We start from the raw sequence: 72,089 nt of genomic DNA on the forward strand, positions 1-72,089 counted from the left end.
AATAATCTACCTCAGAAAAAGAGGATACAAATTTGAAAACTATGCCATCGTGGCTCTTTAACAGCTGATGATGCTTTAGGCAAGGAAATGGCTAGGCAGTAACTGTTAGAATGAATAACGACATTAAATGAAATACAAAACAAATCCGAACCAGTTTTATTGAATTGGAAGGAAGAGACAGACACAGGCTGAAAATTTACCCGAATCTGATTAGGGAAATAAACCCTCAGACAGAAAAATGATGGATGATGGTGTGAGCTGATTAACTTGAGCCCCATTGGGAGGTAAATGGGAGAGACTGCCACAGAGTTTCAGAACAGAAGAGAGTGCAGATCTTTAATCCAGACAGACCGAGCCTGACGCTGTAGTCCATGGGGTCGCAAAGAGTTGGACACAGCTGAGTGACTTTCCCTTTACTTCACTTCATTTCAGACTCGTCTTGACAGATGAGAAGACTGAGGCTTAAAGAAATAAACAACTTGACAGAAGTCTGGCTGGTTAATAAGCGATAGAGTTTGAACTTGAATCCACACCTTCCGACTGTTGAAAAGTTTGAGACAATTTGCTTAATCATAGTACTTAGTCCATTGACCAGCCTGCATCAGTACACATCTTCAGGCTATGTGATGTTTGAGTCCGTTTTCCTTGCCATCTAAGTCACTTTGTCACCTTGTCCTGCCCTTGGGTTACCGGCAGGAGAGTAACAAGGCTCTGCAATACGGGTGTGCCATCCTGTGCTCTGTGCTCTGGGTGCGGCAGGACCCCGAGCTGGGTCTTGGTTCCCTTGGTTCTCAGATAAGCTCTCAGCTCTGGGTTGACTCAGGTGACTCGCTTCCCTGTGTATCCGCCCCGCAGAGACCTCAGGGCCTGACCAGCTGCCAGCAGTGCATCTTCCTCCTCCCTCTCGCCTGGGCCCAGGTTACTTCTCCAGCGGGCAGAGCCGTCACTTTCCTGCAGCCTCAAGCCAGGACCCTGGCTTCCGGGAGCCTCCAGCCCTATCTGCCTCTTATCTGTCCTTTATATTGTATGTGGAATCAGTGTTAAACTCAGAGTCTTCTTAGACTAGGCAATCTCACTGCCCTTTCTTTTATTTCTTAGGCCACTGCCTTAGATCAGGAACTCACTGTTTTCTAATTAGCCTCTCTCACCCCTGACCTATTTCTGCTTCATTGACTATGCCAAAGCCTTTGACCGTGTGCATGACAATAAACTGTGGAAAATTCTGAAAGAGATGGGAATACCAGACCACCTGACCTGCCTCTTGAGAAATCTGTATGCAGGTCAGGAAGCAACAGTTAGAACTGGACATGGAACAACAGACTGGTTCCAAATAGGAAAAGGAGTACGTCAAGGCTGTATATTGTCACCCTGCTTATTTAACTTATATGCAGAGTACATCATGAGAAATGCTGGACTGGAAGAAACACAAGCTGGAATCAAGATTGCTGGGAGAAATATCAATAACCTCAGAGATGCAGATGACACCACTCTTACGGCAGAAAGTGAAGAAGAACTAAAAAGCCTGTTGATGAAAGTGAAAGTGGAGAGTGAAAAGTTGGCTTAAAGCTCAACATTCAGAAAACGAAGATCATGGCATCTGATCCCATCACTTCATGGGAAATAGATGGGGAAACAGTGGAAACAGTGTCAGACTTTATTTTTTTGGGTTCCAAAATCACGCAGATGGTAACTGCAGCCATGAAATTAAAAGTTGCTTACTTCTTGGAAAAAAAGTTATGACCAACCTAGATAGCATATTCAAAAGCAGAGACATTACTTTGCCGACTAAGGTCCGTCTAGTCAAGGCTATGGTTTTTCCAGTGGTCATGTATGGATGTGAGAGTTGGACTGTGAAGAAGGCTGAGCGCCGAAGAATTGATGCTTTTGAACTGTGGTGTTGGGGAAGACTCTTGAGAGTCCCTTGGACTGCAAGGAGATCCAACCAGTCCATTCTGAAGGAGATCAGTTCTGGCTGTTCTTTGGAAGGAATGATGCTAAAGCTGAAGCTCCAATATTTTGGCCACCTCATGCGAAGAGTTGGCTCATTGGAAAAGAGTCTGATGCTGGGAGGGATTGGGGGCAGAAGAAGGGGATGACCGAGGATGAGATGGCTGGATGGCATCACCGACTCGATGGACGTGAGTCTGAGTGAACTCCGGGAGTTGGTGATGGACAGGGAGGCCTGGTGTGCTGTGATTCATGGGGTCGCAAAGAGTCAGACATGACTGAGCGACTGAACTGAACACCCCTGACCAAAGAATTTTCTCTGCCATAGATCTGGCTATTGCATCTTTTCCATTAGGCCTGAAATTGGGTTTCTACTCCTTTATGGACCAAGTCAAAGATTTTATCACATCCCTTCTCTTGTCACCTTTTATATTGAATTCTAATACTTTTTGGTCTTAGAAATATGAATCTATGAAAACACTTGGGACCTGCAGGAAGTAAAATGTGGGCAGTTTAATATAAGAGCAGGCTCAACCCACAGTGGCTGGTGAATTTCTTTTCTAGTCCAGGAGTGTGAAATATAATCATGGGTTTTTGGGTTTTTTTAGGCATTTCTTAAAAGGGACCTCTAGAAGGTAGAGAAGCAGTTAGCTTTCTATTTATGGTACTCTGTCATCTTTGTTTTGATAAAAAATGTCTTATTTTTAAAAGATTTGAAGTAGCACTTTTCCTAATCTAAGCAGTCTGTTTTTTTGTGTGGCTGAAGATGCTTTTAGATTTCTGGGAGCTTTTTCGTCTCCAGACATGTATGTTGGAACGTGAAGTGGCTATATTTTCCCCACGGTGATGCTTTTTAAATCATAATGGGTAAAACAAAAATTCTGGGGTTTGGCTTCTGGTTGAAGATTAAGTGTTGTGGAAATTATCCCAACTGTTAGAATTTGGCCACATAGCCGCAGGTGGGCAGTGACCAGGGGTGAGGAAGCCCAGAACACAGGGTATTCTCAGGGAAAATATGTGATGCTCTGCAGTCCTGGCCCCAATCTTGCTTTTCCTTTCCGTATCTCTCAATGCTATCTCATGACTTTTGGCAATATTTATTAAGGATTAACTGAATTCTGTTTTAGGTGCCACGGATTCTAAATCAAATAATATCCTATTTTACACTGTGCACACAGATCAATTCCAGATGGGTTGCTGATGTAATTATGAAAGATAATATAGCGCTTAGAAAATAGGTAACTATTTCGTGACCTTGGAGGAGGTAAAGATTAAAAAAAAAAAAAGATCCAAAAGAAGAATAACTAGATAAAGGGAAAAAGTGGATTAGTTTAAGACTGAGAATTTCTGTTCACCAAAAAACACCAAGAAGTACATTATTAAGATGAGTGAATATAGCATAGGGAACTATAGTCAATATCTTGTGTAATAAGCTATAATGGAAAATAATCTCAAAAATAATATATGTCTATATGTATAATTGAATCACCTTGCTGTAAACCTGAAACATTGTAAATCAACTATACTTCAATTATATATATGTATAGTTGATTTACAATATATATATATAAAGAAAAGATGAGTAAAAAGAGTGGTAAAAGATATTTTCTACACATATATTCTACTCAGAACTCGTCTACAGAATAAAAAGCTCTTCTAAACCAATAAGGAAAAAGACAAATAAGAACTTTGCAAATAAAGATATCTAAAAGGCCAGTAAGTGTGTGAAAATTTGTTCATTGTCATTAGTCATCAGGGAAATGCCAATTAAAATCTAAATGAAATGCTAATACATATATACCAAAGTGGTTAAAATGAGAGACAAAAAAACATCAAAATTGGTGAGGGTGTAGACGGACTAGTACTCCTACACTGTTCTTGGGGGAATAAATTGGTACTTTGGAAACACTTTGGACAGCAATTAAAGCTGAAAAAGTGCTGAACTCTGACCTAGAAATTTCAGTCCTGGGTAGATATATACATCTAATATATACATCTAACAGATGATCCACCTTAATGTTTGGATGAAGAGTAATAAGGACAAAAGGAAATTCAGACTTTTTTGGAGGGATTGGCTGTTCTGGCTCAGATGGTAAAGAATCTGCCTGCAATTCAGAAGACCCTGGGTCCAGAAGATCCCCTGGAGAAGGCAATGGCAAGCCACTCCAATACTCTTGTCTGGAGAATTCCATGGACAGAGGAGCCTGGCGGGCTACAGTCCGTGGGGTCGCAAAGAGTTGGACACAACTGATTGATTGACACTTTTCACTTTAGCTGTTCATGTGGGAGAGGTGGGGAAGTGAGAGGGGGAAATTGGTTGAGGGAGGGTTTTGTTAGAAAAATACGATCAAAACATAGTGCTTAAAATATGGGAGAGACTAAATAACTTTATAAGTTCACCTATTACAAAAGGTTTTAAGTTAACAAAACACCCCCCACCCCCTAGATTTAGGAAGCAAGATGAAAATTAGTGTAGATGTAGGTAAGTTATATGTGGGTAGGTGTGTGTCAAAGGGTAGGTGTGTGTCATATTTTCTATGAATAGCTTCTATTTTCTTGGTGAAATAAAATGCTGGCTAATTTGCAAAGTCAGATAGACAAGGGTTAAGTTAGGGACTATAAAAAGTGGGGAGGTTTTAGTATAGCTGCTACAGGGAAATGGGAGAGAGAGGTGATCAGGGAAGGTAGTACACGTAAGAGTCGTTCAGGACTCAGTTGCTGTTGGAGAGCTTAAGCTTGCAGTGGTATCATCTGACACTCCATACGCCTTCCTGCAGGATTCCTCAGCAGCGAGGGTCTATCATGAAGGAGTTCAAGTGAGCTGAGCCTTTTGGCAAAAGGAATTGAAGAGGTGCTTTATGGAAACTAGGTTGGGTAAGAAGGGATGAGAAATAAAAAGACAGGTGATGGACAGGTGGACAAGAGAAGAGCTGAGAACTGAAGGTCATCGTAGGATATAGTAACAAGAAGGAAGATGGACCTGAGGGGATAAGGTGGCTGGAAGGAATGGTGGTCTGGGGCAGACGTGGGCATGTTGGTCTTTGTTTTCCCATGATAAGAAGACCCAAGGTATGGCTGTGATAGTGGGTGAGAATCTCAGTGTGAGATTCGATGGTGGGCGAATCTCACTGAATTCAAGAAGTCGAGGAGCTTTGCAGCCAGGCTGTTAGCTGGGGTCATTCTCTCATACACTGGGACTGTAGGAGGGTGACAGGACAAGGACAGGAGAGAGAGACTGGGAGAAAGATACCAAAGTTCTCAGGTGAATCAGGGGTGGTGACCAGGTGGTCTGTGAAGAAGGTGCAAGAAAGGGTCAAAGGTGATAGAACTGGGAAGCATGGCTTTCAGAGGAGGGAGTATTTTTATATGTGGGTAAAGGAGGGGAGTGTTGAAGAGGTCAGTGAAGGGAAAGCGATGGTTCAGAATGATCACAGGTGATCATGTGGAGTGAAGAGTTTCAGCAAAGAGACAAAGCTGAACTTGAGAGATTCTGTGTCTGCGAGACTTCTGCAAGGTAATGCCATGATCGTGCCAACATTTAGCATTAGAGGAAAGCAGTTTGAGGGTGCATTTCACAGAGCAGTAAGGAAAACAATAATCAAAGGAATGTCACACTAGCTTAGAAGCGCCTTGCAGGCAGGGACTGTGCTCTGTCCGGCTGGGCTTAGCCTCCACATTCACACAGTGCACCTGCAAGTGTGTGTGTTTGCGTGTGTGCGTTGGTCACTCAGCAGTGTCTGACTCTTTGCGACCTCATGAACTGTAGCCTGCCAGGTCCCTCTGTCCATGGAATTCTCTAGGCATGAATCCTGGAGTGGGTTGCCATGCCCTTCTCCAATATGATTTCCTTTGAATTTCTAAATACCACCTAAATTGTCTAAGTATTGTACCTCCTTGAGAGGTGTGGAAACTGAAGCTTAACTAAGTTGAATGTCTTGTATGAGATTGGAAGTAGGACCAGGTTTCTAGCTTAGATCTTCTGACTTCTAGGGTAGAAGTGCTGAGAAACGTTGAATGCATATATTCAGAAGAAATAGATTGTTTTAGTGAGTTATATTTTATATGAAATTAGAACCTTGATTTTTTGATAGCATATATCAATAATGATATATATATATGATTTTATATATGCAATATATTTTAAAGCAGTCCTGAAATGAAAAAAAAAAAAAAACCCTTAAACAAAAAACAAAACCCATCAGTCCACATTTTTTTCTCTCTTGATATCTTTGTGTGTATTTGCACTTGACTGGGAGGAAGTGAAAGAAATCAGTTTCCCCCTGACCTTCCATAAATGTGCTGACCTGAGGATGCTATAAAGGGATATGGACACTTAAACCATTCTATGATCATTACCAATTAATAGGGCCACTTGGCCTTTTTCTGACATTCAAAAATGGTTCCATCTGAATTAATCACAGTGATATTAATAAAAGGAAAGGCGCCCCCTTTTGAACACATCCTATATAACTAGTTTTAAAGGAGATGAAATCTTTTACTATGAAAACCTGGAATGCATTGTCCTTGCGTTCTGATTATTTTGTGAAATGATTTCCCTGCTGATAAAGCAGAGGTGCCTGCAGCCACGTTCACTGCATTCCAATTCAATCCCCTTCCTGGGTCTACCGGAGTTTTTATGGCCGCTTAGCAACCCTGACATTCTGCAAATTGTATGGTGAAACCTTAATGATTTCTGAAACAAGAATGAGGTAATCTTCACAGCAATTTTAAATATTCCAGAGGTCAAGGGGGCATTTATGGTTTCCTTTATCACAGACTGAATTGACTTTTTCAGTTAATCATTTAAGCCACAAATTACATGTATTATGGATATTATCACAGACGAATCTGGTTTTTGTGTTCCTTCTCCTAGGTGCTTTGGGTATTTGTCGGTAAGGCAGCAAAGTCAGACCAGATGGCCTGGATTATTATTGGAAGCAGATCATCGATTCAAGAGTGCCTTTCTTCTCTCTCCCTTCCTCCACCCTGTCTTCAGTGCTAGCAGCGAAAACAGTAATTGGCTCCCTGGAAAAAAGGGGAGATTTACTCCCTAGGAATGGCTGCCTGAGTACATAAAAAGGTGCCTCTCCTTTAGATGACCGTGTGTGCTTTGTTCTCAGCTCAGATTGAAGATATTAGCTTTGTACGTAGTGCGATGCAGGTGCTGATAACAAGAAGGATGTTGGAATGTACTCTTGTGGCTTAGAATTTTGGTGTAAGCCTCAGAGTGGCTTACATAGATGTCTTCCTCCCCCCTCCTCCCCCCCCCCAAAAAAAAGAAAACATCTTTATGGAGAGAAAGTGTGAATTAGGTCATTTGGGTTTTGTCAGGGTTTTGAAGGCAGAGGTCAGGTACCCGTCTGGGTGACACCTGGCCTAGTGTTCTGCACAATGATATGTTTGTGCAGAATAACAACAGTGATATGAGTGACAGCGAGAGTGGGTTGCACTTTCTGAGCCTGATGCGATTGTGAGAAGGGCGTGGGTTTCTCAGATTATTGTTAAAACAGGGAAATGGCATGGGGGGAGGGCTTCCACGTTCACTGCACCAGTTTGTGGCTGAATTTGCAGCTCAAGGAGTTGCTTTCAGAACCCCATTTCCAAACACTTACAAAACTTGTAACTACTGGTCACAGGGAAGGTCTGTAGAAAGCCCCACAGAATCCGGAGCTGTAGGCGGGTGTCTGTGCTTGCGTGGGGATATCAAGGTCACTGCCTTGGGTCCTATTTGCCGAGGTTTCTTGGTCAGGGCGAGGAAGAAGGGAATGTGGTGGGAAGGCTTTTAAGCTATGCTCAGCATTTCCTAACTACTTCCCCTGGTTTAACCTCAACAGGCAAATGAAATGGAAAATTCTAGGAAAAACATACAAGGAAATCAAATCCCCAGTTCCCTGGGGTCTGCATATAATTTGGGTAATTGCGGAAACAGGTTTGAGGCAGGGTGAAGGTGGAGGACAGTAGTGGATAAATTTTTGCACCAAAGCAATTACCCCCCATCCCCCTCTCTGGTCTCCACTTTGCTTTCCTCAGAGAAAGCTGACTTGTGGGAGCCTCTTTCAGGGTCTCTCCTACGCTGATCCTCCTCTCCTGCCCTCAGATCAGCGTTCTTTCTGAACTGTGAGCCGTCTGTGTGTGTATAGGAACCATGGTGCCATCTTCAGATGGTGGTGGCAAACCAAGCGTCCTCACCCTTCCATCAAAAGACACTTCATAGCTGAGCAGCTCTGCAGGGTCATATGTCATTGTTGTCCTGCCTGGTTGGTATCATTTGCTGTAACGAAGGCATGACGGCAACAATTATCATGCGCTATGGCTGCTGCCTGTGGCCACTCTCAGTAGGGTCAACCCACTCGCATGTTAGAATGAGTTTATCCCCCTGGGGAATCTGCCTGGGCTGGGGCAGCCATATGTGGGGTTTTGTGTGTGTGTGTGTGCGTTTGTTTTGTTTTGCATTGTCAGGGCTCTAGTCACCCATTCACATGTGTTTGATCTGAAAGCCGGCCTCTCCGAGTAGGTGGTGGCTGCGGAGGCGATATTTGCATTTCTGACCTGCGACATGCCTTTGCTGAATGAAATTGATATAATTACTATACACCATGACTGCCTCTAGAGTTGTATCCGTTCTGGTTGGCTTTTTTTTCTTCTTCTACTTCATCAGCATCCAATTAATTAACAGTTGCCATGGCGACCGTTGCTATGACAGCCTAAAATTCTCCCAGAGGGCTCCTCATTCATATTCTAATGAAATACATGTGCAGAGCTGGATGGCTGGAAAAAGTGGTGAGGAGAATTCAGGAAGAATGGAAGTAGAACTAGGAAAGAGCTGCTTTATCTCAAAGTTCTGCTCTCTCTAGCTTCTGTCCCAGATCGCCTTACTTTTAAAAGAATATCTTTATTTTTATATATTATTTTTCCCAGTTTCCACTTTTCCCCCTAATATTTTTCTATTTCTATAGCCTGGCTGTTCCTGGGGTTAGGAATAATACATATATTATTGGACAAAATGAGCTTTTCCCATTCTGTTCTCATTCCTTTTTCTAGTTCATACAGTGAGGGACACATCCATCTGGTGGGATTTCTAGTGAATTCTTTGTTGGTCAGATAAAGACAGTGAAGTTTTGTTGCTTACAGCCATTGGTGGTTTCCATCCCTCAGAAGAAGATAATATCTTGCCACTCGCCCACATCTAACTTCCCGGGAAGCAGTGTCTCTGACAGATCTTAACACTCTGCAGATCTATCTGCTGATTGTACATCCCTGTTCGATTTCTATCTATACTCATTTGCTCTTTCAGTTTCTTCGGAAAGGCCTAAAAGTCTCCCCTCAGCTGACCACTCCCTCCTTATAGGGGTGCCTTGTATTTTGGCCCAAGGCCCTCAGCGGCTATAGTTCTGTTTTAGTCCTCTGGCCTTGCTTGCTTTCCTGTCTCCAGGCCTGTCCAAGACACTGTCCACACAGCTGTCTATTTCTAAGCTACAGTTTTTACTGTAACCTTCAGCTGTAACCTTTAGTCTTTGAAGGGTCCCGCTGTCTGTACCAGTGGTCCTCAAACTTTAGTTTGCCTAACTTATGAAATGTGCAGATCCCCAGGGATCTCTCCCAGAAACTATGACTTGTTAAATTTGGAGTGGAGCTCAGGGACCTGCTTTTCTAGTAAACATTCTAGGTTATTCTAATGTAGACCATCTGTGGGCTCCATCTTGAGAAACACTGGCCCAAAGGTGAAGCCTTAATTCTTAGCATGGCATCCAAAACCCAGGACAATTTGATGCCTACCTATTTCTGCCTTTTTAACTTCTTTTCTGGTAATGATTCATCCTTAGATCTTCAACTCACATGCCTGGGGTTCTAACCATATCAAAATTGTCAATATCCTCCACACATACCGCACACAGTTCAATTTCCAAGCCTTTGCTTAAACTCTTCCTTTGTCTGAAATGATCTTGCTCTTGGGGGGATCAGAATATGCCACCCTCCCAAGAAGGGCTTCCCAGGTGGTGCTAGTGGTAGAGAACCCGTCTGCCAATACAGCATGAGAGACACAGGTTTGATCCCTGGATTGGGAAGATCCCCTGGAGAAGGCCACGACAGCCCACTCCGGTATTCTTGCCTGGAGAATCCCATGGACAGAGGAGCCTGGTGGGCTATAGTCCATGGGATTGCCCAGAACTGAACATGACTGAAGCAACTTAGCATATATATATATATATATAAAAAAATATATATATAAAATGTATATATTTAATATTTTTATATATTATATATGTATATATTTATAGACCCAATAAGCCAGTTTGGAATAAAGATTATTTTGAGCTGAAGGCATTTAAGAAACAGAAGACATAGAAGAAATTCTATGCTTTTCTTTCTGCCCCAAAGCAGGGCATGTATTTCCCTTTCTGAAAGTGTGCTCCTCCTGTCTCCTGTACCAGGTAGAAGAGAATGACTCAATCACCAGTCATTCTCATTCACCAGTCATTCAATTGTTACTTTTAATAAGAAAGCAGTTGATTTCTTATTAGACTCTTGTCTAATAAGATTAGATTTATTAGATGATGATGATTAGACTCTTGTTACTAAAGATAAGTGATATGTAAATTTCATCTGTAATATTTAAGATTTTAGTAAGATTTAGTAAGATATAATAATATATATTCTACAGACTTGTGTCTTATAAACCTTACTAAATAATCCTTATCTTCCAACAGTTTCCCTTATATATTTACCTTCTCACAATTTACTGTCTCTAAGAAGATCAGACTCCTTTCTCTTGTCATTTCTCCACAATTTATTGCTCTTTGTTAAAAGGGTATATAAGCTCATAGGCGAAACCGCTGCTTAGAGTTTCCAGGTCTCCCACATTGTAGGTGGATTCTTTACCAGCTGAGCCATCAGGGAAGTCCAAGAATACTGGAGTGGGTAGCCTATCCCTTCTCCAGGGGATCTTGCTGACTCAGGAATCAAACTGGGGTCTCCTGCATTGCAGGTGGATTCTTTACCAGCTGAGCTACCAAGGAAGCCGAAAGTGAAAGTCACTCAGTTGTGTCTGACTCTTTGTGGCCCCATGGTCTGTAGCCCTCCAGGCTCCTCTGTCCATGGAATTCTCCAGGCCAGAATACTGGAGTGGGTAGCTGTTCCCTTCTCCATGGGATCTTCCAATCCAGGGATCAAACCCACGTCTCCCACATTGCAGGTGGATTCTTTACCATCTGAGCCACCAGGGAAGCCTCAATATTTAAGATTTTAGTAAGATTTAGTAAGGTTTGTTCTACGGACTTGTTTCTTATAAACCTTACTAAATAACCTTTACCTCCCATCAGTTTCCCTTATATATTTACCTTCCCATAATTTACTGTCCCTAAGAAGATCAAACTCTTTTATCTTGTCATTTCTCCACAGTGTATTGCCCTTTATTAAAAGGGTCTATAAGCTCATAGGCCAAACTGCTTCTTGGAGTTTCATGCCTTTTCTGTGAGCCCCCCTCCATGTGTATATGAAATAAATCTTTTCTCTTGTTAAGCTGACTTTGCTACTTTAATTCACTGGCCCCAGTCACTAAGCATAACAGGGTAGAGGGAAAGTTTCTCTTCTCCTACACTCTCTGGGATCCTAATCAGACTTCCCTCAACCTAATGTCACCTCTTTCTTGAAGTCTTTTACTTTCTTCCGGATAGAATCAACCTTTCTTTGTGTCCCATAGCACTTTATTGCCCCTGTGTTTGTACTTATCACATTTCATTTTAATTCTCTCTCAAAGAGTTATAGTCCTTGCTTCTTGAAGGTTCTTGCCAATGGAAGAAAATAATTACTTAGCATCTACTAAGTGCTGTTTATGGTGCCAGTTAAGTATTCTCCTTACCATAAACTGCTTTCTTATCGAAAGTAACAATAAAAATATAACCACCTGAGTTGAGTCCTCGATTCCAGGCAGTGTGCATATTATCATTTAATAGTCATAGCAACTTTATGATACTGCTTTTATGAATACTTAAAAAAAAACAGTAAGGAAATGGCAGTAGCTTACTCAAACTTCATAACTAGTAAATGGAGCAGTTGGAATTTATCCAGGTTAGTTTGACTCTGGAGCCTTCCTGGGTTACTAATTTAAGGTGGGGAAACCTCCCTGAGAGTACCCAGCTAGAGGCAGAAGATCCAGGCCAGTGGGCCAGCCTTTGTGCTTTGAACCCTCAGCACCCCCTGTAGTTCTTGACACTTGGTTCATTGACTGGAAGAAGGCCTTTTGGGTGTCAACATGATTATTATTTTACGACTTAGAGAAGCGACTCATCCAGGGTAGTATAGTTAGAAAGAGGCTGAGCAGAAACTTAACACAGTAAAGTGAGTTCAGCAAGTCACAGATCGCTCCTCAATACTGTGGCAGACTTGGATGAACCTGGGATTCTGATCATCCTTTACGGCATTGTTTCAAGTTCCTGGGTTGGTTTTTGAGACTGATGTGAACAGTCAGAACCTGAGGTGTGGGGACTGTGAATAAGGCATGCCTCTCATGGAGCTGCCATAGTGCTGTGCCTGTCACCAGTGGCATTCAAATCCATATCTTGGTATCTGCCAAGTAGCTTTGCTTTTTGGAATTAGGAGATATCAGTCAAACGTTTGCTATTTAGTCCACAAAAGGACATTTGGAAGAGGACTCAACAGCACTTGGCAGCTGATGAAGGAAGATGTTTTCTCACCTAATTTTCACAAGTGGTTTCCGCAACCTCACCTTCAAACCACTTGCCAAACACAGCTCTACCTGCGGAGGGACTGAAAAAGAAAATGCAGTTAACCCCGTATGTTCTGTTTAGAAGCGCATCTGAGTGGCAGCTTAGAGCCAGAGTCTCATATCCCGGGACTTTCTGATGAGGGGGTCTGATGATTTCCTTTCCCTAGGAATTTAATAACCCCAGGACCCATCTATCTAGCAAGAGTCTGAAATCAGCGGGAACTCAGATTATTGGTGCCTGGTTTTGCCCGATGGCGGTGCTACTAAATCCATCTTAGGAGAGCTTGTTAGCCTGTGGCTGGAGCTTCGTTCTGCCTGAGCTTCTTGGGAGTGGGCAGTTGTTGGCTTTTCCCCAGGGTGTAGCCCGCCTTGGGATTTCACTGGATGCTGAGGACAGAGAGGGCCCCTGTGCAGGTGATGGGGCTTCATGGATTGTCACTTTGCCCAGTTGTGTCCGTCCGATGCACCTGCTGCAGGCTGCCAGCATAATGTACCCCGCTCAGGCGTGAGGGGAGGATGCTTTGAACAATTCATCTCCTGCATGATTCATCAGGCCCCTGCTTCCTGATCCACTCCCACGCTCTCCTATCCCCCATCCCCCACAACGTGATCAGCAGGACTAGCAAGGCATTCGCTTTGAAAGAGGTGGAGATCAGAGGGCGAAATTATTAACCTCCACGTCAATTGTAATTAATGCACCAAGCCACCTGGATATTTAGTAACTGGAAATGAAATCAATTTGCGTTTTAAAATTTAATTTATATACAGCCGGTTCGATAAATCAGTGACCCATTGCTAGGTAACTCACTGCTCTGAGTTTGGAGAAGAATTTCTATCCTCATTGTTGTCTGGGTATTTTGCAGCTTCAGAAATGAATCCAGAGCTGTTGACCTGTCAGGAAAGGGTAGGCTGGTATAATGGCTTTGAAAAATCTTGACTCTCACTGCAGCTTGGATAGGAACAGGCAACGTGATTTCTGTATTTTGTTTATAGCTGTTTTCATTTAATTCACGATTCCCTCCCTCCCCACCCCACAGTGGAAAAAAAAATAACTAAATGTCTAATTTGGTTTGAGTGAATGTCTGATTTGAGCATTTAAACAGAGCCTTCAAGGAATGCTCAGCCTTTCTAGGAAAAAATGCTTTGAAACTCAGATTGCTTGCATCTTCCTCCTGTTTCTCTTCCCCCCCCAAAATGGCATCTGGTGTAAGGGGAGGCATTCAGTGTCTGGATGAGGGGCTCCTAGGACCTCATGGGCGAGGGGAGGAGCCGGGTCCTTGGTTATCGGGGCTTTGTTCTTAGGTTGCTGACTCTGTTTGGGCTCCCCTGCTTCCAGTGTCACGCCTTGAATGTGGCTGGTATAACCTGGGCCTGGCCTGGGGCCGGTTCCCTGGCTGACCTTTGACTCTCAGTGGCTATGGTCATCACACACAGGCCCTTGACAGGCCGTGTCAGTCAATGCACTCTCAGTGCTCTGCTGGAAGGGAAGCTGGCTTAAGAGAAACAGGAGGGCCCTCCTTGCTCCCTCCTTGCCGTGTGGCCACACTGATGTGGCCTGGCCTTAGGTTGGTGCAGGCAGCTTGAGACTGTTTTTTTCCTAGAAATCCATGCAGGGAGCCAGGGCCATGCCTCCTACTCTGCTTGGCTTGCTTATTCTGTGCCCAAGCTCAGAGAAGGAAGTGAGACCTCCGTCAAACAGCTCTGCCCTCCTGCCCTCCCCTTCTCCCACCTTCCAGGCTGGAAAGGGCCGGATCCTTGGTCCACTCTGCTCTGCTGTGCGACAGTCTCCTCTGCCACAGGGGAGAACGCATTGGCTTTCCTGCCTCGGTGAAAGAAAGGTGTTAGTCGCTCAGTCGTGTCTGACTCTCTGCGGCCCCATGGACTGTAGCCCTCCAGGCTCCTCTGTCCATGGAATTCTCCAGGCAAGAATACTGGAGTGGGTTGCCATTCCCTTCTCCAGGGGATCTTCTTGATCCAGGGATGGATCCCAGGTCTCCCGCATTGCAGGCAGATTCTTTACCTGGGTAGAGCCCAGGGAGCCCTGGGTAGAGGGGCACAGAATCCAAGCGACAGTGGGGCTTTTATGCATTAGTGACATCCAGCCTCGGTTCTTGATAATTAAAGTGTGAGCACGGAGGGGTTAAGGGGATGGGGTGGAAAGGGGAAAATCTGCTTTCAAGACAAAAGCCTGGCCTCAAGCCTACTGTTTTGCTGTGTAACCTGGTTTCTGAAAGCCATGAAATGAAAATTATTCTTGCCATTCTTTTTTTATTCTTTTGATAAAGATTCTGCCTTTTGTGTAGCTGGGAGCCTCCCGGGGCCTTGGGCAATTCTAGGGTGATGACAGCATCTTCAGAAATCTAGAAGAAAAAAGCATATGAATGATTTTCAACAAAATTTACCTTCATTAAAATAGTAATGTGTGAGATTTGATTACATGTTCTCATCTGACTATAGTTCATAGAATGTGGATTCTCAGTCAGTAGCATTTAAGAAGCACCAGTAGTAACTTGCGTGTGTGTGTGTGTGTGTGTGTGTGAGAGAGAGAGAGAGAGAGAGAGAGTGAGAGGACAAGAGGCATTTATGGACTGAAAAGCGTGGGAGAGAATATCAGAGGTACAGAAAATTTGGGGTTAAACTTGCAGATAGAACACAAAAAATTAAGAGGTTTAAAAGGTGACACATAAGTGAATGAGATTAATATCATCTCAACTTAATACAGGAGTTCTGAGGGAACACAGGACAAAGAAGTGATTGGAGTTAGACACGTATAATCAGATACAGACTTCTTAAGTGATTTGGGGATGAGACTTGAAGGTAAGCTTATTCATCCATCTACAAAAAAAAAAAAAAAAAGACTGAGGCATAAGGATTAGGTGATGGGAGCTAAAGATTTTGCTGAAGGAAACTCACCCTAACTTTCTGAAGACTCATGTAAATGGGGACCTGTAACCTCCCTAGAGCAGTAGTTCTCAAACAGTAGCACAGTGGATTTACCTGGAAATCTTTGAAGAACACTGATGCCTGGGTCCATTCCCAGGGACTGGGATTGTTCTAACTGGATCATAAAAACGTCCTTCAGTATGTAGTGGGTTGAATTGTGTCCCCTCCCAAATTCGTGCTCTTCTCGGAACCTCAGAATGTGACAGTGTTTGTAAATAGCGTCAACTGCAGATGTCATTAGTTAAGATGAGGGTATACTGGCGTGAGGGTGAGCCCTTAAACCAATATGGCCGATGTGCTCATAAGAAGAGAAGAGGCACAAAGACACGCGTCCACAGAGACCAAGTGGTGTGATGAGTCACAGGAGCAGTGCCACATACGTAACCAAGGAAGGAGAGCTGAAGTCATGCGTCTGTAGGTGCCAAGGAATGCCACGGGCTGCCTCCAGTCGCCAGGAGCTAGGGGAAGGGCATGGAACAGGCTCTCATTCAGAGCCCTCCAGAAGAGCACTGGAAAAACCTTTTTGTTTATTTAGTTTTGGCTGCGCTGGATCTTTGTTCCTGCATGGGCTTTTGTCTACTCGCGGCGAGGAGGGGCTACTTTCTAGTTGCGGAGCCCAGGCTCTAGGGCATGGGGACGTGGGTAGTTGGGGCTCCTGGGCTGTAGAGCACAGGCTTGGTGGTTGTGACACACGGGCTTAGTTGCTGCACAGCATGTGGAATCTTCCCAGACGAGGGATCGATCCCGTGTCTCTTGCCTTGATAGGCAGATGCTTACCCAATGTGTCACCAGAGAAGTCCCAGGTGACTTCTAGCCTCCAGAACTTGAACGATTGCCCCTACCACATTTAATGCAGCAGAGAGAAAGCAAGACAGATTGGAAACCTTTGAGGGTCAGTCTACGCAGAGGGCAGAATCTTAGTCCCCGAGGATTTGACTTTTTCAGGACTGTGAGAGAATGCATTTTCGTTTATGGCCACCCAGTGTCATACTTTGTTACAGCAGGCCTAGGAAGCTGATACAGGTTACTACAAGGTGCAGCCCACGTTGTCAACCATGGCCCTCAATTGTAGAGCACAGTAAGTGCTCAGCTGGTGTCAGCTGCTGTCATCACCCTGAAGCACACAGCCCTGGCCGAACTCAGGAATCTGCTGAACCCCAGAAAAGCATCTCGGATAGTGTTTGGAGCTCTTTGAGAGGCGTCTTATGCAGCCTTTTTCTCAGAGGATAGGCTACCACAGTAAACCAAGGGGAGGCGGTAGACTGCGGTTGCCAGCGGGGGAGGGAGGGAAGGAAGGCATAGTCAGGGAGTTTGGGATGGACATACCAAATACATACACACTGCTGTATTTAAAATGGAAAACCAACAAGGTCCTGCTGCAGAGCACAAGGAGCTCTGCTCAATGTCATGTGGCAGCCCGGCTGGCAGGGGAGTTTGGGGGAGAATGGATACAGGCCTATGTATGGCTGAGTCCCTTTGCTGTTCATCTGAAACTGTTACAACATTGTTAATCAGTTATATCCCAATATAAAATGTTAAAAAAAGAGAAGAAACAGTAGATTCGACCACTGTGAGGGGAGCATAGCATGTCTGTCTTGAGTAGCACACCCTCAGCAGTGTGGACAGCATGGGCCCCATGTCAGTGGGCTTGGCTCTGGAGGAGGGGTGTGGCATCTACTCTCGTCCTGCTCATGTAGATGGGCAGTATCTGGGGCTTTGAGGCCACACAGCATATGATCTATCGCCTAAAACCTTGACCTCCGGTTCTTAGGGTTATAGAGCCTTCCCGAGCCAGGATGACCAACTGTCCTGGTTTGTCTGGGACTGAAGGGCTTCCTAGGACATGGGGTTCTCATCACTAAAACTGGGACAGTTCTGGGCAAATTGGATGGGTGTGTCACCAAGAATCCTTTGATTGTTTTCCTCAGGGACTAAGATTCTGCCCTCTGCGTAGACTGACCCCCAGACTTTTCCAGTCTGTCTTGCTTTCTCTGCTGCATTAAATGTGGTAGGGACAATCATTCAAGAATCATGTGCTTGCTAAGAATCAGCACTTTGTCCCCTGGACTGATCTGACCCCACTCTGATGATGGTAGGATTCACCATTTACCAGGAGTCTCATGCTTCTGGAATCTGTCTGGTGAGATCCTTGGAAGCCTTTTCTTTCTCACTGCTCATTATCATCAGCTTGCTATCAGCATCTCATCTGTTTTTACTCAAATAATTATTAATTTCTACATCTGCTTATACTCAGGCCTTCCAGTTATCCACTGAAAATAGGAAGAAGACAGATTTCTCTATCAGTGGATTAGCTGTCAGTACTAATGGCAGCAATGGGGAGCTCACAAATAGTGCACATGTGTGTGTGTGTGTGCATGTGTGTGTGAGCGTTTGTGCACTTGGATGGTGGGCAAGTGGGTGTAGGGAAGAGAGAAAGGAAGGTGGGAATGCAGTGGAGAAGACCATCTGTTCCTTGTAGCCAATTTTAACTCTTTCTCCTGTTCCTCCAGTTATTTCATCCTTCCCTGGTTATCACTGTCTGAACACAGACATTCAGTGTTGGATGTTTCTGATGTACCGAACTGTCAAAAACAAAAATGACTCCTGTTTCCATTTTTTTATTCTTTAAGATACCTAACCAATAGTTGGGATGGTAGACATCCTAAAAGCTGAAGGAAGTCCATATCCTGTTTCATATTCACTCTAATTTCCCATACTTTCTTCCTATTTATTTGATCTGTAGCTTTGAGAAAATCAGTTACCTCTCTGGTTATCAATCGCTTTGTAGTAAAATGTTAGTCAAAGCACAGATCCCCAGACATACTGAAATATTTGCAAAATGTGCTTTTGATGATGCAGGTTATAGAGTCTTTTTTATATCATTCTTCTGCTCAAAGACCTAAAACAGGAGCTGAGAAAGCCCCATAGCCTATAAAATAAAATTTAAATTACTTAATATGTTATTCTCTATCTTATAAAATCTGGTTTCTGAAAGCCTGAGCTATTTATTATCATTTGCTTCTTTTGGACCTCCAACATATACTGAATTGATTTTAGTTACTTTTACTGAGTATCTGTCTTTTACATTTATTTTAAAATCCCTTGACAGATGGACTTTTACCATTAAAAGAATTCCCAACACCTGGCAGCTGTTCTGCACCTAGTAAGTATTCAATAAATGTTAAGTTACATTGAAACTTTTTCTGGATATAGAAATACTTGAAAAAGTATAAATAACTCATGAATTTTAAAATTTATCCCAAACTTATTTCCAGTCTTTAGAGAAGCATTTACTATTTCACCAGCAAGTATGATGTTAGCTGCGGGCTTTTCATAGATGCCTTTTAACAGAAAAAGAAAATTCCTTCTATTTCTAGTTTGCCAAGAGTTTTTGTTAGGAATGAGTGTTAGATTTGTTAAATGCTTTTTCTGGATCAGTTGCGATGATCATATGATTTTCTCCTTTATTTTGTCAATGTGGTGAGAAATTGATTTTTGATCATTGAATCAGTCTTGCATTTCTGCACTAAATAGTCAATTTCTATTCTTCTTATGTATATCTCACAAATAGTATTGGTTTATAATCTTCTTTTCTTGTAATGTCCATTTCAGGTTTTAGGATCCGGGTTATGCTGGCTTCATAAGATGAATTGGGAAGAAGAGTTTTAGGTTAATAGAAAAGTTGCAAGGATATAACAGGTAACACCTATATACCACCCAGTTTCTTCTGTGGTTAACAACTTACACTGCTGGGGTATGTCTGTCATAGCTAATGAACCAGTATATGTACATTATTATTATTAACTAATGTCCGTTATTTATTGACATTTCTTTAGTTTTCACCTAATATCCGCTTTCTGTTTCAGGATCCAATCCAGAATACCACTAACATTTAGTTGTCATATCTTTTTAGGCTTTTCTAGCGTCTTGACAGTTTCTCAGAGGCTATTTTTTTATAGTTCATTTTTTGTTGTATTGACTTTTGCTCTTAATTTTCTTCTTCTTTAATTTTCTTAAGTTTATTTTTAATCTTTTAACTTTTAAAAGTAAAAATAATTCATTTTTAAACTTTTATTTTCTAATATAAACATTTAAAACTATAGCTTCCCTCTAAGCCTTGTCTCAGCTCCATCCTACAAATTGATTTATTTTTTATTACCGTTTAGTTATAAATATTTTCTGATGTCATTTGTGATTTCTTTTTTGACCCATGGATTATTTAGGAGTATTCTGCTTAATTTATAAGTGGGAAGATTTTCAAGCTATGTTTCTGTCATTTTTTAACTTACAGTGATCAGTGTGTGTTTAAAGCATATATTCTGTGTATTTTAAGTACTCCAAATTGTTTTATGGTCTATCTTGAGGCCTGTTCTGTGTGCATTTGAAAGGATTGTGTATTCTGTATTTGTTTGGTATAATATTCTATAAATATCAGTAAGACCAAGTTGGTTTGGTATAATTTTTGCAGTCTTCTAAATCCTTGTTGAGTTTCTCTACTTCTATCAATTTACTGAGACAGGGGTGTTAAAAACTCCAGTCATGATTGTGGATTTGTTATTTCTCCATTTAGTTCTGCCAATTTTATTCTTATTTTGAGTCTGTATTATTAGGAGCATATGATTTATAGTTGTTTTGTCTTTGTGATGAAATGACTCCTTATCACTTAGAAGTAATCAGCTTTATCGCTAATAATATTTCATGTCTTGACATCTGCTTTGATATTAATATAACCACATCTGTTTTCACCCTTTTCCTTCACCTCTTTGTTTCTATTACAGTGTTTCTGATTTCTAGCATTTCCTTACAGCTCTTTCTCAGATCATCCATTTCTGTGCTTATATTACCCATCCATTCTTGCACTCATCCACTTTTTTCCACTGAAGCTCTTAGCATGTTCATCATAGTTGTTTTAAATTCACAATCTGCTATTTCCAAGATCCCTGCCATGTTCGTGTCTGGTTCTGATGCTTGCTCTGTGTCTTCAAACTGTGTGGGTTTTTGTTTTTGTTTTCACCTCTGAGTATGTCTTATAATTTTCTTTAGGTAGCTGGACATGATATACAGGGTTAAATGAACTGAGATAAATAGTACTTTAGTGTGATTTTTATGATTAGCTAGCTGGGGGTTCAGTCATGTTTACTGTTTACTGTAGTTGTGGGTGTTGGAGGATCAGATTTCCTCTGGTCTCTTTGTTTTTGTTTCCCTCATTGCTTTTTCCTAGAGACTTCTTAAGCTCTAAGATGTGTAGTTCTTCAGTTGCATTGCCCCGTTGTCAGTAGGAATCCTCGTGACATTGTATGAAGTGTTAGGGGGTGATGAGAGCATTCTATAACCCTACAATCAGGTCTCAGTGTTTTAGTGAGCATGTGCTCCTGGGCTGCCACCTTTACAAGAGCTTTTTAGTTTGTTCCTACCTCCAACACATACATGTAGGCGAGCAGGAAAGCTAGACGGGGGAGGATGGAGTTGGCTATTTCCTTTCTACCAGGTGAAAGCCCAGAGGCTGGAACTGGGTATTTCCTTTCTCATGGATGGTTAGGCTCTGGGAGAATCTCAGTTGGTTAGATTCTGAAAAGACAGTCTGTTGAAAGCTGACCTTATTATGAAGAACAGAATGCTCTAGGTGTATTTCAGTGTGACTACTTTGCCCCCTTCCCCGCCAGGAGCATGAGGGAACTTTCTTTTGATCTCCCTTGGGAGGACCTGATAGATCTCCAGGAGGTAAAACTTAAAAAAGTGTGCTGACTCCCCTAGGATGGCCCTCCCTTCCCTGGAGTTTTTCTCTCTCTGACGTGTCTACACTGAGCCTCTAGCAATTTGTCAATTACATTTCAGGATTTCCTACCTGAATACTGGTTCCCATGGAGGTTTCTGCTCCTGGAATTCTCCAGTAAATTCCAATTCTCTGTATCCATCTGTCTATTTCTCCAGTTCTGAGGAATGCTGTGTTCCCTGTAACCTCAATTCTCTAATGGATGCATGAAGAGCTACTGATTTTCAGTTTGTTCAGCTTTTTTCTTGTTATGAGAGCTCCTTACATACTAGACCAAAAGCTGGAAGTTAAAACCAGGTTTTTTTCAATTGTATAGAATTTCTTATTATTTTCAGTAGAATTGTTAGTTGGATACAAGCTAGCACATCATTACTAGTAATCAGTAACCTCAAGTATTGTTTTTTGGCAATACAATTTATCATATTACTATTCCATTGTTCATTTTAACCAGTGTCCTATTATTGGATAATCTGTTTAGCTCATTTTTTACCATCATAAATACAGATTAATGTCTTTATACCTAATGTTTAATTAAAAAAAATCATAATGCCTGCTTTTCTGTACTTTACCCAGTAGTGGATATTATTATTTTTATATGTAGTAATTTAAAAAGCCATAGTATCATATACGTATTCTTTGATTACTATTGAGGATAAATGTTTTTTCACCTGTAGTTTTTCATTTTCTTTTTTTTTAGGACATTTGTTGAAATGCAGTTTTTGGTTATATCTTCATAACAAATTGCTCAATAGAATTTTTATTGTAAGGATAGGTTCAGAACATAGTTCAGTTGCTCAGTTGTGTCCGACTCTTTGCGACCCCACTCCAGGCTTCCCTGTCCATCACCAGCTCCCAGAAATTGTTCAAACACGTGTCCATCGAGTCGATGATGCCATCCAACCATCAGACCAGTCAAGTCCAATTAGTTGGGTGTTGTCTGAAGACTGCTCATGTAGGCTAAGGAAGGAAAGGTGCATAAAAGTGCAGCCTTGATGTCAACCTGGAGAGAGCCTAGCCTGACTGGTAATGAATTAATCCCATGCAGTTTGCCTTTTGAAACTCATGCCTTGAGAAAAGTAGAGATAAGAAATAGAAAATGTTGGCTGAAGTGATGCTTCTCCTGAGCCAAATAATCAGTTTAGAAAGTTCCTGCAGATCTGTTGCTAAGAAAGAATCTGGAATATTCACTTCTAACAGCCACTTTAGTGTGGCAGCCCCAGACCCCTTACATGCCCCCCTCCTTTTTTTTGATGTGAACCATTTTTAAAGTCTTTACTGAATTTGTTACAATATCACTCATGTTTTATGCTTTTGGTTTCTTGTCTGTGAAGCATGCGGGATCTTAGCTCCCTGACCAGGGATTGAACCCGTATCCTGGTTCAGTTGGAAGGTGAAGTCTTTTTTTAACCACTGGACTACCAGAGAAGTCCCTACATGCCCTTTAAAAATTGAGAGAATAAAGCGTTTACATCTTTTAAAGTATTTAGGAACTTTCAAGAGCCAGGGCCCTTAACTTCATAATACTATGGTGAGAACAGTTTTGGGGAAGGAGACCTGGCAGGTTAAGGACTGTGAGCCCTCAGATTTATTTCTGTTTGCAACCGGGAATCAGGTCACCTGGCTCAGTCAGTCTTAGATATCAACACTGATAGATGACAGTGAGAAAGGTCTCATCCTCTAAGATGAATTTAAAAGATGCTTCTTCTGGAAAATGCATGGAAGGCTGCAGCCTTGTTTGAATGATTGTGAATGAGGAGGGACTCATTACTCCCGAGAGAGCAGATGAATGGATAGTTCTGGGAAGCAAGTAAACAGGAAGAAGTCAGGGATTAAAGATTTCATGGCAGGGAAAGGTGAAGAACAGAAATTATGAATGACCCTGGCACATGGATGTGAGAGTCAATCACTCCTCTGTTTTTAAACTGAAGTGTAGTTGATTTACAATGTTGTGTTAGTTTCAGGTGTACAGCAAAGTGATTCAGTTACATATATATGTTTATGTATATGTATACACACATACATATATGTTCTTTTTCAGATTCTTTTACATTATAAGTTATTAGAAAATAATAACTATAGTTCCCTGTGCTATACAGTGCAACCTTGTTTATTTATTTTATATACAGTAATGTGCATATGCGCTTCCCTGGTGGCTCAGAGGTTAAAGCATCTGCCTGCAATGTGGGAGACCTGGGTTCGGTCAGACCCCTAACTTATCCCTCCCCTTCCCATTCCTCTTTGGTAATCATAAGTTTGTTTTTTATGTCTGTGAGTCTGTAAATAATTTGTATTATTCATTTGTATTATTTTTTTAGGTTCCACAAGTTAGTAATATCATATTTGTTTTTCTCTGTCTGACTTCACTTAATATGATAATCTCTAGTTCCATCCATGTTGCTATAAATGGTATTACTCCATTCTTATAACTGGCTAATATTCTGTTAGGGTTTCCCTGGTGGCTCAGATGGTACAGAATCTGTCTGCGACATGGCAGACCTGGGTTCGATCCCTGGGTCAGGAAGATCCCCTGGAGAAAGAAATGGCAACCCACTCCAGTATTCTTGCCAGGAGAATTCCATGGACAGAGGAGCTCGGTGGGCCCTAATCTGTGAGGTTGCAAAGAGTTGGACATGACTATGCAACTAACACATACGTGCTTAGAATATGTTTCTCTAGATAGGATTTGGAAATAATCTCTAGTTCCATCTACATTGCTACAAATGGCATTATTTCATTCTTTTTATGACTGGGTAATATTGCATTACATATATGTACCATATCTTAATTCCTTTATCTGTGGTTGGACGCTTAGGTTGCTTCCATGTCTTGGCTATTGGAAATAGTGCTGCTGTAAACACTGGGGTGCGTGTATTCTTTTGAATTAGTATTTTTCCGGTATGTGGGCTTACTGGGACATTTGGTAATCCTATTTTTAGTTTTTTAAGGAACCTCCAGGGCTTCCCAGGTGGTGCTAGTGGTAAAGAATTCTCCTGTCAATGCAGGAGATGCAAGAGATGTGGGTTCAATCCCCGGGTCGGGAAGATCCCCTGGAGTAGGAAATGGCAACTCCCTCCAGTATTCTTGCCTGGAAAATTCCATGAACAGAGGAGCCTGGCAGGCACAGTCCATGGGGTCACAAAGAGTCGCACGCGACTGAGCACAGCAGATCACACAAGGAACCTCCATACTGTTCTCCATAGTGGCTGCACCAATTTATATTTCCACCAGCAGTGTAGGAAGGTTCCCTTTTCTCCACACCCTCCAACATTTATTATTTGTGGAGTTTTTGGTGATACCTCACTGTAGTTTCAGTTTGCATTTCTGTAATAATTAACAACATTGAGCATCTTCTCGTCAGTTTCCCTTCTATTTGAACTCCCCATCTGGATGTAGCTCTCTGTCCAAGGAGCTATGATCGGTCTAGGCAGCGTTTGTACAACTGGATGCTCTTTAAGTCAGTCTCCTCCCCTCCTCTGACTTTATCTCCCAGTAACACTGTGGTTCCCAAAGGCCTTTCTGTGGACGATCCCTGGCCAGGCCTCCATGTCAGGGAGAAGCTGGAGACGCACGCTGAGTCTCAGACCACCTCCCAGCCCAGCAGGTTACTGAGAATTCTCAGGATCCCGTTCCCTTCTCTGGTTAATAAATGTAATCCCAGACTCTGAGGAGGGCAAAGGCAGGCAGTCGAGGTGGATGGAATTAACTACCTTCTAAGGTGGACATAAATCATTTTGGCATCATGATTCATATGACATTTTAAGGCTGGATCAATTCTCTTTGGCTTTGCCCTGAAGCTACTGTGATGGAGAGGGAGGCTGCCACTTGATTACTCACTTACCTGTAATGGTGGTTCAGACGTGTGGGGCCTCTGTGATCCCCCTTTTTTGAGTAGTTTGTAAAATACTGAATGATTAGGCCCCAAATAAATAATTGTTGCAAAAATAAAACCCCCAACAGTGCTGCTGCTGCTAAGTCACTTCAGTCGTGTCCGACTCTTTGCGACCCCACAGATAGCAGCCCACCAGCCTCTGCCATCCCTGGGATTCTCCAGGCAAGAGTACTGGAGTGGGTTGCCATTGGCTTCTCCGCCCAACAGTGCTAGCTGACATTAATTGTGTCCTTACTATGAAGCACTCATTCTGTTTACATGTCTTTTCATTTTATTATGGAGGATGCTGTGATAATTAATTATGTGCTGTCTTGACTGGGCTAAGGAATGCCCAAATAACTGGTAAGACATTTTTTCCGAGTGTATCTGGGAGGGTGTTGACTCACTGGCTCCCCTGATTTCCAGGCTTTTGGACCCACACTGAATCATTCCATCAGATTTCCTGCCTCTCGGCCTTGAAGAGAGCAGATTTTGGGACATCTTGGCTTCCATCACCTTGTAAGTTAATTCCCATGATAAATCTCTTCTTAAAAAAAAAAGAGGTATAACTGACCTGTAACATTATATTAATTTCAGGTCTATATCAATGAGTCAATGTTTGGGTATGTTGCAAAATGATCACCAACCATAAGTCTGTGTGATAACATTTGTCATTGCACATCGTTAAAATATTTTTCTTGTGATGGGAACTATTAAGATCTATTCTCTAAGCAAATTTCAGATATCCAGTACAACATTATTAACGATAGTCACCATGCTGTACGTTACATCCCCATGGCTTGTTTATTTTATAACTGGAAGTTTGTGCTTTTTGCCTCCCTTTACCCATTTTTCCCGCCTCCACCTCCTGTCTCTGGGAACCACCAGTCTGCTCTCTGCATCTACGAGGTTCGTCTGTTTACTTTTAGATTCTGTGTATTAGGGAAGTCAGATGATATTTGTCTTTCTCTGTCTGACTTCTTTCACTTAGCGTAATACTTTCTAGGTCCACTTCAGGTTGTCACGAATGGCAGGATTTCATTCTTTTTTATGGATAAGTATATTCCATATGGCCTTCCTTGGTGGCTCAGATGGTAAAGCGTCTGCCTACAATGCAGGAAACCCAGGTTCAATCCCTGGGTCAGAAAGATCCCCTGGAGAGGGAAATGGCAACCCACTCCAGTACTCTTGCCTGGAAAATCCCATGGATGAAGGAGCCTGGTAGGCTACAGTCCATGGGGTCACAAAGAGTTGGATACAACTGAACGACTTCGCTTTTTCATATTCCATATATTTAATATCTATAGACATTTTTATTCCTTCATCTACTGGCAGACCCTTAGATTGTCTCCAATATCTTGGCTATTGTAAATAACACTACAATGAACATGGGGATGCATAGATTTTTTTTCCAGTTAGTATTTTCATTTTCTGTGGATAGATACCCAGAAGTGGAATTATTAGATCACTCTGTTTTTAGTATTTTGAAGAACCTCCATGCTGTTTTCCATAGAGGCTACACCAGTTAGTATCCCCACTAACAGTGCACCAATGTTCCCTTTTCTCTACATCCTTGCCAGTATTTGTTATTTCTTGTCTTTTTGATAATAGCCAATCTAACAGGTGTGAAGTGATATCTCATTGTAGCTTTGATTTGCATTTCTCTGATAATGTGTGATGTTGAGCACCTTTTCATATGCCTATTGGTACCTCTGTATGTCTTCTTTGAAAAAAATGTCTATTCAGCTCTTCTGCCTGTTTTTCGTTGGATTGTTCTTCTCCAGTGAGTTGGCAGTTCCCATCAGGTGGCCAAAGTATTGGGGGCTTAAAACAATGGGAATGTCCTCTCTCACGGGCCAGAAGTCTGACCTTCGGAGGCTTTGGGGCACTCTTTCTCCTGCTTCTTCCAGCTGCTGGTGGCTGTGGCTGTTCCCTAACTTGTGGCCACGTCACTCAGGTCTCCGCCTCCTTTGTCACGTGGCCCTCCCTTCTTCCTGGGTAATCTCCCTCTACCTCACTCTTATAAGAACATTGTCATGGGATTAGGGCCCCTCAGAAAATCCAGGATAATCTCCCCTCAGACCCTTAATCTTAATTATATAGACAAAGACCTTTTCCCCCCCAAAAGTGGACATTCACAAGTCCCAGGATATGCACAGATCTTTTGTGGGGGGGGGCCACCATTCAACTCACTACAGGTCTCTTTTGCTACCATCAACTTATGTCCTTTCAACTCTTTAAGTCTCAACATTCTCACCTGTGAAATGGGTACAGAATCACTGACTTTCTTATCTCATGGCTTTGCTGAGATCCACACCTTCCCCTAAGTGAATGACCAGGGGATGGAATGATAGGATGGGCTTGGTGAAGGGCTGGTTGCCTACCATTGGTGATGGGGGTTCTGGGGACTGGGGAAGTAGGAGGGATTGGAGGACAGGAGGAATATGGTGTGAGCTCATCATCTGGGGAGAGGGAAGGAAAGCTTCAGAAGAGGGAACTGGAGCAGGGACTGTGGGCTGGGTGAGACAGCCACACGTGGACACACCTGGACGTGTCGGTTCACACCTGGATGTGTCAGTTTCCTCCTGCTCCTCGGCTGGGAGCACCAACACCAACAGCTTTGAAGGAGGACAGTCAAGAGAAACGGATGAGCAGGAGGAGGATGAGAAAGGGAAAACAGAAGAATGTACTGGTGTTTCTCTGGTTACCTGTGAGGATGCATGGGATACCTCTGTTCTTTTTTTCTGTCTGGAGGTTCTTAGTCAATCCCTGACTCTGGATGGAACGCACACTGTCTGCAGCAGAAGTGCAGAGTCTTAAGCACTGCACCACCAGGGAAGCCCAGAAACCTGTGTTCTGATTTTTTTTTTTAAACCACAGCAGGAGAAAGGAGAAGCAACAGTTTGAGGGCTGTGTGGTTTCTCTGAGAGGAAACTGTCCTGGGATACTTGGGGGTCCTGGGAGCAAGAAACATGCAAAGGGGAGGTTTCCTCAAATAATCCTGCCTGCAGGTAGACATATATGCAGAGATTTCACCCATACCAAAACCCAGGAGGAGCCTGGATTCTAAGAAGAAGCCAGAGTCCATTGGAATGCCAAGAAAGCAGGGAAAATGATGCTTATTGGTTATTTACTCTGGGGTAGGGTCGGGGTCGGGGGGTGTCTACTCCTATCCCCTTGCGTCATGACAGTCTCAGAAAAGAATTTTTCACATAGGTGAGAGAACTCAGGCTCAGAGCAATTCCCGAGGCTGGCCTGAGTTCTCACGACCAACCCCCGGCTCCGCCAGGTTCGCGGTCTGGCCCGTGCGGCATTGGGATTTACGGTCTGTCTACTCTCACTGGCTGCCCTTGAGGATGCGAAGGACGGCCCCAGCATCCGGTGCACGCACATGGCGTTCCTTTACCTCTTGTCTCAGCTTCTGTTTGCTCTCCTATTTAAAAATGTAAATTTCAATCATCAGTGTGCAGTAAAACTGTGTTATTTAACTCTAATCCTTTATTTCATGGCAGAGGACATCTGGCAGACTGAGTATATTCAGATTCATCTTACTCCGACGGGGGGAGATAACCCTCGGGGGCTCCCCAGACTGCGCGGGGTGTCACCACCTTGATGGAAAAGTGTGTCTTGTAGATTCAGCTGCAGATATTCTAGCCAGGGTAACTCTGGCCCAGGGTTCTGTCTCTTCACAGTCTTGTTGTTGAGGGCCAGGCCAAGAACACGACCTACGATTCTGGATCAAGGATCAACAGTAGCTGTAGAAACACTGCCACCAAATAGAGACGTCAGAAAGGTTCCACTCAAAAACAGCCTTTCCACACTGATGACGTGTTTCAAGGAAGTGAATTATCTACCTGAGTGGAGGACCAAAAAAAAAAAGGCATTCTTTCTTCAGGCCCAGGAAGTCGAGTTGGCTGAGTCACACAGACAGTCTGTCAATGTGCTGGTCCTTAAGTGATGTCGCATTTTAATCTTCTCATTGGAATTGCAAAGATTGAGAAGGAGGTGTCTCTGTTCCTATCAGAGCCTCCGGTGGGTGGCAGCCCCCTCACTCTTGAACCCACCGGCAGCCCCCTTACTCCTGAAGCTTGTATCTGACCAAAGGGAAGAGTCCTGCTCTTAGGGGAAAGTCATGGATCAGAAATTTAAGTTGATGGATCTGGCCATGCTAGTAAGTGTATGAGGACGGATCCCCTGGGGGTCATTCTGGATCTGCTATATCAGCATATACAGAACTGAACCAGAAAAATGATAACAGCAACCGTGGCAGCAATGGCAGCCACGTTGCCGCCTTGTTTCTGTTCCGGGCTGTGGGGTAATGCCTTGGTCCTTTCTTCCAGCACAGCTTCCAGTGATGTGGGGTCTGAAGGGGCTAAGAGTAGAGACAGGAGACATTATTGGAATCCAGCTCAGAAGCAGGGAGATAATAACAGCAGCAAGGGTTCTGAGGATGAAATGTTGGTCTGTGTGAACCACTTACACTTAAGAAGGTGTCTGTCACTTTAAGTCCTGTACCGGTGTTGGTACTTATGAATCTTCTGTGCACAAATGAAGACATTAAGGGTCAGAGGGGTTACCTACTTATATAACCCAGGCCCGTCTGCGAAGCCCTTTCTCTCTGCACCAGACTCCTCTCCTTTTCTTTTTGTCCAGGTTTCTAGAATGGGGTGTACAGTCAAAGCCACCATACATACCCCACAGAAACAACTTTGCCCAGCAGAACTTCCCGTTCCTGGGGCTGGTGGGACTTTAATGAGTTTCCCAGGATGAGAGTGGGCAGGGTCCATCCCCCAGGGCCCTGACCCTCTACCCCCAGCTGAGTGGGTTTCGCCTGCCACCAGAGATTCTTAATTTTGAAGATCTGACCAGAGAAGAGGGTTTCTGAGAAAGTGATTTGGTTTGTTATTGAATGGGTCTTGGAGGAGAAGGACGTTTCTTTTGGTTACTGAATATGATCTGATTCTGAGCTGATCTCTCCCAGGTCCTCAGGCTTTCCTGACCTGTCTGATGCCAGTGATTGTCCACCAGGCATTAGGCTGCTGCCCACCTGAGCCCAGACCCTTGCCCTGGCTCCCAGAGGCCACGTGTTCTTGGCTGATTCACTGATTCTCCCCTGGTCTCTTCAGTCCCATGATAATGTCAACCTAGGTGGCCCTCAATTGCCATCATTCTGGAATGAATCGGTATCTGGTTTGACTTCGGGAACTTGTGTCAGTCACCAGTTTTTCTCTGGGACTCTGCTGACCCCAGCGGGAACTGTTCCAAGGTTCCTGCCCCACCGGTTGAGCACAGGTGAAGCCCACGCCTGGGGAAGGTCTGGGGGACTCCAAGTTCTGAAGAGTCCAGAGTGAAGGGTTCAGCCTTGAGTGGATGCTGTCAACAGCCACTGATGAACTGTAGCCTCACTTTCAAAAGTGCAGAGAAAGTGTTACAAATAGCAAAGGAAGAGCGTGTGCATAGATGACAGAGAACCCTGTCCACTCGATTCGTGAATAACTCAAGGAGTGGTGGGCAGTCAGTCCATTTTATATTTTAAGCCTGAATTAATTTACACTTGTGATCATTATTGAGAATTTGGGAGCAAAAAAAAAAAAAAAAGCCACAGCACTTTACAGCTGGATTATGAACTCAGATATACTGAAAACGAGTGTGGTCTTGTGTAAGAAGCCCAGAATTTTGGGATTGTGTTCTGTGCAAAGGATTAGAACAGATGATCTAGTCCTGAATGTTTTTGTAGTGATGACAGTAACCCAGAGGCAAGTGTGGGTGTGGTCACAGACTCCATGACAAAAGAAAATTCCAGTAGAAATGTCATCAAGACCTTGCCCTGCCCCTTGAAGTGGATAACTGTCACGATATAGGGTTAATGATGGGCCTGTTGCTTTACTGGAAGTGACTTCCAAATTCTGTGCCTGAATTCGACTTGGTACATTTGATAGAACAAAATTTTGTTGTTGGTTATGTATAGCCAACCCTTTCCTCCTAAAATGGGCAGATCTTAGAACTGGAAGCTTTGTTTTTAAATTTTTAATGTATTTATTTATTTATTTTTATTGAAGTATACTTGATTTACAGTGAATGTCACGTTAGTTTCAGGTGTAGAGCAAAGTGATTTAGTTATATATATCTGTACCCACGTATATGTGATACATATATTTATATATGCTTTTTCAGGTTCTTTTCCACTATAGGTTATTACGAGATATGGTATATAGTTCCCTGTGCTATACGGTAGGTCCCTGTTGTATACCTATTTTATATATAGTAGTGTGTATCTGTTAATCCCTAATTCCTAGTTTATCCCTAACCCCCTTCCCTTTTGGTAACCATAAACTTATTTTCTATGTCTCTGAGTCTCTTTCTGGAGCTGAGAGTTTTGATTTGCTGATTTCTGGGCAAGGAGATTATGGGAGTTGGCAAGGTAGCAGCTGAAAGCAAGGGATGAGATAAGGGATTTGGAGGAACATTGTGGAGCAAAGAGAATGGACTCCTAGGAATGAGAGCTTCAAGGGAAGAGAGAATGAGACCCACTGACCGCAGGCTGGGGAGAAATGGACTAGTAGATAGAGATTTGAAGAGTGTGGGTGCAGCATGTGACACAGTATCCTTCTCGAATTTCTCCACAAAATCTTCAGGAAACTCTTCAGTCACACTGCTATTGAGATGTGAGTAGATTCTTTCTGGAAAGTGGAAAATTTGAGCCCTGTGCTGAGACAATAGAGAGAGCCAGTGTGGGGACTAGAGGTGGATTATTGTGCATCACAACTGTACCTCAAGCTGGATGATCTTAATGCGTGCACACGTGCGCGCGCGCGCGCACACACACACACAAACACACACACACACACACACACACACACTCTCACACCCAGAGCTGTAGAGACCCTCACGATGTGTGCATGTGTGTGTGTGTTTGCCTCTGTGAGTGTGTGTGTGTGTGGTCTTTGGTGTGCTGCTGTTGCTGCTATGTCGCTTCAGTTGTGTCCGACTCTGTGCGACCCCATAGCCTACTAGGCTCCTCTGTCCCTGGGATTCTCCAGGCAAGAGTACTGGAGTGGGGTACCTCATATCCATTTAATGCAGGCACACAACCGCATAGATCCCTACAGGCACAGGCTGGTATGTTCGTTTTATTTCCTGGTTTCACTCAATAGTTTTTACCCTTTTCTCTGTTTCCTCACTTATTTGTTTAGTCTCTACTTTCACCGTGCAGTTTATACCCTGTTCCCCATCTCTGTGCTGGGAGCTTGTGTAACTAAGCGCCCACCATCCAGTCTCCACCATATTCTGCACGTGTGACAGAGAGCCATAGTGGATGGGTCATTACCCTGTTGGCGTTGTTACCCAGACTGCTGAAATCACTTCCTTTCAGCTTTATTATATTTGGAAAAGGTGTGTGATTGAAAATACACGTCGACAGAATGACTGTGACAATTGCTGACTCCTGCCATCCTGAGGCCCGGTGGGCATCCCTCTGTGGGAGGACTGTCCCTCCCTGAAGATGCTGGCTGTGGTCCCCGGAACCCTGAGCCTGGGCCTCCTGAACTGCCGTCAAGTGGAACTCGGGCACCTTGATCAGATAAGAGCTATTTTTGCTCTGGCTCCACTGAGCTAGATTCCATCTCAGATTCCATTAAAAGAACTGCCTTCTTTCTTTTCCCTTTGTTGCTAAGGAATAGCTTTTCCCCTCAGATTGATTTTTTCCCCCTTGAAGAAGCCCCAACCCACACAACACTTGGTAGTAATTTAAAATGAGCCAAAGCGCTGTGGCTCCTATTAGAAGCACAAAGCCACCCGCCAACTGTCATCAGGGGTCAGCAGGGCCTGTCTTTTTAACCAAACACCCAAGTGCTGCGTTGGAACAAAGGCGACTTCTTCTCTTTGGCAAACTCTGAGCTCCTGCTCTGTTTTGTCCAATTATGGGTTGAGCTCGCCCCTGCCCACGAGCCAGCTAATCAGACTTTTATGAGCCTTGCTCCCTCACGCCCAGGGCCCGGAGCTGAATGCAGGTTTCTGCAGAGAGAGGAGGACGTGCTTTTTGCCGGAAGACTGCTTCCCACTCTGACCTGTGAGTCAGGGATTGAGTGGGCCGCTCACCTGCTGGGGAACAAAATTCGTTAAGTGCCTACCCCTCCAGATCTGGAGTGTGTGTGTGTGTGTGTGTGTGTGTGTGTGTGTGTGTGAGAGAGAGAGAGAGAGAGAGAGAGAGAGAGATGGGCAGGTCCCCAGTAGAGAACTGGGCTGCAGAGCCAGCTGGGGGCCTCCCACCAGGGTGTGAATGTCACCGTCACTCACGCAGGCTCCCTGTGGGTTATTCCTGCCTGGCCTTTCCCGGCAACGCTGGACTCCACACCCAGGGTCATCATCAGCCGTGCCCTTGGAGATCAGAGTGAATCCACAAAATTCTGTTGTTGCTGAAGGAGCTTGTTATGGAGATGGAGGGCTGGGGAACCTGGTATGGGGGTAGAAATCCACCCTTTGTGGGATGGCAGACACTGCTTAGTTTTTATTCCGTGTGTGTGCTTAGTTGCTCAGTCATGTCTGACTCTTTGCAACCCCATGGAGCCCGCCAGGCTCCTCTGTCCATGGCATTCTCCAGGCAAGAATACTGGAGTGGGTTACCATTCCCTTCTCTGGGGGATTTTCCTGACCCAGGAACTGAACCCTGGTCTCCTGCATTGCAGGCAGATTCTTTACCATCTGAGCCACCAGGGAAGCCGCCTTTTATTTGATGCTCAGGCATTAAGGAAAGCTTGAGGATCTTTCAGACTAGGCTGACTGTCCTGCCTGTTCTTGTAGCAAACTCTGCCTACCTGGTACAAAGCACAGCACCCTCATCGCCCCTCTGCTGGGCTGGGTGCTCTATGATAGCAGAGCTGGGAGCTGGTCAACGCCGTGTCCCCTGGCATGTGGGAAGCAATAACTCAAGCTTTGTTTGATGAAGACGGGAGACAACCAGGATGTTCATGCCGCTGACTCAAATGTCAACGCTAATTCTTTAAGTGATTTTGGCAACATTTTTTCAAATGTGTATGTATTCTCTGGAATTTTCTGTCTCCCATACAGGTCCTAGCTCTTTCTTCTCTGCTTCTAAGGTTCTCTTCTCCTTCCTCTTGACTCAGAATCCTGGGAGCCCTGGAACCTCAAATCCTAGCTCTCCGAGGAGAGTCCATCCTCTTCCATCAACATGGACCTCAGGACCCTGGTGGGAGGAAGCGCCTGGAAGACAAGCCTAGACATCTCCAACCGGAACTCGGGATGAATTCTCCCGTAGACCTACCTGTGAATGGTGCCTGGCATGGTCAAGGCTGAGACAACTAAATGTATGTTTTGCATACACCCTCTATGAATCTGTGCTGGATTACCAAAATATTGAAACAAGTGGAAACACCTAGAGAGTGCCGGACCTTGTGAAAAAGACCTATAATTCCAATTAATATTTTTTAAAGCCTAAGTTTGACCCCCAAAAAGCTTTTCTCTATAGTATCTTGAACCATACAGCGTGCGTTATATTGACTAAGTTCAGCTGACGCAAAGCAAGAACGGAAGAAAGCAGTGGTAGTGACTCATCGGCTGTCAGTGGAGGCAATTATGCCAGGCACACAGAGTCTGTGGGAGCTGCCGTTCCACTGAGGGAGAGACAAAGCACAGGGCGTCTCAGCGCCGAGGGTCTGTGTCTGTCCATGTAGCCAGTGGCCCCGTGTAGGATGGGAGTCGCGAAGCTCAGCCGGTAGAGACCTGGGTCCTTTGAAGTTTCTTTTTCACAAGTGATTTCAATTAGAGAGCAGTTTCTATTTTAATAGTGTCCTGGGTGAAATCAGGCTTTAAGATTTTGAAGTCTTGGTGGGTAGAAAGGAGGGAAAAGGTTTAAAAGCGGCTAGCCGTTTTGGTGAAAGCATCCATTTACTTTAGACCGAGCCCTGGTTGTTTTCTGAAAGCCCCTCAGTGGGCCCTTGGGTGACACCTGTGTCAGAGCAGGTGGCTGGTATTTGAAGGGAGCATGGGGAGGCAATCTCGGTGTAGACCTTCTCCACCAAGGCACACTAATCTGCTTGGTAATGTTTATCTTGGGGTGTGGTTGAGGCGGATCTGAGCCTCTGTAAGTGGATGGTTTTTGGTTAGAGACAAAGGGAGTGGAAAGGTGGGATCTGCTTCTCTCTTTGAGGGGCTACAGCCAGAAGGGACCCCAAATAAGCCTGTTCTGATCCCTCTGATGGCAGATGTATCCCAACTATCATGTTTCTCCTCGGTGAGCCTCAAAACCTACAGTGTGGTCTTGTCCACAGTTTCCATCTGGTGTCCTCCATTGCTGTGGGGGAGGGGTCTAAGAAGGGGTCTCTGTCCACTCATGGGAGACAGTGGCTTGAGGAGAGGGGAGCAGAGGGGACTCGCAGCTGGAGACTGGCCTTTCAGGCCAGAGAGGAGATTGCTGTATGGGGCTGAGTAGCTAGTCTTGGGGGCAAGCCTCACCGAGGTTGATTTGCAGAAGGTTCGAGCATTCTTGGTGCTGGTAGAGGAGGTCTCAGAAATTATTTGGGAAGGGAAACTGGATGAAACATTGGACTGGATGTGGTGAAATGAGATGGATCTTCAGAGCTGGTAAGGTCTGGGGTGTGCACAGGCTGAGGAGGTCTGGGACTTCTCAATTGACCTTGACTCTCCCCAAGTTTCTTATGGCCAGGCTTCGTTACCTAAGACAATCAGGGCCACCCCATTTCCCCACCCCACCCCCCACCCCAGTTTTTGAACTTGTCCTGAGCTCAATTAAGAGCCATAGGCTTTGCCTTAGGATTTGGTCCCGTCTGTTTTGGTGTGTTGAAGCATCCCAGTTTCAATAGATAATGGATGCAATAGAGTCTGACCACCACACAGCACAACAGGGAATGAATCTGGTTACAGACGGTGTATTCCAGGCTTCCTACCCTGAGCATCTCCACGCAGACTTAGCGCAGGGAGATGGATGTTACTACTCATTCTGGGCTTGTCTGCCACACACCACAGCTGTTGTTATATTGTTACTATTCTCTGTAGAAATATGCTTTAGCTTCCTTATTGTTGTTATTGTTCAGTCACTAAGTCGTGTTCAACTCTTTGTGAGCCCACGGACTGCAGCATGCCAGGCTTCTCTGTCCTCTACTTTCTCCTGGAGTTTGCTCAAACTCATGTCCATTGAGTCAGTGATGCCATCCAACCATCTCATCCTCTGTCATCCCCTTCTCCTCCTGCCTTCAGTCTTTGCCAGCATCAGGATCTTCTCCAATGAGTTTGGGTCTTTCCACCATGTGGCCAAAGTGTTAGAAGCTTCAGCATCAGTCCTTCCAATGAATATTCAGGGTTGACTTCCTTTAGGATTGACTGGTTTGATCTCCTTGCAGTCCAAGGGACTCTCAAGAGTCTTCTTTTGTTCCCCTTAAGTTTCTAACTCCCAGTTTTTCCATATTGGAAAGGATTGTCCTCTCAGGGTAATTTGGTCCCTGAGTCAACCTCGAAAGCAAATTTTCTGACATGGAGATGCATTTCCAGTTACTGCCTCTAGGAGAATCACCATGTCAGAGCAGGAAAGGACGATCGTTACAGATGCTGGATGAACACCTAATGTGAAATCGTAATGTGTCAAAATAGCTCTTGCACACCGAATTCCTGCTCTATGCTGGGCATTGTGCTAAGTGGCTTAAAAACAAAGCAAAACAAAACATCGTCTCACCTCATCTCCACCAAACCCCTATTTGTTTCTTTAACTTTTGATTTTGTATTGGAGTATAACTGGTTAATAATGCTGTGATAGTTTCAGGAGGACAGCAAAGGGACTCAGCCATACATATACATGTATCCATTCTCCCTGAAACTCCCCTCCCGTTTAGGCATCCAGGTAACACTGAGCAGAGTTCCCTGTGCTATACCAAACCCCTGTTTGGTTGAGGGAATCTTATCACTTTTCAATGTTATCATTGAAAAATAGTGAGGTGAAGGAGACTTGGGTGCTCTGCCTGAGATTATACAGGTGATAGCTGGCCGAGGAGGGGTACTCGGGCCTGGGACTGCTGAATGCTAGGCTTGAGAATTCTAGGGGGCTGTGTGTTTCTCCAGTGCTGAATTATTTGGGCGGGGGGGGGGGAGGTAGGGGGAGAAGGCATTGGCCCTACATCTAGGAAGTCAGCAGAGGGTGTTCAAAATCCTGCGGCAGCCTTAGGGGAGGGAGAGTCAGGTGATGGTGGCTGGACCACTAGAAAGGCTGCAAAGTAAGAGAAACAGCTTACTAAAATACAGGAGTGAGTCAGCCACTGTGTTTGCGTCACATTAAGACAAAACTGCAGTCTGATCTGCACCTTGGAGGCACAGGATGTGCCAAAGTAGGAAGCACAGCTCAAGCTTACCAGAGTCACTGTTTTGGGCTGGTTTCCTCCTGTCAGCTAGCCTCACCTGTCAATCCAGCAGTCCAGGCCCCCACTCGCTGTCTTCATTCCCAGCTGCTCCTTTTCCACTCTACCTTGGCCTCTGCCTTCTTCCCCAGTAAAAGTTAACTACTTGAACCCCGTCTCAAAACAAGATACACACTCAAGGGAGTCGGTGAGAGATTCAGAAATTCACGATCACTGTCCAGTTCCGTAGAGTGAGAGTGAGTGAGGAACTTTCCAGACCAGCCACATCCTTTCCCTCTAAAGGCCGGGGTCCCCTTTGGTGCCAGCAAGTTCAGGGACCTGAGGCCGAAGTCGTCTCATGTCATTATTTATTTTCGTTTTCCCAGAAGGGAGTGGAAGATGAATACTACATATTTACTACCTGAGAAGACAAAAATGACTCTGGAACAGATTGTTAAAAAATACCAGTGCTTAGCCCCAGAATACTCTCTGCAGAAGCCCCAGGGAGCAAAGTCATGGAGACATGCTACCTGCATGTAAGCTCTGGGCATCCTGTTGGTTTATGTAACACTAGGCTTTTTGGGGTTACTAGGGCCTGGAAAAACTATGAAAAAAAGACTGGAATGGAAATTATTCCTGTTGATTACACACACACACAAACACATACACACTCACTCACACGTGCACATCTCAGTTTAACTTATGGAAAGCATACTGGTGATAAATGATACCTGTAACTGTAGCTACAGGCTGAATACGTTTTATTGCTGTCATGGATCTTGCTGGATCCTTCTTGGGCCTCAGTAACCAGGTGGTCTCTTAAAACCACAGTAACTGAAGATTTGAAAATTTGGTGCCTGTAGGGGCCAGGGTGGAGATGGCAATGGCACCCCACTCCAGTACTCTTGCCTGGAAAATCCCATGGACGGAGGAGCCTGGAAGGCTACAGTCCATGGGGTCACTGAGGGTTGGACACAACTGAGCGACTTCACTTTCATGTTTCACTTTCATGCATTGGAGAAGGAAATGGCAACCCACTCCAGTGTTCTTGCCTGGAGAATCCCAGGGATGGGGGAGCCTGGTAGGCTGCCGTCTATGGGGTCATACAGAGTTGGACACGACTGAAGTGACTTAGCAGCAGCAGGGGCCAGGGAGATCATTTTTAAAAAATCTATGGTTTCAGGGACGTCCAGTTTGGTTCATTTTTATGTGATGGGGCATTGGTGACTGCTACATGAGGACTGAGTCTGCCCAGATGCAGAGAGTCCAGGAGAAACCCACCCAAGTTTGTTATTTAAAAAACAACTCACTGACACAAAGAATAAACATCAACCGAGAGCTGCTGTATCAGTGGGAAGACTCACTGTATCAGTTGGAAAATTCATATTATCAGGACACACAGACATCAAAGAGTGGTCTGATTAGGTGGATCAGCTGCGAATTCTTGTTTCCTCATCAGCTCCATTGGTTTATCCTTGGCTATACCCAGCTGTATGTTGCTCTCAGCCTGTGCCTGGCCTCTGTGACTGATAGTTTTTTTTTCCTTAGCACATCTACTCTTATTTATTTATTTTTTGGTTGTGCTGTGCAGCATGTAGGATCTTAGTTCTCTAGCCAAGGATCTAAGCACAGAGTCTTAACCTCTGGACAAGGGAAGTCCCCACATCCAGTCTTAACTCAAAGAAAAATTGCATTCCAAAGCTGGCCTTACCTCTCCTTGCCAAGGGAAGACTTCTTGGTCCTCCAGGCAATCTGTCTTCCTCTCCCAGCGCTGTTTCTGGGTGTGCCCTTATGGGTTGTGCTGTTTAGCTGTGAGTGCCTTTGCTCCCTACTTCTCCTGTGGGCGTCTCAAGGGAGGACAAGTTTTACCTTTGTATCTCTGGCACCTGGCACGCTACCCGGAACACAAGGCCCTCTGGACATGTTTGTTCGATGAATAATGAGAAATCATGAGTGAACTTTCCACTTCTGTCTCTGTCAAAATTATACAACACAAATGGGCTCTCCCCCTTTTTTTTGGCTGCACCTTAAAGCCTGTGGGATCTTAGTTCCCCAAACCCATGCCCCTTGCTTTGGGAGTGCAGAATCTTAGCCACTGGACCACCAGGGAAGTTCTTCCACCTTTTTTATTTTCCCTCTAATTGGCTTTTTTAAAAGGTGTATTTCTTTTACCCTGTACCTGCTATACTCTTTATCAGTCTAAAGATGCCCAAAACATTCAGCAGATGTATTCTGCTAGGGGGTCATTTCCAGAATCTGTGTTAGGCTCTGTCCACTTAAAGTGGGTGTGACCTTCATAGGAGACAGAACAAATGGGTTTATGTCAACTGGACTGGGAGTAAGAGGAGGAAAATGAATCCACAAGTGTAAGCTAAGTCATGCAAATAAACGGTGGATTTATACCCAGTCTTGGGGTTTCTTAGAGGACAATTCAGAGCAGATTCAAGCTGCTTTCGGCATTGTCTTAAGAGGCATTTGAATCAACCTTCTCGAACTTGAGTTATCACTTCATCTATCCTCTGTTAGCCTCCACTGGAATGTCTTTTGGTTATAGATCCCTTTTATAGACTTCGGCTTAACAAACCACCTGCAACTGGTCTGACACACTTCTAGGGACCAAATTATAGCCCCTTATACTTTATTTGGTGGAAAACAAAATCCAAAATAGGTAGAGCTAAATTCGTGAGTATTTTCAGTGAGAGAACTTACAACTGGCAGAGATTACAAAAACTTCCAATCTTGTTTTTCAAATCCGACTCAGATGAAAAGTTCCGGAAATCAGTCCGACTCAGATGAAGAGGTCAGGAATAACACCTGCTTCACACGTTGCTTTTCTTAGGGTCACAGAGGAGGGGCCGGAGATACAGAGGCACAGGTTTTTGTTTGCAGTTGTCAGGTCCTGTCTGCCCAGATCCTTCCTGAGGGGTCAGGGAGACTCGAAATGACACGTTCAGTCCCTGAATGGGGTGTTTGCAGATCTAACTTGTTCAGGTGGGCAGAGCTGGAATCAGTGAGCAGCCCTGAAGCTTGGAGCTCTGGGGTGAGCTCTGGGGTGAGCTCTGGGGTGAGCTCTGGGACCTGCCCTAACCTCCTGTGAGAGTAGGGCTCTAATTTCTGGCGTCTCAGTCTTTTTCTTTTAATATGTAATTGTCACATAATGTTGTGCAAGTTTAAGGTGTACAAAGTGTTGATTTGATGCCTCTCTCTACTGCAATATACAACACCCTGGTGGCTCAGTTCAGTTCAGTCGCTCAGTCGTGTCCGACTCTGCGACCCCATGAATCACAGCACGCCAGGCCTCCCTGTCCATCACCAACTCCCAGACTTCACTCAGACTCATGTCCATCGAGTCAGTGATGCCATCCAGCCATCTCATCCTCTGTGGTCCCCTTCTTCGGTAAAAAATCTGCGTGCAATGCAGGAGACTCAGGTTCAATCCCTGGGTTGGGAAGATACCCTGGAGAAGGAAGTGGCAACCCACTCCAGTATTCTTGCTTGGAGAATTCCATGGACAGAGGAGCCTGGTGGGTTACAGTCCATGGGGTTGCAAAGAGTCAGACGCAACTTATTAGATTAGGGCTGTGGAGAAGGCAATGGCACCCCACTCCAGTACTCTTGCCTGGAAAATCCCATGGATGGAGGAGCCTGGTAGGCTGCAGTCCATGGAATCGCTAAGAGTCAGACAAGGCTGAGTGACTTCATTTTCACTTTTCACTTTCATGCATTGGAGAAAGGAAATGCAACCCACTCCAGTGTTCTTGCCTGGAGAATCCCAGGGACAGGGGAGCCTGGTGGGCTGCCATCTGTGGAGTCGCACAGAGTCGGACACGACTGAAGTGACCTAGCAGCAGCAGCAGCAGTGGCTCCTAGTGTCTCAATCTTTTCCTTTTTTTTTTTTTTTTAAATATATAATTGGCACATAATGTTGTGTGAATTTAAGGTGTACAAGGTGTTGATTTGATACATTTATCTATTGCAGCATGATTACCACTGTAGCGTTAGCTAACACCTTTATCATGTCACATAATTAACATTTCTTCTTTGTGGTGAGAACACTTAAGATTGAGAACACTCTGAGCAGTTTTGAAGTTTATGATATGGCGTTGATGCCTGTCATTCCTGGGCTGTGCTTTCAGATTTCCGGAACTTAGTCATCTTCTGATTGCAAGTTTGTCCCCCTTTAACAACATCTCCCCAGTTCCCCCTACTTCCGGCTCCTATAGCCACTATTCTACTCTGCGTGTGTGAGTTCAGATCTTCTAGGTTCCTCCTGTAAGTGATATCACGCAGTATATGTGCTTCTCTGTCTGACTTATTTCACTTAGTGAAATGCTCTCAAGATCAAGATCAAGCTCTTAGTGCGATACTTCAGAACTGTTTTCAAATTTTATATTTGAGTGTAGTTAATCAACAATGTTGTGTTAGTTTCAGGTATACACCAGAATGATTCAGTTATACGTGTACATGTATCTATTCTTGTTCAAATTCTTTTCCCATTTAGCTTGTTACATAATATTGAATGCGTTCCCTGTGCTATACAGTAGGTCCTTGTTGGTTATGCAGTTATTTTATCTTAGTTTTGCTATTCTGGCTCTTCATTTTGGTGCACAGGTTTCTCTGGTTGTGTCATATGAGCTTAATTCCACCACTCTCAATCCCAGCATGTGGAATCTTAGTTCCCCAACCGGGTATCGAACCCACGTACGTCCTTTGCATTGGAAAGTGGATTCACTACTGAACTACCAGGGAAGTCCCTGGTTATCCATTTTAAATATAGCAGTGTGTGCGTGTCGGTCCCAAACTCCCTCACTATCCCTTCCCCCGACCCTTCCCGCGCCACTCTCTGTAACCATAATTTCCTTCTCTAAGTCTGTGAGTCTGTCTCTGTTTTGTAGATAAGTTCATTTACACCATTTCTCTTTAGATTCCGCATCTACTCTTCCCTTCTACCCCAGCCCCCATCATTTTTCTCCTGACCATGGAGAACTTGATTTTTTTTGTTTTCTTCAGTTAACCATTTTGCTAGTTGTTGCGAAGAGGGACAAAGGAATCTGCTGTTCTGCTGCAAGTCTGCCTGGAAAATGAAATCAAAGCCAAGTTGACTGGTGTTTTCTTGGTAAAATTTTGATTCTTATGCTTTTGTCACTGCTCCAAATGAAGTTTCCGTCTGAAATAAAGGAGGGCTGGAGGATCAGGACAGGGGAGGGAAATGGGAGGAGGATATCAAGCATGTTGCCAGGACCGGACTTAATTTGCCTGGCAGGAGCGCGTTGGCTCTGGGTGACGTGGGCAGAAGGATTTTTAAAAGAAAGCAAACAAGGGGAGACACAATTTGGGAGATTGAATTTGGTTTTGTTTGTTTTGTGTGCAAAATGAGATTGTGTGGGAAACAGAGACATTATCCATGAAGAATGGTAAGGTAATTTATGTTGCTTCCTTCCATCAATTACATTCCGGGAGCTCTGAGTGGAATTGCGTTCCATTGAGTTATAGGCTTTGCACTGCCAGTCTCTATAGAAATGACTCTCCCGAGTAATTTCATAACCTGTACCGACAAAGATATAATTCATACTGCACTGCCTTTTGTGGGGGCTTTAGGAAAAAAAAAACAATCCACGTACCATTTCACAGTTATTATATTTTTGAAAGTTAACCAAGGAAAAAGAAAAAAAAGTTTCTCCTTCCCACTAAATTATAAAACCAAGAGACTTCAGGGGGAAAGGCAAAAATCAGGCTTCCTAGCCTTGCAGGAAAAAACTTGAACCCCACAGGCCGTGGTTTTCTGAAATGAAAAATGACAATCATTTCCAAGTTCAATTTCCACTTCCAAATGTCTCAGAGTCTCTAGTTCTAGGTTTTATTTCTTTGTCCCAGAAGTGTGACTGCTGAATGGACAAGGAAAGTTCCTCCAGAGGCTTCCTTTTGATGATCATGTTCTGTGGCAGATGTCTGCTGTCGGGTGCAGGCGGACTGGCTTCCTCTGTGTGTCTGGGAGAGATGGGGCGGGAGATCGGAAGGAAGCGAGGTGTTTCAAGAAGCTTCAGATTTAGCAGAGGATCCCCCAGGGTGTGGTGGAGGCAAGAAGATGAAGAGGAAAAGAAGAGCCCTCATGTCAGAGAGGCTGAGGACCAATGGGAAAGTGCCCCAAAAGAAGATGGGGGTGACAGGAACCAGGAGCTGCCACGAGGGAGGCCAAGGTGCCGGCAGCCTGGGGTTGACCTTGGTAAGGGCAGCCGGGTGCTGGTCTGATTTCATCTGCCTATAGCTGTGTGACCCATCTAACAGCCAACCAGCATGGGGTCTGCCCTGTGGGATGGCAGGAGATTACTACTAAAGAGCTGACTGTGGGGTTGGGAGGGAGGTACAAGAGGGAGGGGCATATGTACACCTATGGCTGATTCATGAATGAATGGCAGAAGTCAAACTAACACTGTAAAGCAATTGTCCTTTAATTAAAAAGAAATAAATTAAAAAACAAAATAATAATAATTATAAAAAAAAAAAAAGTCTGACTGTGGGGTAGCGGGGAAAGTGGACCCAGTCTCCGGGCCCACTGGTTTCCATTCAAGGGCAGAACCATGGTCTATTGGTGTTTCTTCCTCCCTAACCCTCACGCCTCTCTGTTAGCAAACAAGCCTTGCACATCGCCTTCCCCACTGGGGTATTTACAGTCTCTACAGACCCCAGGCACTCTAACTTGTTCTGTCAAACATAATAATTCATAATTCGCTTATATAATTGGCTACCCATTTAACTGACATTTGGCCATGATTTCCCAGTCATCAGCCGGCAGACTTGGGGATTCTTGTGTAGTGCGAAAATCTAATGTAACATGGAAATTATTTTCAGAGGGCATACAATTTTATGGTTTATAAATTTAACAGTGAAGGACGTTGACATAGTGTTGTTTTGCTGAGTATTTACCTAATTAGGGTTTTTGTTTTTGTTTTTTAAACAATGTTCTGGGCTTCGGCTCAGCTGGTAAAGAACCCGCCTGCAATGTGGGAGACCTGGGTTCAATCCCTGGGTTGTGAAGATCCCCTGGAGAAGAGAATGGCTACCCACTCTAGTATTCTGGCCTGAAGAATTTCATGGACTGTACAGTCCATGGGGTCTCAAACAGTCAGACCCAACTGAGCAACTTTCCCTTTCACTTCACAGGGTTCTGGAACCAAATGTTCTTTAGCACATGGAGCTTGTCAATGCATTTTAATCAAGATCACCAGGAACACACTTGCATTTGAACAAGTTAGGGTTCATTATATGCTTCCCAGGTGGCACTAGTAGTAAAGAGTGTGCCTGCCAATGCGGGAGACGCAAGAGTCTTGGGTTTGATCACTGGGTTGGGAAGATCCCCTGGAGTAGGAAGGAGCAACCCACTCCAGTATTCTTGCCTGGAAAATTCCATAGACAGAGAAGCTTGGCGGGTACAGTCTATGGGGGTCACAAAGAGCTGGACGTGACTAAGCACCCATACGTACACACAGGGTTCATTATTCATTGTAGTGACGGAGAATATACACCATGAGGAACCACCAGACATCTTCATAGCAGGTGATGGAAAGGATGGGATCTGGGCTGGTGCTAGGTGATTTGGGAGAGAGTTCAGGGAGGTGGGGCTTGGCTCTGGATTGGATGTTGTCAGGAAGTAGGATAATTCTGATTGGGTATCTTCAAAAATCTTCTCTGGAGGTGAGAGGGGATACTAATGGAGGCTAAAGTTGTGACTGGTGGAACAGCTAGGGTCACGAATTTTAGCTGGGATGGAGGAATGTTTGGTGTGTTTTGGCTTCAACAGTGTTCAGGTTTTGTCTGTGTTTTGACATGATCACGGGCTGGTCTTGTTTTGTCTTGATCTGTCCTGCTTACACAATAGCCTCGTCTGATGCTGCTGCTCTGGGCAGTTGTTTCTGTTCGATTAGGAGAATGCCAAGGCCTAGCTGATAGCACCAGGCCAGCTCCTGGATGTCAGGGTTGCTTTTCTCTTTCTCAAACTAAATATTTTTTTAACTTGAAAAATCTCAAGCGTTTTATGGGCCCCTGATAAGTTTCTAGGCTGTAGGCACAATGCAGTATAACTACAGGATCAAGTGGGTTCGTCTCCATCACAGGGTCTTATTAGTCCCTTCCTATAACGGCTCCACTACCCACCCCTCCTGTGACCTCTCCACGAGGCAGGAGGATTTAGGGCGCTGCAGGGAGAACAGATGGGAGCCCAAGGGATGCCCTACAGTGCTTTCACATGGGGGCGGGAAGAATGAGAGGTGGTTTTCTGTGTGCCAGGAATCGGTGCGGCCTTGGCTGCATCCTGGTACACCTGGTGGGAGTAGAAGGCGCTCTACCAGAAGCTAGGATACAGGTGAGCTCTCTATGACACCAGGACAAGCTTTTCCTGAGTTAGTGTCTTTTGTTTTGAAGGGGAGCAGAAGTCCCAACATGTTTCTCCATGTCATAAAGCAAGTCAGGAACATCCCTAAAAGCATGCTCCTTTGGTTTGGGGTTTTCATTAATTTTTTTTTCCCCATTTTGAGCTCCTAGAAACTTTATTGTTCACTACCACTTTCTGTCGCTTGTCACCTCCTCTGCTTTCTAAGCCTTCAGAATAACTGAAAGAATGAGTCCAGGGTACTCTTCACTGGGATTCACCAATCAGTAACATTTTGCTACATTTCACTTTTCTCTCCAAATCATTTGAAAGTAAGATTTAGACATTATGACTTTTCTCCTCTGACTACTTCAGCATATATCATCTATGAAGAGTCCCGTTTTCCTACATATTACAATGCTCCTACATATGTAGGGGTGTGTGTGTTTATGTGTGTGTGTGTGTGTGTGTGTGTGTGTGTGTATAAAGTGTAAAGATCTTTCCTCGGAGTCATTTGAGGATAAGTTATCAGCATCATGTCCCATTACCCCTGATGTTTCAGGGTACATTTCCCATAAACAAAAATATTCTCTGTGCAACCACAGCACAGTCACCAACATCAGAAAATTAACATCGATACATTGGTACAATCTAATTCTCAGATCCTCTTCAGAGTTCTCTAGTTGTCCCCGTTATGTGCTTTATAGGAAACGGATGTAGTCCAGAGTAGCTGTTACAGTTCATTGTCATGCCTTTTCACTTTCAGTTTGTGGCAGTTCCTCATCACCTAGACTTTCATGACCCTGACAGAGATTTCAGGCAGGTGATTTTACAGGACGTCTCTCAATGGGATTGTCTCTCATTTAGTGCCAGATGGCATTTAGACATCAACATCTAATGCTGTGTGTGCTAAATGCATTTGATGAGTCACTGCTTCCAGGTCTTTTCAGTGGACAGAGCTAGGGAATAAAAGAATGTGTATATAATGCATATGAATATATATATATTATGAATGTATATATATATACACACATATGTACACATATACACATATTTACATTTATTTCTATATATTTGTGTATGTACAGATTTTAACAAAAGCACAAATTTGTACTGTTTTCTGTGCTTCATGGTTATCCAACAAAGTGACGTGAAGTCTCAAGATTCCCCTTGGTGTCTCTAGAAACCCATCCAGAGCAACCTCTGCATTGGTGTCAGGACTCGTGAGCGGAAATGCCTTCCATAGGGCCCTTTTTCCAACTGAATGTGAGGAGAAGAGGTGAAGTCATTCAGGGAAAGGAAGGAGTAAGGCTTCCAAATCGAGGGGGCGGTGATATCACATGTGCTTCTCTCACGTTTCCTTGCCTTGAGCCGAATCGTCCCACGGCCTCGTTTCATCTCTCCAGGAAGGCTTGAGCTGATCAGGATTGCAGTGAGGTAGGCGGTTTGGAAATCTCACAGCATCCCTCAGAATGCTTTGCTGGAAGGAAGTCTCCCAGTGCCCCTGGGGATGGAAGTGGGGAGCAGAGTGGCCCGGCTCCTCTCTGTCCTGATTCACTGGGACTGACTGGGTGGAGGGTAAGCATCTCTAATTAGGCTGGCAGCTATGGGTGCAGCTCTGCAGTGTTTTATCTACTAGAAGATCATCCCATTCAGAAATAATTTTTTTGACAGTCTCTCACCAGTTCTTTTCATGTTCCTCGTCAATCAAGAATGTAAAACGTCGAATCTTATCAGTAGTATTCACAGCAAATTTAGATTGTAATTGCTCTTTGCTGCCTTCTAGTACAACCCAGTTTGGATCATTTCTTTTGGATAAAGCAAGTGTCTTACCGAGTTGAAAGCTAAACCCTTCTTTTACCTTCCTCCTCCCTCCGCCTTTTTCTCTTCCCTCCTATTTCTTTCCTACCTTCCCTATCTAAAAGGATTTATTAAGTGCTATGCCGGTCCCATTAGAACTTCCCTGATGGCTCAGATGGTAAAGCGTCTGTCTACGATGCGGGAGATCCGGGTTTGATCCCTGGGCTGGGAAGATCCCTTGGAGAAGGAAATGGCAGTCCACTCCAGTACTATTGCCTGGAAAGTCCCATGGATGGAGGAGCCTGGTAGGCTACAGTCCATGGGGTCGCAAAGAGTTGGACACGACTGAGCAACTTCACGTTCACGTTCATGCCGGTCCCTGGGGGTATAAAAATACATCCAAGCTGATCTTCACTCTTGAGGTGATTATCATACCAGGTGGAGGAGACAGACATAAAAACAAACCTTCATACATCCCTCTTTTTTGGATTTCTGCATACATGTAGCTCATTCACTTCACTGTACAGCAGAAAGTAACCAACGTGATAAATCAACTATGCTGCTGCTGCTGCTGAAGTCGCTTCAGTCGTGTCCGACTCTGTGCGACCCCATAGACGGCAGCCCACCAGGCTCCCCCATCCCTGGGATTCTCCAGGCAAGAACACTGGAGTGGGTTGCCATTTCCTTCTCCAATGCAAGAAAGTGAAAGTGAAGTCGCTCAGTGTCGGACTCTTCGTGACCCCATGGACTGCAGCCTACCAGGCTCCTCTGTCCACAGGATTTTTACCTCAATGAAAAAAGATGCGAACCTCCTTGGAAAACCAAACCTCCATATTGCATGTGGTAAAAATTGTGACTCACACTGACCAGTTCTGGGGAAATCGAGGCAGGAACTTCAAGAAAGATCACTTTGTGCAGATTCTTAAGAGATGAGTTGGAAATTTCTTACCTTCAGGGCTTGGAAGTAGGGAGAGTGTCCCAGGGCCAGGAGGAGAAATCGGAACTTCTAGGCTGATTAATTCCAAGGCAGTTTTTGCCCTGGGGTTGTGCTATGCGGGCTCTTCTCTAGCATCCAAGACTTACCTGGTCAAGCCAATATTTTTGTTTTCTTTTCCATATGTTCAGGTCCCAACCCCTATTTTTCCATTGCTTAACCAGCACTTAGGTTGACATCTTTGCCCTCTGAAGTGCTTTTCTGGTGTGCGGCAGCCTCTCCATGGGCGTGCTGACCTTGGCCTCGTCCAGCCTTCCATCTTTCACTCTGGGCTGCTCAGGGCCATGAGTGATCCTTCAGTGAATTCCTGTGCCCCCCGAAGAGATGCAGCCTGAGCCAGCTCACCGCCTGAGCTTCAGGTGAATATCGAGCTGTGATTCACCATTACTCAGAAACTTGTCAGCTCATAAATTTAAAGCAACTCCACTTCCTTTGCTTTTGAACAAACAAAACTGGATGGTGCATACAGATGAGAGCCATCGAGGGGGATATTAGGCTTGTCTCTGTGCAGGTTTGTTTCCCGTGAGGCCACTGGGGGACAGCGGATGCTTTTGTGTACCTTTGTAAAGGAGGCACGCCGACGTCCTTTGGGAGCGGTAGGAGCGTGAACGTGTGGCTGTGCTGCCAATAATATGAGGGGAGGATGAAATAGCAGTGGAAGTTGTGATTATGGCCAACAGAAATCGGAAACTGCTGCGAGGTCATTGGCCTGGTACCCAGCACTGGCCTATTAGCTGTCATTAGCCCTTATCCAGGAAACAATTCACATTCTTGAAATCCTGAGGAAATTGGATTTCTGCCCACAGATTCATCACCCTGCTGTTTCTCGTGGATTAAAGCGCCAGTGGCCTGTGAGCGACTGCTCTGTGTGAGCAGAAAGTGTGATCCTCTGGCCTAGAAGTGGGCTGGGTTCCTCCTCCTAGAATCTGTGTGGCCCCGGGCTCATCTTATGACCGGATGGAAGAGACTTTATGAGGGGATCTTGTCTCATCTCCTGCCCAGCAGATTCCTTTCTCCCTCAAAGTTGGGAGACTGTAAAGTTGCCACTGGAATTTGACAATGTCCCAGAGAAGTAAGTCCTTCCCAAAAGTCCGCATAATCTTCAAATGTAGGTGTTCTTGATGTGTTTCCTTTGATTCTTCCAAATCTTGATGGTTCCTTAGGTGGACGAAAGGGGGACTATGGGTCCAACTTCAGGATGAGCCTTTTAGCCCAGGGGACGAGCCATCTGAGGCAGGTCACCATGCTGAGTGACCCTTTGCTTAAGTTTCTCTGGCTTCCTTCTGCTTCCCATCCCCTACAGTCAGTCTACATTCTCTTCCCCTGCATATAGGATTCTGAATTAACCCTCCTTAGGATCAGAATCTTTTTTTTTTTGGTCATGTAATGCAGCTTGTGGGATCTTAGTTCCCCAACCAGGGATATCTACTTGTTATGTCATAAGGCAGGGTTTCCACCTGTGTGTGTTTCTATGGCGGATCCTATAATTAGGCTATGTATCTGCTTACCAATGCAATGTAAGAGGCGTGAGTTCAATCCCTGGGTTGGGAGGAGCCCCTGAAGGAGGGCATGGCTACGCATTCTAGTATTCTTGGACAGACCCCATGGACAGAGGAGCCTGGCAGGCTACAGTCCATAGCATTGCAGAGTCAGACAGGACTGAAGCAACTTAGCATAAATCATAAATTCTGTATACAAAATTGCAAATTGCCCCATGATGAAAGTATGTAACCATCACAGGCTACAAGCTTTTAAAGCTAAAACCGTTTTGAGATGGCCAAACCAGCTGATCAGACAGAAAGGCAGGGTGGTCTCTGGGAGGAGCCATAGCCTGGGGAGCCATAGCCTGGGGACTCAGATGAGGACACTGAACTTCTCTGTGTCTCTCTCTGTCTGGAGTTCGCGTTCCTGGGGTCTCCAATGTGGGGCCTTCTCCTGGTTGTTGCCTTGAGAAAGCTTCTTAAACCTGTGGAGCAACTAAAAACTAGAGGGGCTTATATCTGGTGCAACCTGGGATTTGTTTTGACCAAATAAAAAAGCTCCCAGACCTGGAAGGAACCTGATAATTCACCATTTCAAATTCTTCCTCCATTTTTTTAACATGGAAGAATTCAAGCTTAGTGAAGGAACATTTTCAAGTTCACAAAGTTAAGGAAACCAAAGATTGCTGACCCTCAAGGTCATTTTCTCAGTGCTCCTAAATGCTAATAAGGACTTGTGCATGGCTTTCATAATTACCTAAGACAGGTAATTAGGGTTTATTTTTACTTTTTTTTTTTTTGCCACACTTACTTGCTTTTTGTAGGATCTTGGTTCCCCTGCTGGGGATTGAACCTGGGCAATGGCCGAGAAAGCCTGGAATCCTAACCACTAGGCCACCAGGAAACTCTTGTAGGATTTAATTTTTAAAAGAAGCAAACAAATGGTCATCTGTATTGAAATGGAAACAGAAGGGTAGTATTCACTTATACCCATAAGGCGAATACTTCCCTTAAAAGATTGTGATCTCATCACTGACTGGCTCAATATAAACCTTATAGCTTTGAAGCTGAGTTGCACTGGGCTAGGGTCCTGAACAACAGTGTACAATTCAGTGGCATTAAGTGAGGAACACACAATGTTGTGCAACCGTCACCAAGATCTCCTTCCAAAACTTCTTTATCATCCCAAATAGAAAAACTCTGTCCTCATTAAATACAAACACTTCATTTCCTCCCCTCGGCGGCCCCTGGTGAAATGTCATCTCCTTCTTGTCTCTATGAGTTTGCTTATTCTAGCTATTTCATGTAAGTGGGATCATATAACATTTGTCCTTTGGGGCAGGTTTTATTTCACTTAGCATACTTTTAAAAAATATATTTATTCATTTTTGGCTGTGCTGGGTCTTCTTTGCTGAGCAACAGGCTTTTCTCTAGTTGCGCCGAGCAGGGGCTACTCTCCAGCTGTGGCGTTTGGGCTTCTCAGTGTGGCAGTTTCTCCTGTTGTGGAGCACGGGCTCTAGCGTGTGTGGGCTTCAGTCGTTGCGGCGCGTGGGCTCAGAAGTGCTTGTGGCTCCTGGCCTCCAGAGCATGGGCTCAATAGCTGTGGTGCACGGGGCCCTGTTGCTCTGTGGCATAATGTTTTATTATTTTTTTAATTTAAATTTATTTTTAGTTGGAGGATAATTGCTTTACAGTATTGCTGATTCGCATTGATATATGGCAGAAAGTCAACACATAGTATGTTTTAAAGGTTCATACATAGCATGTATCAGAACTGCTTTCCTTTTCAAACTATTCCCTTTTTATGTGTGTATATACTACATTTTGTTTGTCCATTCATCTATTGATGGACGTCTGAATTGTTTCCACTTTGTGGCTATTCTGGATAACGTGCTGCAGTGAACATCAGTGTATACAGGGATCTGAGTCTCTGTTTTCAGTTCTTTGGGGGTATATATCTAGAAGCAGAGTTCCTGGATCATATGGCAATTCTTTGTTTAGCTTTCTGAGGAACTGCCAAGTTGTTGCCCACAGTGGTGGGCACCATTTTCCATTCTTCTCAGCAACGCATGAGGGTATGATGGGTTATTTTTATTATATATGTGTGTATCAGACAGGATTCGGTTAGAAAAACAGAAGCCACTTTATCTGCAGATAAAGGGGTTAGAATAGAGTTTGGAAATAGATTTTGAATCTTGTGTATAAGTTGGAAGATTTAGGGGAGCAGAGTTCAGAGAAGTTGGTGCCACAGGTTTGGGGGAGCTGTCCCAGAAAGTTAAAGTAGTTGACACTGAGGATGTCAGCCCAAGGCTCCATGCTGGCTCTCAAAGGCTTGCCTGGGATTCTTGAGACTCTTCAAATAGCTCCATCAAGGGTCTCAGTCTGCATTTGTGCAGAACTTACAAGGAACCCACGGGAAATCTCTCATCTCTCCATGCATCTGGCTGTAACTCTTTCTGCAGACGGTTGCCCCCCTCCCAAATCTCACGAGAGTTCCTCTCGATGGAAAACAAACCCAGGACTATCCAGAGAAGGGAGATCTTGGGAATTATCGTTGCCACTCTCAGAAGGGAGAGGTGGTAGTCCTGGCTGATGACAGAACAGCTCAATCGAGTCTTCTTAATGCAGAAAGGAGTACAGATATTTTATCAAGATGTGTGAAATTTGGCCAATTGGCTACCTTCACATTTGAGCAAATGAAGACAGAAAGGCAGGCAGAAGGAGTGAAAATGGAGCCAGAAACAGGGCTAAGCATGTCTGCCTCAGTCACCTCACACTCGGCGTGGGCGAGCCTTGCCCTGAGGTGTCCATCGCAGAGGTCACACTCCCCACAGCGGCTCTGGGGACTGAAAAATGTCCTGACATGGTAAGCTCAGACAAGAGCCCCTCTCAAGGGTCGAGAAGTCTTACCCTGAGAAGATGAAGTGGAGGCCATGGGGTGGCTTTAGGCTAGTAGCAACGGGCTGAACCTAGACGTGCTTGACAGGAATTGTGAGGTGCTGCCAGCGTGCTCCTCTTATGGGCTGAATTGTGTCCCCCTGCCGCCCAAATACACGTGTTCAAGTCCTAACATCCAGCGTCTCAGAATGTGGGGGTTTCTGGAGACAGGACTTTACAGAAGTAATTAAGTCAAAATGAGGTCGTTAGTTCAGTTCAGTTCAGTTCAGTGGCTCAGTCGTGTCTGACTCTTTGCGACCCCATGAATCGCACGCAGCACGCCAGGCCTCCCTGTCCATCACCAACTCCCGGAGTTCATTCAAACTCATGCCCATTGAGTCAGTGATGCCATCCAACCATCTCATCCTCGGTCGTCCCCTTCTCCTCTTGCCCCCAATCCCTCCCAGCATCAGAGTCTTTTCCAATGAGTCAACTCTTCTCAGGAGGTGGCCAAAGTACTGGAGTTTCAGCTGTAGCATCATTCCTTCCAAAGAACATCCAGGATTGATCTCCTTTAGAATGGACTGGTTGGATCTCCTTGCAGTCCAAGGGACTCTCAAGAGTCTTCTCCAACAGTTCAAAAGCATCAATTCTTTGGCGCTCAGCTTTCTTCACAGTCCAACTCTCACGTCCTTACATGACCACAGGAAAAACCATAGCCTTAACTAGACGGACCTTAGTCGGCAAAATAATGTCTCTGCTTTTGAATATGCTATCTAGGTTGGTCATAACTTTCCTTCCAAGGAGTAAGCGTCTTTTAATTTCATGGCTGTAATCACCATCTGCAGTGATTTTGGAGCCCCCCAAAATAAAGTCTGACACTGTTTCCACTGTTTCCCCATCTATTTCCCATGACGTGATGGGATCAGATGCCATGATCTTCGTTTTCTGAATGTTGAGCTTTAAGCCAACTTTTTCACTCTCCTCTTTCACTTTCATCAAGAGGCTCTTTAGTTCCTCTTCACTTTCTGCCATAAGGGTGGTGTCATCTGCGTATCTGAGGTTATTGATATTTCTCCCAGCAGTCTTGATTCCAGCTTGTGCTTCTTCCAGCCCACCATTTCTCATGATGTACGCTGCATATAAGTTAAATAAGCAGGGTGACAATAAACAGCCTTGATGGACTCCTTTTCCTATTTGGAACGAGTCTGTTGTTCCATGTCCAGTTCTAACTGTTGCTTCCTGACCTACATATAGGTTTCCCAAGAGGCAGGTCAGGTGGTCTGGTATTAAGATGGGCCCCAATCCAAGAGGACTTCTATCTTTATAAGAAGGGGAGGGGGCTTCTCTGGTGGTCCATGCTTCCAATGCAGGGGATGTGGGTTTGATCCCTGGTTGGGGAATTAAGATTCCCACATGCTGCATGGCATGGCCAAAAAACAAAAACAAAAACAGAAGGGGAAATTGTGACATCGATAAATGCAAAGGAGGAACCTGTGAAGACACAGCTGTCCAGGTCAGGCCAAGGCAGCAGGCTAGCACAGGCCTTTGGGGTCCACATGGCCTACCCACTCCCAGCCCCCAGCTCCTGGCTGGTCCTCAGAGTCTTCTCCCTGAGTCTCACCCCTCCAGGCACTGGCACCAACTCTTCCTTTGATCAGGCACCTCTCAAGAACAGACACACTTTAGAAACTAGCAAGTGGGAGGTGGCTGAAGACACGGCTGGGGTGGGTTTGGGTTGGCTGTAGTCCCTTTGGAAGAAAAAGCAAAGACAAATTGCCCTGTATTCAGAAGCCTGTCAGTGTGCTGGTCCTAGACACATCCCCGGTTGGATGAAGGGAGCCATCTGAAACATTCCGACAGAGCATCCTGAACGCCAGGAAGGGCAGAGCTAAGGGATGACAGACGCAGCGAGAACACGGGGTGATTTCTCACTCTCATCGCTGTCACCCCAGAGAAGAGAGGTCAGGCTATCGTCCTACCTCCACTCCAGACGCCTGGCAGCAGGGCACATGTCTCTATCACAGAGTGGACCTGAGACCTTCCGACACAAAGAGCCTCTGAGGCTCCTCCCAGCCCTGGGGGCTCTGAGTCTGTGAATCACACTCACTTTTCTTTTGAGCAGCTGACTCCTGGTTCACTCTGATTGGGCTCCCGAGAGATGACAGGGATTATCCAAAACCATAAAGGCACTGTCCTTCTCTTAGGAGAAAGGGAAGGGGGTCTGAGGGTGTGTCAAGTGAGAGAGGAGAGGGGAGAGAGAGGGAGGGGGAGAGGGAGAAGGAAAGAGAGAGGAAGAAAACACGTCCAGTGTCCCTGCCAGGGTGCGTCTGGGTTGGGTGGTTTGATTAATGAAGCCCTGGGCTGATCAACATGAGAGGCTTTGTTCAGTCTCTGTGGGTTGATGATTTTCTCTGATCTGGGAAACTATTTGCAGATCTGAGAAGCTATTTGCAGATAGGGGTATGGATCCCAGGGAGACCCCACAGACACCCCCAAGGAAAGAGCTCAGATGGCTCTCTACAGGTTCATCCCCAGCGCCACAGAAGCAGCTCCTGGTACCTCCCTGCGCAGTCCTGAGACTGTCTCTGTAGGAGTGAGCGTTTCTATTTATTGAAAAGTCATGATGAGCAAGACCCTGTATTCAGCTCTTTCACAGGCATTACCTCATTTAACCCTCACAACAACCTTATAAGACAGATACAGTTATGACCCCCATTTTAGACCTGGCTTGGGCAAGCTAACTTACCTGAAGTCCCTTAGCTAGTACCTAGTGACACCTGGATCCAGAGCCCACACTAGTATCTCCCCTACTTAGCGGGCTCCCTAAACAAAGAGTCATTGTCTGCCCAGGGCCAAGCCCAAGTCAGACACAGCCTAAGTGCTACTGAATGAATGAGTGAAAGAATGAATGAATGATGGAAGGACAGTGAAGTCAGTGACTATAGGGCTGATAAGAAAATTTATATCCTGTCCCAAGAATTGAATTTCTCTAATAGATTTCCAAGGCAAGCTCTTAAAAAGAGAGAGGGTCTGTTTTCAGCAATGCCTATGAATCAATGCAATTTTTAATTTTTATTTCTGTAACCACAGAGGGCTCTGGTTGACGAAAGGTTCCCTGGTGACTGAGCTCAGCATCCTGAAGCTTCTGTGAGGAACGAACCCTGAACCTCCCTGGACCACCGAGGTCCTCTTCCCTGCCCTCCCTGAGGTGTCCTCAGATCCACTCTAAGGAAACACATGTTGGAAGGAAGGATGTGATGGAGCCCAGGGCCCAATTCTGCACTTGGCGGGGCCCCATGGACACAATCCATAGTCAGAAATATCATTTCCAGCTGACTCCACGGAATCCTGGTTACAAAAGAGTTGTCATTCTTGTCTGTGTACCATAGATCTCTGAAATAGCCTCTTCTTTTCTGAAATTTATTATATTTTCCCCAGCATTTTGTCTTTTGCTAATTGACTAAGAAGGATAATTCTATAACATAAATCAACCATGAAAAACAAATTACCCCTGCCCACTTCCTCCCTTGCCTTTTTTTACCTCTAATGATATTTTCTGTGTGATGACTAACCCAGCCTGACGTAATTTATCAATTGATCTCCACGATGTACATTAGAGGATGCATTCCACAGGCCCCTGTATGCAGCCTTCCGCGAGTGCCAGCTTGCTTTAGAAACCCGAAAACCTCTCAGTGCGACAGCAACATCTAAAGCGTGGCCTTTTTGCTGAGGACATTAGAGCCGATGCTAATCGCTGTATTAGTCGTCAGGTGAGACAGCAGTGCCTCTGTCACGGCAGCTGTAAAATAAGTGCTTTTATGGCAAATGTAGTTAAGAAGAAATGACAGGTTGGATTTATGGTACTCAGCAGTTAGAAAAAAAAAAAGAAGTCATGCATGCCAGCAATTTTCTTTCTTTAGTTAAATGTTCATTAAATGTGTACCGCTGATTCCCTGGTGGTCCATGTCCTAGGAGAACTTATTTTAAAATACGAATTAAAGCTTAAATTTGCCTTTATTAAAAAAAATATATATGTATATGGTGAGTCAATATTTTATCTCCTGAGAGAAGAGAGAGCGATGCAAAGCCGCTGGAGGGAGGATTTGGTGGTGGGAACCCGGAGATGATGTTTGTGTGGGGGATTCCAGTGAGCCCGTTGTCACTGGCCCTTGGTGAAGGCAGCTGGGTTGGGAGGCTGTGGTCCAGCCTGAACCCCCGCACAGTCACTGTCAGAAGGCAGGGAGACCACAATGACCAGGACTGTCCTCTAAGGAGATGCTTGCCCATCCATTGTTAAAGCGAGTCTTTGACGTCCGCAAGGGTTTTTCTCCAGTTGCAGCGATCGTGGGGTGCTGTTCGTCGCCGCGTGCGGGCGTCTCGGCTGCTCCGCAGCAGGTGGGATCTTCCCAGATCAGGGATAGAACGTGTGTCTTGTGCATGGGCAGGTGGATTCTCTAGCCCTGAGCTTCCAGAGAAGTCTTTAACTTTTATGTTTGTTGTTTTGTTTCCTTAAAGTCACTTTTTTTCTATGAGGAAATATAAATAATCTTGAGTTCCCACAAGTATATTTGGCTTTCACATACTTAGCCATTGGGAAAAAAAAAAAGAATTAGGATTAGTCAACATTTCACTTTCTATTTCTGATTAAAGCTGTGTGTGTGTGTGTGTGTGTGTGTGTGTGAGAGAGAGAGAGAGATGGAAGGAAGTAAACATTTATCAGGTGCTGACTACATTCCATACACTTTATAAAATCTCTCTCCCTGTCTCCTAATTCTCAGAACAGCTCTGGATTTTAGGATAGCATCACCCTGTGTTTGCATGACAAAACCTAGGCTTTCTTTGAATATATTCCCTCTCTGAAAGTGACACTGTGAGTGGCAGTTCTGGAATTCTGATGCAGAACTGCCAGATTCCAAAATCCACACTCTTTGCCTTATGCCAGGGTGTTTAATAGAAACACAAAATTATTGAGTACCGAGTGCCAGATGATTTCACAGGCAGAGCAGTGAGGTGTGTACACTTATTCCCATTTTACAAGTTAAGTTAGCCCAAGGTCACACAGGTAGAGTCTTTCTCTATTATGTCGGCTTTGTATTTGCAATTTAATATTGCACTCCCTTGGCCATAGGAGTACTTGCTTGCAAGGTCAGTATACACTCTCCCGAGAGCCTGACAACCCTGTTACTTGGCAGTGTGGTCCCCCAGCTTCCAGGATCCCCTTCTGTTGGCCCCTACAGTTTCATGGGAACCAATCTCCTCTTCCTTTCAGGCCCAAAGACCCAGCTCACTGAGGACTGGTGTCCTCAAAGGGACTGTAGTCTCCACTCGGGGAAGTGTTTGGTACCTGGATCCAAGGTAGGCAAGAGGCTCACACCTGCCAGGATGTCCACTGCCAGGATGGGGACAGATGCCACCATGCTCTGCCTTAAGACACAGCCCAGAGCCTCCTAGCATCTCTGCTGTGCCCACTCACCCCCACCTGGGAACAGAGAGAGATGACACTGCTGTCCTCAACCTAAGTGACTTGGTTGCCAGCCTAGACAAAGGATGGTGGAGGAGGGGAGAGAGGGCAAGGATGGGCAGAATCAGGGCACCAGGAGCTGGCGGCAGCTGAGACCCACCCAGGGGAGCAGGGGAGCCAGTCTGTGAGGCTCCAAGGCACCCAGGTGTGCTCCGCTTTCCCATGGGACTTCAATTACAAAACAGAAATTAAAAATGGAATTAAGAATTTCCAGACAGTGACCTTAGGGCCTGAAGCCCCAGGCCCAGGGGCTTGGACAGCTGTGCTGGTCACCCCTCACGCCGCCAGCCCTGACCTGAGACGTGGCCTCAGGCGCCCCAGCCTGGGTTTGGGAAAGTGATCAAGCAGGAAACACAGACAACTCATAGGAGTTTGCATTTCTAATCCCACATTTCTGATTCTATGTGCCGGTTGTGAGTGTTCCATGGCCTTTTAAGAATTTGGTGTGTCATCCTTGTCTAAGTTTTCTTTCTTGATTAATACTGGTTTGTCACTATTTAGTTACCTGGCTCTGGACAGATATTAATATCTCTGGTTCTTAGTTCCCACTTCCCTTCAGAGTTTTTTTAAAATCTCCTATTGGATATCGAGACAAAGACATCACTTTGGGTGGCCCTCCCCTTCTGTCGGCTGGTCTGTCCTTCTATGTTTAAACGAAAGCGGCTGCCAGTCTTGTCAAGTCCTTCACTCACCACCTGGGAAACTGCTTTTTAGATGATGTTTTGGGCAAGTGAGGCCCCTGTGCCCACTTACTGATTAATAAGGGAGGAAAATGGTGGCCCCAGCCCACCTCTTGATTGGGGTCAACATATCTTCCTGTGAGCATCAGGACACTTCAGTGGGCTGTGAGATATTCAACACTCTGGGCACAAAGAACGCAGGTCTAGGGGGTATGGGGGGTGTGTTCAGGGAGATGCATCTGCCAGGTCTCCCACCCCCTGGCTGTGTGGCCATAGGCCAGTCGCTTTCCCTCTCTGGGCCCCAGTTTCCTCATCTTTTTTTTTTTTTTAAAAGATTGGAGTAGGTTGTTTCCAGGGCTCCTGCTGCCTTGAAAATGTAAGATTTTGTGTCTGTGAATCTTCCACCTCCTCTGTGGCCTCCAGTTGTCATTCTGGGGATCACAGGCTCCCAAAATGTGCCGAGCACCTTTCCTCAAATCAGCCAAGAGCACTTCTACCACCTGGTTAGAAGGAGGATCGGAACTGAGGCACACTCCAGGCTCTGCGTGTCTTTCCTCTGCTGTTAAGGTCTGGGCACGTGGAAAACCCAAGGGCTGTGTGCTCAGCATCTCTGCCTAAACTGACAACTGCCCGTGGCAAGAAATCATCTGTTAGGTCACATCATCGTAAAGGCGGGTGAGTGAGAAACATCCCCGGTGACTCAGAGCCTCGCGAGGACCCCCACCGCCAGCAGTCTTCTCCGGAGACTGGCACCGCTTCTTGCCCCTGCGGGCGAGGTTGTTCTGCAGATTGTGGCTGAGTTCATTACGGGAACAATACAAAGAAGCCAGCAGTTAATTATATACTAAAGGAGCTCCTTCACATCAGCCTCTACTCAACTCTCTTTTTCATGCCCTCTGAAAAGACGTAATCATCCATTACAGTCATCACCAGCTTTGTTACTTTTTGAGCTCCTAATTGGCACTTTTCTTTTAGACAATGAAGTATAGTGGAAAACATGTCCATCGAGGCGCCAGCCGCCTGATGTTCTGAGTCTATTAATACTTCCGTGTGTAACCCTGAGCGAGTCCCTTTATCTCTTTGGGTCTCAGTTGTCCAGTCAAGCAAGGGAGTCCGATCAAACACAGTTAAGCCCTGTTCCTGTTGGATTTCCGATGTGGTCTCCCATGGTGGTGGCTCAAACGCTAAAGCGTCTGTCTGCAATTCCTGGGTTGGGAAGATCCCCTGGAGAAGGAAATGGCAATGCACTCCAGTATAATTGCCTGGAAAATCCCATGGACAGAGGAGCCTGGTAGGCTACAGTCCATGGGGTCGCAAAGAGTCGGACGCGACTGAGTGACTTCACTTTCACTTTCTCCCATGGTGGGACCAGCAGTGTGCTGGTTGTCACAGGGGATCTGGGAAAGTAAGCATGTGCTTTGGTCTCAGCTCTGAGAAGGCTCTCGGACTTGGGGAGGCTTGATGGAAACAGAGGTGTGCCTCATTGTTCGGCACTTCCAGGCAGGCAGACGAGGGCAGGAAGAAAGGCTGGTTGGTGGGCTGGGGCAAGGCCATCCTAATGAGACCAGAGCATCTCAGGCTGGCGCAGAAGGCTGAAAGGAAGGGAGAAGTCAGACTAACAAGAATCTCAAATAAAGGCAAGGGAGTCTGGACTTCTTTAGCTATAAGGGACCAGTGGTTCCACTGGTTAGTGGAATTACAACACGAGAGACACTCGTTTGAAGATTTAGTAGTCAGGAATGCATTTGGCTGCACTAACCATGGTGGTCTCAACACATCAGTGGGTTGTTTTTCTATTTAACAAGACAGCAAGGAGGTGGCAGGTGCTGGTGTTGGTTTAGTCATTAGGTGATATCGGAGTTATTTCTGTGATTTTCTTGGCTTCTCCCTCATGGTTGCAAAATAGCTGCTTCAGATATGATGAAAGGTGAATGTAGGGAGGGTTGTAGCAGTTGAGTCTTTCCCTTTATATGATAAAATATGTTTCCATATGATTCAGAGCCCAACCCTTTCCCTCCAATTAAAACTAGACCATTCAGGAGGTATTATTTGATCACAAGACTCACCAGGCTGCAAGGGGGCTTTCCGACCTCTGCAGAAGCCATTCTCAGCTACAGTTTCCCTTGCAACCTACTATACATTCAACCTGCGCTGATGTTTTGGGGAGATTTTTTTTGATCATTAACTGTGAGCAACTTGAGAAACTTTTCACCATTGTATATTAAGTATTTGGCACAGTGCTGGGTTCACAGTGATGCTTCCTTCCTCACCGTGGACTGAGCTAGGATGGCTGTTCAGGTGGGCTCCCTGCCTCCATGGGCTTTCTCAACCAACCAGATGTCCGGTGATACATTGGCCAAGGTATATTATTCTGGCCCTATTCCAAGAGATTTCATGGAAGTCTTTAAAAGATATATTCTTCGGCTTGTACTTATAAAGCTTTATTGTCTTAATCCATTTCTTATCACCCATCTGAAGTGTAAGCCCTGAAGTGCATTCTCAGCCGCTTTGCTGCATCTGTCTATTGTGGGCAAGCCCTGAGTGGCAGATTCAATTACTCTACCAGCCCTGCATGGCCTCAGTCACTGGTGGAAGGTTGTAGTGGGTCTCGCTCTTTCCTGAATGGCTATAACAAACATCTTGGTTTGGTTGAATAACTTATTTTACTTCATCTATAAATCTGTGTTATCTTGGCCGAGCTTTATGTTATTAAAGAGCAGGAAACTCTGGATTTCTGCTTCTAGACACATTTATTTATGAGCCTCCTCCACCCCTGCTGTGTTGCCCCCCTTTATCTTTACAAGCTTCTCTGGTATAAATCTGGTCATTGTTACTGACCATTCCTGCAGGCTGAATTCTTTCCTGTAAATCCAGAATCTTGTGACCTGAGGGCAAAATACATTGCTGATGTATTTCTTTTTTCCTTCTAGGTCTCTAAGAATAGTCTTTCTTGTGACAGAATTATGATGGGCTCTTATAGTCAACAATTTATTATTGCAGATGCTTTTCCTAGGATTTTAATGGACCACTTACAGCCTTGATGTTTTGCCTGTTTCTCAAAGAATTTAATATTTTCTTCATATGTAAACTCAATCTTTGCCTCTGATTTTTCCCATTGATCTAGTACTAAAATATACATTTTCTTACACCTAGTGTCTTATGGATGGTTATTACAGTATGCAGAGTTAATTCACGCATTCTAATATGCATATTAATCTCACCGTGATACAGAGCTGGTCCCTGCAGAGTTGTGCCTCATTAAAGAACATTTTAACCTCATATACTTTCTAAATTGATGGCTCAAACATGCCTACTGCCCAGCCGCAGCTACTGTCTTCATGCTGGAAATGTCACCAAATATTGTACATTGTGGACTTCTGAGTGGAGGGGATGTAAACAAATAAAACCGACCTCTTGAGATTGGGCTGTTTACTGAACAGGTTTCATGGCCCAAGCCTCTGGACGCCCTGGGAGGGAGGCTGTCATGGTAGCCTCCTGTGTCGCTAACTGTGCTGATTAGAGATGGCAGGCGAGGCAGGAAGAGGTCCTGGGAGAAGCACACCTACCCACGCATTTATGTATATTCTCTCTTGCTGAAGGCTGGGTATATTTCTGCCTAGCAACCAAACTGTTCTGACATACAACCCTAGCACAGGATTCCAAGTTCCTTTGTGCTTAGGAATGACAATTTGGGTTAGCTGGAGTTTATCCACTGTTGCACAGTGGCAATCACAACTCTGAATGAATGGAGGGAACACTTATAGTTTCATGAATGGGATTCAGTTTGCCTGATGTGCAGAGCTGCATTGTCAGGCAGTGTGTGTGTGTGTGTGTGTAATGTGGAAAGGCAGGCTAGAGAATCTCAGTGCCTGGCCATCTTTCATGCTTTCCTGGTGTTTGGACTCTACAGGGGCTGGACAGCGACCCCTCCCTTTCTCATCCTGCTCACCGACCACACAGGCAGAGATACACCCCTTGGTGGCTGGCCCTCCAGATAGAACCATCTTAATTTCAAAATGTCCTTATGGAAAGAACCCAGAGCCTGCATGTTTGAATCCCCAAGTGGCCGTTTTGTTTTGACAGTTGGAGCCGGATGTTCACATCTGTAAAAATAGTATCTGCTGGACTTAAGGGAATATGCCTGAAATCATTCAGATACGTTGCAAAGGCAGATTTTGATGGCTGCCATCTAGAAGTGTTATTCTTTAACATTTTTTAAGGGGTGGAATGAAGAGCCATGCATCTCAAACAATTCTTTGTTGGGAAATTTGTTAAGTGGGTGACTCTGGGTACAAGTAGGTGTCATTTAGGGTGCACACGTCTTATTTCTCAAAGATGGTAACACTTCAGTCTCTCTGGTTGGCCCTCCACCACACCGGCAAGGGATTCCCAGGTGGTGCAGCGGTAAAGAATCCGCCCGCCAATGCAGGAGACACAGGAGACGTGGGTTTGATCCCTGGATTGGGAAGATCCCCTGGAGGAGGAAATGGCAACCCACTCCAGTATTCTTGCCTGGAGAATTCCATGGACAGAGGAGCCTGGTGGGTTACAGTCCATGGGGTCACAAAGAGTTGGGCTTGACTGAGTGACTAACTTTCACACACTGTACACAACCCTTTGTTGCCTGGAAAAGATAAAGCATTTAGTTCGGGAACTTAGTTCATTTGTATATATCAACTAATATATATATCTATTGGTATATCTTAGATAGGGGCTTCCCAACTGGCTCCATGGTAAAGAATCCACCTGCCAAGACAGGAGATACAGGAGACTCAAGTTCGATCCCTGGGTGGGGAAGATCCCCTGGAGGAGACAATGGCAGTCCAGTATTCTTGCCTGGAGAATCCCATGGACAGAGGACCCTGGTGGCCTACAGTCCATGGGGTCTCAAAGAGTTGGACGTGACTGAACACACATACCTTAGATAATGATATTTTATTGGGATTGTTTCTAAACTGCATCCCACAAATACTAAAAAATAATCTAAATACTCAAACTTTGTCAGTTTATTCAGAGTCCTAAGATGTTAAGACCTTCCTGGGACCTCTGTGCTGTGCTGTGCTAAGTCACTCAGTCGTGTCCAACACTTTGTGACCCCATGGACTGTAGCCCGCCAGGCTTCTCTATCCATGGGATTCCCCAGGCAAGAATACTGGAGTGGGTTGCCATTTCCTACTCCAGGGGATCTTCTCAACTCAGGGATCGAAGCCAGGTCTTCTGTGTTGTGGGCAGATTCTTTATCAACTGAGCTACTAGGGAAGCCTGGACCTCTAGCTCGACTCGTTTCTTAATGTAATGGGGAGCTTCCAAGGGTGGGTAGATATGCAGACGCCATGGATCCTATTGGTTTCAGGCCACACAACCTGTACCTGCTTCCTCAGAGAAATATGCTTAAGAACAAAAAAAACGCTCCCTGGATTTATCCAATGGTAGCACTCAGGTACACAAGTAGGGGTGGGAGTAAGATCCCTAGACTCTTCTTAGGGACAAAGCTAAGGTGTTAGAGTGGGAGGAGAGTGTTAGAGTAGGCGGCGCTTTGTTCACCTCTGGGTTCCCTCCCTAGGCTTTGCTCTCCCCCCTCTCTCCATCTGGGGCACCCGCGCATCTGCATGGCTCGCCTCTGCCATCCTACAGCAGGTAGGAGAGGATGTGTGTTCTTAGTCACTCAGTTGTGTCCAGCTCTTTGTGACCCCATGGACTATAGCCTGCCAGGCTCCTCTGTCCATGGGATTCTCCAGGCAAGAATACCGGAGCGGGCTGCCGTGCCCTCCTTCAGGGGATCATCCTGACCCAGGGCTCGAAACAGGGTCTCCCGCATTGCGGGCGGATTCTTTACCACTGAGCCACCTGGGAAGCCCATAGGAGAGTATATCTAGATCAAATTATATCACTGGTTCGGCCGCAATCGGTTGATGCCATCAGCGATTAATGAGGCATCTGCTGCTCTATGTCGCTTCAGTCGTGTCTGACTCTATGCAACCCCATAGATGGCAGCCCACCAGGCTCTCCCGTCCCTGGGATTCTCCAGGCAAGAACACTGGAGTGGGTTGCCATTTCCTTCTCCAGTGCGTGAAAGTGAAAAGTGAAAGTGAGGTCCCTCAGTCGTATCCGACTATTAGCGACTCCGTGGACTGCAGCCCACCAAGCTCCTCCATCCATGGCATTTTCCAGGCAAGAGTCCTGGAGTGGGATGCCATTGCCTTCTCCAAATTAGGCATCAACAGTCTGGTTAATGATCACATGAGGTCATGTTTAGAACAGACCTCTCTCCTGTACTATTTCAGTCCAGAACTATCTGTTTGGGGCCATCTTTAGAGGGGCCGACCCCAGACTTGGAGCTGGAACAAACCCATGGCCTGTCCCCGGCCGTGCGCACGCGCACTCTCGCTGGTGCACCCTCGGAGGCCCAGGCCGAAGGATGGATGGAGAGTTTGTTGGGCTGTCAGTGTGTGGGGTGGATGCGATTAGCGTGAGCCTGATGCTGCTCGATGGAGCCGAGCGAGCGGTGCCATATGGCAAGGCTACCGTCATTCATAACAGCAGCTGTGTGAGGAATAAAAAGGTATCTCTCTGTGCAGTGATGTGGGGGAGGGGAAGCTGAACTACGCCGTCATTTTCCCCAAGGGGGAAAAGAACATCAGAAAAGGAGTTGCAGCGCGGCTTAACCCTTCCTTTCTCACACTTGGCCCCGCTGAGGACGGAAGTGGACTCTTCCTTGCGATCATAATATGGCTGGCCTTCCCTCTTCTTTGTGACTGTGGCCACTCTGTTTTTTTGGGGAGAAAAACAAAAGATGTGGTCCCCATGTGGTCCACCATGCTTCTGGTGGCTCAGCCGTAAAGAGTCCACCTGCAGTATAGGAGACACAGTTCGATCCCTGGATTGGGAACATTCCCTGCAGAAGGAAATGGCAACCCGCTCCCGTAATCTAGCCTGGAGAATCCCAGGGACAGAGGAGCCTGGTGGACGACAGTCCACATGGTCGCAAAGAGTCTCGCACGACTGAAGGGACTTAGCACACAAGTCCCAGGTTTTTGCATTGATTTCAGTGGGTAACAGATTGGAACTACCCCTGTCGGGCCCGTGTTTGGAGGAAGAGCAGCCAAGATCTGAAGATGTGACTCAGTGAGGGCAGGGAAGCATAAGAGAGGCTGAGTCTGTATGTCCGTGAGTTAGCATCTTGATCTTGAAGTTTCTGTGGATCTGGGCTTGAGGTGGTCTCACTCCCAGGGGGAGGTCAGGGCTCAGGATAGGTCCTGCAGTGGGCTCTTCCACATTCCTCTGAGTATTTCCATGTGGCTGGAATCTAAGATGAGTCCGTTATACAGGAAAAGGAGTAGCTGAAGAAGAGCTGTGGTAAATACTCAGGCAAAGCCCAAAAAGTGTATGGAGGGAAGAGGTGGGGGTTTTCTTGCCTGGGAGCCAGCTCCAAACCCACCTGTGTTGCCTTGGCAATGGGGATGGGGCTAGGATGGATAGGCTCATTCTTATGTGAGCACCTTAGGTCTTTTAAAATACCTTTCGGCCCCTCTACCCACCCACCATTTGCCTGAATCACTGTGCAGGGCTCTGGAGGTGCGACCCCGGCCCCGGTCTGAGCCCTGGCTCAGGCTTGGGGAACGTGAAGTTGGGGGCAGGGGCTGGAGAGTGGCTTTTTCAAGGTTTTGCTTTAGTCCCTGGAATGTCACATCAAAGGTCTAATGGAAAAGAAACCCTTTGAAATGTTGCCTTTTCAATCAATCCTCTTTAGTATTACCCTAAAGCTTGGCCATCTGAAGGGGTTTTCTAAATAGCTGGGTTGTGTGTATATATAATTATGGCTGACTTGAGTTTTTTTATGGCAGAAATCAACACAAGATTGTAAAGCAATCATCATCCAATTAAAAAATAAAAATTAAATTAAAAAAAATAGCTCGGGGGGAATCAGAAGTCAAACTGGCAGCTGTCCACTCTGCCCTGCTCATGGTGCCCTTTTGAGTGAGTTTCCTGTCCGTGGTCAACTTCTGTCTGCATGCAGGCACCAGGCTACCTGTCCACTGAGGGCCCTTCCAGCTCCAGCATTTTGTGGACCTGTCAGGCTTCTTGCCTAACCACAGCCAGTTTAAAAGCACAGCACCTGTCCTGCTTTCCACTGCCAAGAACTTGCGGAACCAAGCTAAGCAAGCTGCCTTGTCAGCGCCAGCCAGGACTCAAACCAAACCCGGGTGCCAAAACCTAGAATAAACTGAACCCAGGGCTCAGCTCCCAAATTACATTAAAAAAAAAAAAAAAGATCTGAACTTAGAAACCAAGAACCAAATGTGTATTTTTAAAAATAAAGCAAGCCACTTTTTGAAAGACTAGTTAAAACCAGACTGGTTTTTTATATTTTTGAAAAGTATTTAATTTGAACACCAAAATATCCTCTGAAGTGAATCAAACAGATATTTCCATCAGTTTTGGTCTTTGGTTAAAAACAGACAAGCGAGCAAGCAAGCGTATAGATTGAAAAAAGCTCTCTGACATTTAGAATGAGATTGTGCTTGGAAAAAAGTCACAAAAGGGAGGCTTTAGTACATTTTCATCGAACCAACCTGCTATAACCAATTGGGAAAATATTGGCCACCTTCACTATCCAAATTTCCATGGATCACCTGAATCACCTGAATTACCCTGAATCACCTCTCAGCTACTGGACCACAATTTCCAGTTGCTTCTGTCGCTTTTCCTTCTTTGCTCGGAGGTTAGTTTTGGAGAATTCAGATAACTCAGTGTCAATTACATAATGAATGCACTTCTGGGGAATGACCAAGGTTTTCTGAGGAACTTGGTTTTTCCGAAGCTCAGATGACCTTTGTTTGGAATGCTGACCCCTGAGACTTGCAGGGCAATAGGGGGGCCATAGTACATGTGGTCTGGATGCTCATATCCGATGCTGGGGTATTTTATCAACAAGATGGATTTACACATTGACCTTTTCCTAGATGATGACGTGAGGGCCGTGCTACTGGAAATGAGCAAATCCCTGGAGAAATAAACCACGTCAGTTCATTGCCGAATGGGCTGATTTGTTTGTGTGGTGCTTCTGAATGTCAGGGACCCTTTAATGTCCAGAGGTTCCTTGTTTACATGTTTCCTCTGTCTGTGATTTTCTTGGACTTTCTTCTCATCTCCAGTCTGTCCCTGGTAAGGGCATTTGATCTTGAAACTTGGTAACTTCTTTAACAGGAGTCAGGGGGCATCCTTTGAGGGTGAATATCACTTTCTATTTTATATCTTGTCACAGTGACTGCCTAAGAGGTGGGTAGGTAGCCTCGATGAAAAGAAAAGTAGCTTAATTGCTGGACTGTCTCCAAAGTGACCCCCTTTTCTTTTTTTTTTTTTCTTTCTTCTTTTTTTTTTTTTAATTTTAAAATCTTTAATTCTTACATGCATTCCCAAACATGAACCCCCCTCCCACCTCCCTCCCCATGACATCTCTCTGGGTCATCCCCATGCACCAGCCCCAAGCATGCTGTATCCTGCGTCAGACATAGACTGGCGATTCAATTCTTACATGATAGTATACATGTTAGAATGCCATTCTCCCAAGTCATCCCACCCTCTCCCTCTCCCTCTGAGTCCAAAAGTCCGTTATACACATCTGTGTCTTTTTTCCTGTCTTGCATACAGGGTCGTCATTGCCATCTTCCTAAATTCCATTTATATGTGTTAGTATACTGTATTGGTGTTTTTCTTTCTGGCTTACTTCACTCTGTATAATCGGCTCCAGTTTCATCCATCTCATCAGAACTGATTCAAATGAATTCTTTTTAACAGCTGAGTAATACTCCTTTGTGTATATGTGCCACAGCTTTCTTATCCATTCATCTGCTGATGGACATCTAGGTTGCTTCCATGTCCTGGCTATTATAAACAGTGCTGCGATGAACATTGGGGTACATGTGTCTCTTTCAATTCTGGTTTCCTCGGTGTGTATGCCCAGCAGTGGGATTGCTGGGTCATAAGGTAGTTCTATTTGCAATTTTTTAAGGAATCTCCACACTGTTCTCCATAGTGGCTGTACTAGTTTGCATTCCCACTAACAGTGTAGGAGGGTTCCCTTTTCTCCACACCCTCTCCAGCATTTATTGCTTGCAGATTTTTGGATCGCAGCCATTCTGACTGGTGTGAAGTGGTACCTCATTGTGGTTTTGATTTGCATTTCTCTAATAATGAGTGATGTAGAGCATCTTTTCATGTGTTTGTTAGCCATCCGTATGTCTTCTTTGGAGAAATGTCTATTTAGTTCTTTGGCCCATTTTTTGATTGGGTCGTTTATTTTTCTGGAATTGAGCTGCATAAGTTGCTTGTATATTTTTGAGATTAGTTGTTTGTCAGTTGCTTCATTTGCTATTATTTTCTCCCATTCAGAAGGCTGTCTTTTCACCTTGCTTATATTTTCCTTTGTTGTGCAGAAGCTTTTAATTTTAATTAGATCCCATTTGTTTATTTTTGCTTTTATTTCCAGAATTCTGGGAGGTGGATCATAGAGGATCCTGCTGTGATTTATGTCTGAGAGTGTTTTGCCTATGTTCTCCTCTAGGAGTTTTATAGTTTCTGATCTTACATTTAGATCTTTAATCCATTTTGAGTTTATTTTTGTGTAGGGTGTTAGAAAGTGATCTAGTTTCATTCTTTTACAAGTGGTTGACCAGTTTTCCCAGCACCACTTGTTAAAGAGATTGTCTTTACTCCATTGTATATTCTTGCCTCCTTTGTCAAAGATAAGGTGTCCATATGTGTGTGGATTTATCTCTGGGCTTTCTATTTTGTTCCACTGACCTATATGTCTGAAAGTGACCCCCTTTTCCTGGGAAGCCTCCTTGACCAACCCCAAATCTGAATAGGGACCTTCCTTTATTACACTTGGTCCTTTCCCCAGCATAGCACCAAATGCAGGTAACTCTTGGCTCTTCCATCTTTTCTGATAGCCTGAACCCTGAGAAGAAAAAAAAAAAAAAACACCTGGGAATTCCCCTGGCTCAGATGTTAAAGAATCTGCCTGCAGTGCAAAAGACCTGGGTTTGACCCCTGGGTTGGGAAGATCTGCTGGAGAAGGGAATGGCACCCCACTCCAGTATTCTTGCCTGGAGAATCCCATGGACAAGGAACATGTCAAGCTAGCGACTAAAACACACACACACTGATTTGTTGGCTGCTGTGTTTTCAGGGCCTCCTGTGGGGCATGGCAGAGAGAAAGTCCTGTCAGGGGATTTGGGCTCTTCTGAGAGCTTTCTTGTGAGGCTGTCACAGTTGAAGTCATGGAGTCTCTTGTTATTGGTTCCATTTTAAAGCTGTTTAACACTCCCATGGTTAGGAGGAATAGTTCACATGTATTGAGCTCCTAAAGAACTCAGCATGTTGAGCTCTAAATTGTGTATACTGCCATGATATCTGAATGATTTTTAAAAGTTAATTTTTTCTTCTGTCAGAGTAATACACATAGTTAGATAAGTCAAATTATCTTCCAAGGTTTGTTGGGAAAAATAGCCATCCTCCCTCTTCTCAAATATTCCATTCTCCAGAGGTAGCCATTTTCAGCTCTCTTAGTGGATGTGTTTGAGTATTCAGTTCAGTCCAGTCGCTCAGTCGTGTCCAACTCTTTGCGACCCCATGAATCACAGCACCCCAGGCCTCCCTGTCCATCTTAACTCGCGGAGTTCACTCAGACTCACATCCATCGAGTTGGTGATGCCATCCAGCCATCTCATCCTCTGTCGTCCCCTTCTCCTCCTGCCCCCAATCCCTCCCAGTATCAGAGTCTTTTCCAATGAGTCAACTCTTCTCAGGAGGTGGCCAAAGTACTGGACTTTCAGCTTTAGCATCATTCCTTCTAAAGAAATCCCAGGGTTGATCTCCTTCAGAATGGACTGGTTGGATCTCCTTGCAGTCCAAGGGACTCTCAAGAGTCTTCTCCAACACCACAGTTCAAAAGCGTCAATTCTTCGGGGCTCAGCCTTCTTCACAGTCCAACTCTCACATCCATACATGACCACAGGAAAAACCATAGCCTTGACTAGATGGACCTTAGTCGGCAAAGTAATGTCTCTGCTTTTGAATATACTATCTAGGTTGGTCATAACTTTTCTTCCAAGGAGTAAGCAACTTTTAATTTCATGGCTGCAATCACCATCTGCAGTGATTTTGGAGCCCCCCAAAATAAAGTCTGACACTGTTTCCACCGTTTCCCCATCTATTTCCCATGAAGTGATGGGATCAGATGCCATGATCTTCGTTTTCTGAACATTGAGCTTTAAGCCAACTTTTTCACTCTCCTCTTTCACTTTCATCAAGAGGCTTTTTAGCTCCTCTTCACTTTCTGCCATAAGGGTGGTGTCATCTGCATATCTGAGGTGATTGATATTTCTTCCGGCAATCTTGATTCCAGCTTGTGTTTCTTCCAGTCCAGCGTTTCTCATGATATACTCTGCATAGAAGTTAAATAAGCAGGGTGACAATATACAGCCTTGACGTACTCCTTTTCCTATTTGGAACGAGTCTGTTGTTCCATGTCCAGTTCTAACTGTTGCTTCCTGACCTGCATACAGATTTCTCAAGAGGCAGGTTTGGTGGTCTGGTATTCCCATCTCTAGCATCCATATATTATCTCAGTGTTTATCTCATAGATCTTATATGCTCATCCGGCTACATAATTTATCAGGACTTCTTCTTCTGCAAATTGATTTACCCTCAAGACACACCAACACAAGACACACACTTTCCCAGACCTC

Source organism: Capra hircus, chromosome 27 (assembly GCF_001704415.2).
Source record: "Capra hircus breed San Clemente chromosome 27, ASM170441v1, whole genome shotgun sequence".
Taxonomy (NCBI): Eukaryota; Metazoa; Chordata; class Mammalia; order Artiodactyla; family Bovidae; genus Capra; species Capra hircus.